This window comes from Cryptomeria japonica, chromosome 5, assembly GCF_030272615.1.
Source record: "Cryptomeria japonica chromosome 5, Sugi_1.0, whole genome shotgun sequence".
In the NCBI taxonomy this organism is placed as follows: domain Eukaryota; kingdom Viridiplantae; phylum Streptophyta; class Pinopsida; order Cupressales; family Cupressaceae; genus Cryptomeria; species Cryptomeria japonica.
This window is the reverse complement of record NC_081409.1, coordinates 382,338,398-382,410,486: the sequence shown is the minus strand read 5'-3', so window position 1 is coordinate 382,410,486 and position 72,089 is coordinate 382,338,398. Positions and strand designations below refer to the sequence as shown.

The 72,089-nt window shown below is 37.3% G+C and overlaps 1 protein-coding gene across 5 annotated transcripts; it reads right to left on the bottom strand.

The window, feature by feature from the left end:
• Window positions 1-14,946: 14,946 nt before the first annotated feature.
• Window positions 14,947-41,741, bottom strand: LOC131060465 (uncharacterized). 5 transcript variants are annotated; one of them, XM_057993703.2, is made up of 8 exons: window positions 41,350-41,741; window positions 41,185-41,262; window positions 40,762-41,042; window positions 40,457-40,589; window positions 23,566-23,669; window positions 18,442-18,613; window positions 18,192-18,299; window positions 14,947-18,095 (listed from the first exon to the last, which is right to left on the bottom strand). In XM_057993703.2, the coding sequence occupies exons 3-8, from the start codon at window positions 40,800-40,802 to the stop codon at window positions 15,258-15,260; spliced, it is 3,396 nt and encodes a 1,131-aa protein (XP_057849686.1). In that variant the 5' UTR covers window positions 40,803-41,042; window positions 41,185-41,262; window positions 41,350-41,741; the 3' UTR covers window positions 14,947-15,257. The 5 variants fall into 5 exon arrangements, with proteins under 5 accessions (XP_057849686.1, XP_057849685.1, XP_057849682.1 ...); XM_057993702.2 differs by having other exon boundaries at window positions 40,762-40,964; XM_057993699.2 differs by having other exon boundaries at window positions 41,185-41,741.
• Window positions 41,742-72,089: the final 30,348 nt, after the last annotated feature.

Here is a 72,089-nt window from a genome sequence, read left to right as displayed (position 1 = left end):
AAAAAGCGGTGAATGCTACAAACAAAATTACCATCAAGGCATATGATGATGAAGAGCATTCATCCAAAGGCATGATCACCTTACCTCTCAAAGTTGGGGTAGTCACGAAGGATGTGGTTTGTCAAGTCCTTGATCTAGATCTCACATACAACATACTCTTGGGATGCCCATGGATTCATGAAATGAGAGTTGTTCCCTCAACATATCATCGATGTATCAAGTTCCCACACAATGGAGTTGAAGTGACCATGAAAGTTGATCCAAACCCATTCATATATTGCAACAATATGCGACCTAGATCAAAAATAACAATCCTTGTCAATCGAGAGGCTATTCCTTCATTAACATATGTTGATCCAAAATCCTTAAAAGCTTCTACATCCAAACAAGAAGAGCTCAAAGAAACATTCAAGGTTAAAGACTTGGGATGTGGTGAGTATATCTTTCATGTTGATCAACTCCCACTATCTCCTAAGGTATTCAGTCAACAAGAACAACCTACAAACAATTTTCAATGCCAAGGAATTGGGTATGAAGCACCTAGTGTTGTGTCTACTAAGTATGAATGCAAATCTCCTCTAGTGGTACAAGCATCTCTTGATATCAATAGTCCTAAGAGTGGTTCCAGCGAAGAATCTATTGAGTGTTCCGCCAGCCCTCTTGAGAACTCACATAGCCTTACCATTTCATCCACTCATTCCATTTCCACTCCACTTCTAGACTTGGATCAACAAGAATTACAAAAGCCCTTACTAATTGGGGATCAAAAATCAAGCTTTGAAAAGAAAAATCTAAAAGTCAAAAATAAAGAAAAGTCCTTCAGTCCAAATCAAAATAAAAAACTATTGGACTCTAGAAAAATCAAAGTCAAGGATAAAAATCCTATGAAGAAAAAAGAACAAGAGTTGATCTTCTCTAATACCAAAATAACTAGGGGCAAAAGTTTTAAAATTTCAAGTAAAAAAACATACTTGTTGATCCTAAGTCTCCATCATGTCATGATACTTTCACTTCTTTTCACAATCATAAGCCTTTGTCACTCATCCACATGTTCCACACATCCTTTCCCTTCTAGTGATACACCATGGACCTTTAATGGAGCTTCCTCGAGGGACTTTGTTATCAGGGATGCTCAAACTTCTTTAGGTGACACGCATACGGACCTGTGTAGTCCACACACTAGTAATTTTATCTCAGTTCCTTTATCAAGGAAGACAGTCACTCAAGATACACATCATTCAGTCAAGGAATAATGCAGCTACAATCATAAGGTAAAGCCTCACACATTTGAGGTGGGTGACCTGGTTCTCAAAGAAAATCCTAAAAATCAGCAAGACAGAGAGAAGAAGGGCAAGTTCGAACCAAATTGGCTTGGTCCTTACATCATTACAGTAGTCTATGGATCCGGTGCATATCAACTCTCAACCCTAGAGGGCGAACCTTTAGAGGATCCTATCAACAGCATGCACCTTCGCAAGTTTTACACATAGCTCTTCAGAATATCCTAAATCAAAAATACAAAAAAATAAAATAATTCAAAAATACAAAAAAATTCAAAAAATACAAAAATACAAAAAAAAAAAAATCATAAAGAATAAAAAATCGTTACTTGGTGAAAACCTGGCAAACAGGCACCTTGTGACACAAAAAAAATTGAAAAATCAAAAAAAGTAAAGAGAAATAAATTCGTCCAACAGTGAAAACCACTTCGGTGGTGCCTTGGGCAAGTACTATGGTGAAAACCAGGTCACTGGCACAATGCGTAGAGACACTGCTCTTCCCTCCTTCAGGATTCAATCTCGTCTTTTCACTTTGCACACACTCACAACCTATCCATCCATAATAAACTTACCCATTCCCATCATGGCTTGTTATTGATCTACCTAAGATTGGTTAGCCATTCATAATAATCCTTTCATTTCCACCCCTTTCCATCCATAATAAATCAACTCCTATCTATGGCTAAGGAAAATCCTAAGTCTAGTGATGGGTGTGGAACTAAGAGCATCACACGTTTCGAGGAGTATAGTTTCTTCCATTTTTCTTCAGTCTATCCACGCACAATCCACAATAAAGCAACATTTGCATCACAGATCCGCAATAAAGTTTCGTCTTCTCGGCAATAAAGTACCAGTTTCATGGATTCAATCAGTTTCAAATGAGACACAAGCAGCAACGGGCTTCAATAAATCAAATCTTTCAACAGACTAAGACAACATTATGGTTCAATGCTATCTATCCTTTTGTGAAAATAAACATTGTGACCACAATCAAATAGACTTATACAAGTGACAAGAGACACTAAACTTGAGGACTACAGTGGATGTTGGTGTCAAGTTTTGGTTTTCTTTTGATTTTATCTTTCTGGTGACATGTCTTTTAGCTTTTCCAGGATGTCTTTGACTAGAGATTCTATCTCTAGGATGTCTTTGACTAGAAAGGAGAGGATGGGGTATCGTCACCTATTTTTCTTTGTTGTTTATGGATTGTCTCTTAGTAATGTTATGACTTGTCCAAGGATATGAGGACACTGAGAGTCTAATATGAACTGGGGCATTCCTTGTCTGCAACTGTCTGATCTACATGCAAACGGGTACAATGACTTTCTGGGTCGAACTTATATCTAGATTTTCATAGCCTATTTGCCATAATAAAGCTTAATGATGATAATAGAATAAGAAGCTCTTTCACTTCCATATCTTCTACCTTCCATCCCCCTTTCTTGATTGACCTCCATCATCCTCCCTGAGTCCGTGTAGCCTGTTATCACATGACTGAGTATAATGACACGCCAAAAATATTTGTATTTCATATAGTTTGCACCTGCATCATCACATGTTAGCATATCTCATTTCATACATACATATAGATATCATAATTGCATCATATTCTGCACATAACACATGCTAGCACATTTAACATTCTCATCATGTAAATAGTTCTTTGCATTATCATATTCATCTGCATTTCATACATTCACATATGCATAACATATTAAAAACATAAAAGAACAAAAACGTATTACATTTCATCATATACATATTTGCATCCATATCATAAGCATCCATACATCATAGAATCATAAATTGCATCATCACATAGAAACATGCATCACATAGAAGCAACATCACATAGGTACACATGCATATAGTTGTCGCAAGGATGAATCATCTCATATATATATATATATATATATATATATATATATATATATCATAAGTGTCATGATACAATAACGTCAAAATACATATGGCTACAATCACCCGAAGGTGTCTACATCATCATACAAAACTGATACATAGGGAGCCCTCTAAGGCTATGATGAACTCCCTCCCTTAGAGCCATCTAGCCTCGATGGAGTTTGAGCCCTAGAAGGACCTTCCCTAGGATCATCTCTCCTACCCCCTCTATCTGGTGGTGGTGGAAGACCCATGACCCCACCAATAGACGCTTGTCTCTTGTATCTCCCTCTGATGGTCGTCGTAGTCTACAACGGTCTTCGAAAGATCTTATCCCATTGATATGGTGGCACCACTCCATAGTAAAAGTCTCTCTAGTAGGCTATCTCCTCCCCTGCCCGCAGAACATAAGCGTATCTAGCTCCTGTGTCCTCTGATTCCTGCTTGTCTGCCCTCAGTGTTATCTCAACCTCCGTATAGCGCTAAATAGCCTGATCCCTCTCCCTCTTAGTATCCTTCAGCTGTCTCCTGAGCCTAGTTGTATCCCTCTCCAGATCTCCCTCAAGGATAGTAGCTCATCCCCTCTCCCCTCACCCTGCCCCTGTGGCTGCTTCTATCGCTGTCCCTGTCCCTGTACCTATCTGGGACCCTGTGTTGTTGGCACCTGTAATGGAAATCCACCTCTACCCCTCACTACATGCACCTATCTCTCCTCTCCACCCTCCCTCCTTTGAGCTACCCTCCTCTCTGCCACTTCCCCTCACCTTCGTCGTTGGCCTCTACCTCCACCATCCCCACTATCATCTCCATCATCTCCACCATCACTCTCTATCGGCTCCCCTGGATCCGTCAGCTGTGGAAACGGATTCTCTACCCAATATGCACTATACTCGGCATCCATCCTTGCATCCTCCACATCTTCCCAAATATCCCAAGGCATGGCAACCATCTCCTGCATCTGTGCCACTGCCTGATCATAAGACAATAATGGACCTAAATGAGCCTGATCTCTCACTGTCTGTACATACATCCCTAAACCACGTGGCATCTGTTGTATCCTGCCAAACTACATGCATACTTTGTCTATCAACTGTCGCTCAATAACATATGGTGTCCTCCCAATCAGATACCTACTCCTGAACACATACGACAGCTCCACTGCGTCATCCTCCCACTCCTCACAGTCTTGGTAAGGCCTCCATATCACACCGTCTACCTCAACAATCACTCAACGCCAATACTCTAGCCTTCCAATCCGTGGCTGAGAAGTAATCATATCATACAGATGCACATAACTATGCCCATGTCCCCTGCCTCGTATCGGTCATGTCACCGGAAGATGCTCATACGCCCATACCTGCAACAACGTTACTCCACACCCCAATCCTGTTGATCCATGATACACAAACTGATGCAGCTCATAGTACAAGTGTGCCAGCAGACACAGTCCCCATGCAAACCTAGTGTGCTCAGTCACCAATGTCTCTAGAGTCCTCCCCCATCCCACAGCCAACCCTCGTGTTGCCCTGTTCGGACATAGGAATCCACTTATCACTCCTGCCAGCATCATCGGTAGCGCCAATCCTGTAGCTGTCATAGTATCATAAGCTGCGTGTCCTGCCCTCATCTCCAGTCCTAAATCCTGAAACACTCATCTCAGTGCATCCTTGTCTCCCTCTCGATCATAAGGAACCAACTCCCCATCGATCAGTATCTTGTACACATCCTCTAAGGTGATTGTCATCTCACCCATCGACAAATGAAACGTACATGTCTCTGAGTGCCATCTCTCAGCTAATGCAGTCAGCAATCCCATGTTCACCTGAAACTCGAGCATATACATAATATATCGCAATCCCATAGCCTCAACTATTGTTCTATCCTTGAATGTCAACTCTACTCGCAAACTCTGAGTCGAGGGGAATCTCTCCCGTAACTCCAACATAGGTAGGTCCTCCTACAGTCAAGCAAAATCAACTATGTCAATCTTGGTAGTACTCCCTGTTCATCGCAAAGTGTTGCTTTTTTTAATCCTAGTGCTTAATATGGCACTCTATCCTAATAGTACACCTTGTTTATCACAAAGTGTTGCTTTTATCTTTTCTTTTAGGGCCCCTACTTGAGTGTATCCTCTTGAGTAGCTTATCCAATTGACAACGTATGTTCTATCACAGAATTGTCAATTTCTATGGTACTCCCTATTCATCGCAAAGTGTCTCGCTCTATCCTATCCTAGGGTCTCTGCTTGAGTGTATCCTCTTGAGCAGTCTCCTGATTGGCAACATATGTTCTATCACAGAATTGTCAATCCTCGCCCTATCTATTATCCTAGTCTTCCCTAGAGGACCTGTTTGAGTGTATCCTCTCAACAGCTTATCCAATCGACAGTGTACGTTTATCACAAAAATGTCGATTTGACCTTGAAGACATAAATGCACATTCATGACACAAACACGCCTACATACTTCACAGACATTTCTGCATTTCACAGATGCGCCTGAAACACACAGACGTGACTCTGTTCTACACAGACATGACTTTGTTCTGCACAAACGCGCCTGGCACCAACGCAGACGTGCCTTCCAGTCTTTTGACTTGCTTGACAAGTTTCTAAGACATACCTAATGTGCATTTATTGACCTACCTAACATGCATTTATGACAATAATTAATGCAACAAGGTACAAGGAGGTTTTGTGGTACTCACTGGCTCTCCTGCATCTGTTGGCCTCTGATATCAGTGAACGCGATCGAATCTTTGCACCAATGTCATCGTTGCTGACTACTCTCTTCTCTCTCTGCACTCTGATCTCTTAGGTGTGTGGATGACAATGAGGATGTTTTCCCTCGTAGTCTATCTTATAGACTACCCTAGCCCTAGTCTCCCGAGTCAGTCTTCTTTATCCCGTGACTCTGTCACTCTATCCTATCTTGTCAGTCCTTTCTAGCCTTTCTTTCTTATCGAAAGAATGTTTGCAATCTTTTCAAACATTTTCATCCAATCTCTCGAGGGAGAATATCATTCCCATCATGGGGCAATTTTGTATCAGTTTATCTTATCTTCTTTGAAACAACGCAATAAGTTGCATTGTCTCAAAGAGGGGCAAAACGTAGACACCTAAAATTGTTCTGTCTAATTAAATAAATATTTATATTATTTTATTATTTAAGCCTAATTCTTCTATTAATTGAATAAATCTTTATTTATTTAATTAATTCATTTATCCTCTTCTAGCCTTATTTCTCATTTAAATAAATACATTTATTTATTTAAATTGTCCTTTCCTAAATTAAATAAATATTGTATTTATTCAATTGATCTCACTTCTTCTATTAATTAAATAAATCTTTATTTATTTAATTAATTCATTAGCCTTTTCTACCTATGACACATGTCATTCATCTCTTAATTCCTACACTACCTACCCCCTCATTATTTTCTTATTTCCTCTACCTACCCTTTAATCCTAGCCGACCATCTATCTTTTACACCTCTTAATCTTATCCATCCATTTCTTACAGTGTCTTCTATATAAGGAGATGTTTCTCTCATTATCAATCCTTCTGGACTAGAATTCGAACTTTCATATGCAATCAAGCCTACTTGCAACCACATTTTTGTTCTTTGTTGAGCTCTTGTGCACACATAAAATCTGAGAGCAAATATATCAAGCAAGATCAATGGAGATAGGAAGAATGGAGATTCAAACCCTATTGGACATGTGATAGTATAATCTTTGTGATTTCGTTGATTTACATTGTCTTAGGTAATCTTCATATGTTATGGTGGATCTTTGTTGTTGTTAGGCTAGGGTTTTGTGGTTGAATCCATTTAGTCTTTCGATATTGTTGTTTCCATTTTCACTATAAACAAATATAATAGAAATTCACTTTTGAAAGATTGTCTTGTAATGTTCCAAATTAGGAAAATCCATTAAATAATTAAGTTTAAGTTGACAAAACATAATAACTTTAAAGACAACTTAATTTAATTATTATTTAATGTAGATTAAAGTGACTTTAATGACAATATCAAATTAAAAGTAAAGTCACTTAATTATTAAAAGGAATTCCAAAAGACAGTCAGTGGGCGAACAAAGAGTCACAGGGTTGGGATATTTATTAACATGGAGAGGATCATTTTGGACATGCTTGGTTTTATGTTTGGAATTTTATTCTCTTGGAGAGTTTCTGGGAAGCTCTAGTTTTCAGCAGGTTTGAGGACGCAAACCCTCAAACTTGGAGGCAGTGGACGGAAACCCATTGTCAGTTGGAGTTATCACGCAAGTGGCTCACATGTGCTTCAAATGCAATTTGTTGGTTGTCCAATCCGACTGTAAATGTTGTGGTTGGGATTGGTAATTTTTGTTGTTGTTCTACTAAGTATTTTAAAGCAATGTTTATTTCTAGTTTCAAAACTATTATTTCAGTCTAAAAATTAATGAATATCAATTTAATTTGATGGTGAATTGGAATCAATTGCATGTGAAATTGAACTGCTAAGATTTATGTGGATCTTTGGGTGAAAAATTGGAATTAATATCCATAGGGGGATATTTCAATGGTATCAGAGCTGGTTTTCCTACCAGCTAGTGCATTTTCATGAGCGACAGAGTAGCGCATTCTTTGATAAATGCTTGGTGTTTTTTTTTTAGACGAATTTGTGTGGAACAATAGCTTGTTTTAGAAATTATGAGATTGGCAAATATTTCCTGTTCGAATATAAACTTATTATATTTGAAATGTTTCAAGTTTTGTGGTTTGATTATATGGGTCTGAGGTATAATAACCTTTTGTTTGAGGATTACCGAAAATAATCTTTTGATTTCAATATCGGAGATTTATTCTATAAAGTTTTGGCAGATATTGTTCAAAATAAAGTTTATGTAATTTTGAATGTGGTATTGGGAAAAATATAAATGGGTCCGATTATTTCTTGGTTCTTGAGCAGTGGGGCCCATTTTTTAATGATTTTATGGTGATTGTCGTGATAATTAGAGGATTGGCCATTAATATTAATGTGGTTGTTTAATATTCTACATTGTCGTGGGAGTTTGTTTTTCATGGATGTCATTATTTGTAAATAATTTGGGAAGAAGGGTCTTGGTTGTATCAGTTTTTCTGAAATCGATGTCATTATGAACGAAATCGAGCAGGGTTGAGGATCGACTATGCACACTTGTTTGTTGAAATTGATTATATATTCTCCCAACTACGGATAATGTGTTGATGAATGAAATCACATGCATTGGGCACTGTCGTAAATGTGAAAGAATAGGAAAGGACGAAAGTTCTTAATTCAGAATCGACTCTTCACCAGTTGCAAGGTTTCAGTTTGAAAGGGTGAAGATACAACACCAGAGAGATTGGCAGTAATTACCAACTGAAGGAGGTTGTAGGGAAATGACCCCAGCAATCATAGTAACTAACATTGAGGTATTCGCATCGGCTATTCAAACTGAGGAAAGGAATACCCCTGACTCCAAATAGTAAAGACTTGGCTTGTGGGAAATACACACACAGCATCTTGTAATGCAGCTACCACACATTCTGGACAGGTCGACATAACACTAAACAACACACGGGGTCTTAGTGGGTATAATGTCAGTGTGTGGTACTTTGGTGGAGGTCATGGATAATACATATGAGTCGTCTAACATACAAAAAGAAATTTGCAGAAGCGTATTCGTTGCTTCCTTCCCATAATCGCGACTCCTTGAGTTTGACGTCTACCATGTGTATTGGTGTGTTGACAATGTTGGGTTAGAGTGAAGGGTTCAAGGCATGGTGATTAGTGAGCTACTTGGGTGTAGAAAAATTGTGAGGAGCAGAGGTGCAGTGGGACTGTGTACTCCAACGAATAAGCAGCCTATTGACGTGGTGGGAAGAAGACGCAACAATCCACACTGGTCGCGGACTTAAGGACTTTGAGAAATCATAGAAATGTTGTCAAATACCACGCCAGGAGTACTCCAAGTTCACTATGTTGATACTTATATTTGGATTACTATTTAATGTTAATGAGTCTATGCATTTGAAAGAACAAAGTTATAATGTTGTATTGTAATGTCTGCTGATTTGGAACTTGGTTTGGCTATGCCTGCTTCTAATATTTAAATGAACGAGTTCATGATATGCATCAATGAAATGTCTTTGTTATATTTTCATGTGCACTAGCAAAAATATTTTGTTACAAAACGCATCAGGAACAACATATTCCAAATACATTCTATGAGAAAAAAATCAGACCATTAATGAAGCTTGCCAACTGTTCGACGAAATACCATCAACTAGTTTGATGTGGAAAATTGGCAAATAGGGTAGTCTATTGGTAGCAGTAAGAAAACATGCAATTCTCCTAAGTGTGTTGGAGTCACTGGAAGAGGAGGTTTTTGGTGCCGCCTAGTTGGTAAAGCCGACTTTCATACTAATAGTTGAACATAGAGATGGGATGGTTTTCGTTGTGGCGGCTAGCAAGTATACCGTCATTGCAATCACATGAAGTCGCGAGAATTACCAGGTTCCAATATTCGAACCACCCATTTACTTGCTAGTTGTTGTAACAATCTGGCTGATGTAATCTTGGACTCTCTTGAAATATTGTAGATGAAAGTGTAGTGCCCTGGAAAGAAATTAGTTGTCTGGGTTAGTGAATGACAGTAATTGCCATTGTTTTAGAAATCAATATGTGTATTTGTTGTTTAATATATATATATATATATATATTGGAATGTTATACATGTTTCAACATGTAAAACCACAAACACACCAGATACCAGCATAACCACAGATCACACATCAGAAGAAAATAAAATGGAATACAAGGTGGTAGCATTACAAATTGTTTGAACAAACTCTTCAAGGTTATTTGGGAAATTGGTTTGCTTAACAGCGCCAAACTATTACAAACTGTGGAAGTGTACATCATATTTGGTGGGATATTTAGTTTAGAGAAAATAAATAAATAAAGACAATCGTAGATTAGAAAAGTGTCTTCTTCTTAAAAGAATTTAATGACACATTTAATAATGAATTTATATGTATATATGTATATATGTATATATGTATATGTATGTATATGTATGTATATATGTATATATAGGAATGTTATGTATGTTTCGACATGGAAAATCACAAATACATCAAGTATCAGCATAACCACATATCACACATCAGAAGAAAAAAATAGAATACAAGGTGGTAGCATTACAAATTGTTTCAACAAACTCTTCAAGGTTATTTGGGAAATTGGTTTGGCTAACAAGGGCAAACTATTACAAATTGTGGAAGTGGACATTAGATTAGGTGGGACATTCAGTTTGGAGAAAACAAAAAAAATTAAGACAATGGCTAATCAGAAAAGTGTCTTCTTCTTAAAAGAATTTAATGACACATTTAATAATTAGTTGCTAAGGGACTTGCAGAAAGAAAAGTAGTAGGAAATTGGCTCTATGTAACTAGATTACAATTGAAATCCATGAAAATTACTGATGGTGTTCTCTCTAAGCTGGAGAAATTAGATTCATGTTTGTCCAAAGTAGATCAGTTAGATTGGTGTTGGCCTAGTTTGTCGTTGCATCAAAAGACCGATCTATCAACGCCCAATACAAATTGTAGAGATATGGATCGCACGGGAGGCGGTTAATCCCTTGTCACGAATCCCGAGGGGAGCGTTGACCATTTTGCCAACAATCTCCCCCTCAGTGTTACCCGAGGGGATTCAAACCCGTGACCTAATGCTCTGATACCATTTGTTGGCTCAGTTTGTCGTTGCATCAAAAGACCGATCTATCAACGCCCGATACAAACTGTAGAGATATGGATCACACGGGAGGTGGTTAGTCCCTTGTCACGAATCCCAAAGGGGGAGCTGACCATTTTGCCAACAATTGGAGGCCTCTGAATTGGGCTTTGCAACCCTCAATGCTCGCTTTGGTCCAACACAAATTTATAGAACATCCATATGAGGAGGTGAGACTTACAGTGGCTTCTTGTCACAGTGAAATCATAAGAATAATAGCCCTTGTAGTGCCTTATAATGATGACATATTGAAGAAGGTTCTACAACTAATTGTGGAGAACCTACATGGGATACATGATGTCAAAGCCCCTACTTTTGGTAAGAAGGCTAAGATTTTAGAAACCATGGCAAGTACCAGATCATTCATCATTATGTTGGATCTCAAATGTGAAAAATGATTCTTCAAATGTTCAATTGTTTCATCACTGAAATCGGGAAACATCATTCAGATAAGGTGAAGACAAATATGTTCAACATGTTGTCCATGATCCTAGATGAGGATGATGATATCTGTAGGCAGTTGCAATCAGATTTGTTAGCTATTTGGATAAAGGAGATAGTTGTCTCACCTTGTGCTTATGAGTTCTCCAAAGGTTTGATTGAGCAAAATGTTGAAAGGTTCAGGGAAAATATGACTAAAAATGAACTGATCTCCATGGGTTTACAGGTTTCAGGATCTCCAAAAAAAGTAAGAACCAAATGAGAAGTGAACAGATTTGTTTCAAATGTCAGAAGGCTTGGACGCTTGATCATATTTGTGAAATTAATAAGAGGATGCATTGCAGCCAAGTGGTAATGAAGGCAAAATTACATATGAGAGTGCTTCCACATCTCATAAGGAGCAAGCTAAAATTACGACCTTGAATACATCTCTTAGTGGGCATGATAAAAGCAAAAAGGATAATGGATTTCAATCAGCTAAGGTGGATAATTTGAAGGAAGAAACAATCGCTTCAGGTGAGGGGTTTTCCAAACTCTTCATTGGAGATTTACAAGTCAATATTGATGAAGGAGGAGAAGATAAAAACTTCTTTAATAAACCCATTCATGATCACGTTGCTGCCCCAGATGAACTTCATGAGGAGTCCATGCCATCCTCTAGTGAGCTAGGTGAATCTGAAAATGTTTCTACAATCTATAACTAATCAGAAAATTTGATATGTGACAACTCATTTATTATAAATGAATTTGAACCAAAGCCCTTAGCATTGCAAGATTTGAAGGATATATTACTAGTCACAGAGGAAAGGGTTATACAATTCCTAACTAGGGCTGATGAATCTCACAAGTACGTTGAGGATCATATTTGGAAAACACAAGTTGAGGAGAGACACAAGGGAGTTGCAAGTGGAATCACTAGCACTCAGTTGAGCACAATCAAAGACTTTTGAAAAGATGAAATCAGATTATTTGCAGCTGCTTATGGACAGAGATCTTGCTATCAAGTTTGCAGAAGATAAGGAGAAAGAGGTGGATGAGCTTTGTTTACATCTGAGTATGGTGCATTATAAATTATCCAAATCGGCAAATCAGACTTCTACTACAACAACTCTTAAGGAAGAAGAAGCTAATTTTAAGAGCATGGAGATGATGCAAAACATTGAGGGGATCAATACTATTGGTAGGGACAAAACAATTCACAATGTTCCTACTATTTGTTACACAAATGATAACAATGAAGAGCAAAAGGACCAGCAAGGAAACAAACCCATAAATTTTGATGATGAAAAATTAATTTTCGGCAATGAAATGGCTATAACAACAAGGTATACAAGCAAATTTCAAAGTAGTTTCAGTCACGGGACAACAATTACTTACCAGCTTCCAAATTTGGAAGAAGTTGTGATTCAAGATGATGATAGGCAAGACTTTACCAACTTTGAAGTTTCACTTAATGGTTATCAATCCATGGGTGAAGAAGTTGATTTTCTTGATGACACTTGTAGTGAATCAGACTTTCAAGAGTTATCAGTGTTAGGCAATGAAGGCGTACAGACCTCATTCTTGAGACTGCCATCTATTCATCTTGATAGGGCAGCAGTATATTTGTTGCCTGGTGACTTCATACTCTTTGATTTCTTATGGACTAGTGGTTGTCCTAGTTGGAATCATATAGCACTTCCTGATTTTACATTGAATACATCAGCGATTCAATGGCATGGGAGTGTTGATGAATGTTTCTCTTAGATAGAGATGGAGTGTGTGAGGTTTTTCTTTGATTGGCATTGGTTTGGTGACATGTTTGAAATCATTGATGTTGTTGATCAGAGTTATGGCAGTGAATTTTAGTATTCCTTCATGTTGGTTTATTGGCATGAAGAGGTTCATCTTCAACTTGTCTGGTTGTTCTACATGAATGGACAATTACCTTAAGGGGATTGGTTGACAAACTTTCATTACTTATAGCAGGTTCTATAGATTGATATGGATCCAAGTAGTGATATATTGGGTGCATTGAGTCTTGTGGACCAAGATATGCTGCTACACCATGGATATGCAAATGTTTCAATCAGTGTGGCACAACGAATTTGTAAAACAGTGTTTTTAAGGATGGTTTGGGATCCTGGTATTGGTATGCATTTTCATGATTGCTTGAGGACAAGCAATCTTTAAGGAGGGAGGACTGTAATGTCCCCTTTTTGGGACATCAGGAAAATCCATTAAATAATTAAGTTTACGTTGGCAAAACATAATAATTTTAAAGACAACTTAATTTAATTATTATTTAATTCAGATTAAAGTGACATTAATGACAATATCAAACTATAAAGTAAGGTCACTTAATTATTAAAAGGAATTCCAAGAGAGGCAGTGGGCGAACAAAGAGTCACAAGGTTGGGCTATTTATTAACCTGGAAGTTGATTCTCTTGGAGAGTTTCTAGGAAGCTCTAGTTTTCAGTAAGTTTGAGGATGCAAACCCTCAAGCTTGGAGGCAATGGACGGACACCCATTGTTAGTTGGAGTTATCATGCAAGTGGCTCACATGTGCTTCAAATGCAATTTGTTGGTTGTCCAATCCGACTGTAAATGTTGTGGTTGGGATTGGTAATTTTTGTTGTTGTTCTACTAAGTATTTTAAAGCAATGTTTATTTCTAGTTTCAAAACTATTATTTTCAATCTGAAAATTAATGAATATCATTTTAATTTGATGGTGAATTGGAATCAACTACAAGTGAAATTGAATTGCTAAGATTTATGTGGATCTTTGGGTGAGAATTTGGAATTAATATCCATAGGGGTATATTTCATGTCTTCTAAAAGGAAAATTATAAGCTACATACAATTGATTTTTATTGTCATTATTAAGTATCAAAAATCATGTATTAAACCAATTAAAATACCTTTAAGATTATTACCTATAAAAATCTTAGTCTTTACAATTGAGTTGATTCTTATTGTGTCACTATTAAATATCTTTGAAAATCATCATATATTACACAAATTAAATACCTTTGAAATTATTGCCTATAAAATTCATAAAAACTAATAACATATGAAAGTGCCATCAAATAATTGATAAATATAAATATTTATAATTTAATTGACCAAATACTATGTAAAATAGCTTTAAAAATATAAATATAAAATACTTAAATGACAAAATCATAAACAAAATTATAACATTTGTACCATAAACTATTTAATGGCACCTTTAAACATGTCTCCCCTTTCCTTCACTTCCCCTTTTTAAATCTTTTGACTACATTGTTTGAGACACACACTCTTTTCTCCCTCTAAATTAATATTTATCAAAAGAATAAATCGTGGAATCTGGAGGTAACACAGCCGGGGACTCGGAGCATATACCCACGCCTTAAGTTGCGATCCACGACCGGACGAGCTAAGGCTGAAGCCCTACTCCATAATTTTTCATTAATAATTAATTAAATATAAAAATTATAATAAATTACATAAAAATTTATTAAACTATGAGACGAGGCATCCACACACTTAAAAGCATGATCTAATACATAAGTAATAGACTAACTTTTTCTTTACTTTTCCTACGGTACAGTACTTGTATGTCCTATCACAGGGCCTCCAGCAAAAGAAAAAGCTTTCATGCCATTGGATAACTCTCCCGCAAACATGCTGAGAAGAAAAACTCAACCCATAGAAATGAAATACAAGGATTCTTGGAAAATATACAAGATTTGCAAAGTAGGAGCAAATGTAGTGTAAACCTGAGCTAGTGCTCGTGATCTTCAAGCAAAGGAAAAACCAGAAGAAACGAGGGAGATAAAGTGATGGGCATACAGTAAAATGAACAGGTTGTTTATTCAGAATTGCTTGCTTGGCGTTGCTGCTTTAAGGCTGCGAACCGAGCAGTCAAGTCATCACAGTCAGGAAGCTTTGGGTGCACATGTCGAGTGCCAGAGATACCCACATCGGATTGACTCTTAACAAGTTTAGCTTTCAATGAATCTGAGCGAGCAGGAGATTTGTTAGACATTGATGCCGTTCTGTAATGTTCTTGATGCCTTTGAGGGGGCACCTCATTAAAAGCATTTACTGATTTGCCAAGTATATCCTCAGGATTAACATAAGATGGTTTAGGAGCCGGAGATGAAGGTGGCAGGAGAGGAAGAGGCCTATCAATTGGTGTAGCATAAGAATCCCTCTTGACAACACGTGCAGTCGGAGGCCTGGAAAAGTTTTTCACACTTGTTGACTCCAAATTTTCGTATTGAATCTCTTGGGTTCTTTGTTTGCTTCTGGTTCTTTGTGATTTTGAATTTTGAATATCTTGCCTTCTACCTTTTTCAGGAGAACACTCCTTGCCCTCAGATATGCCATTACTTCCGGTAAACAAATGATGACCATTCGTCTGCTCACTGTGCTGAATATAGGAATCACTGGATATGGGGACCTTTTGCCTCCTTTCAGATTGCATCGTGTGATATCTATTTACGTTCTCAAATCTATCAATTTGATGGACATCCTTGAGACCACTGTCATATTTCTCTCTCTTATCTGCATAAACCCTTCTATATTCTGGTAAAGTAGAATTATCATTGATCGAGCCGCTATCCCACTGACAATTATCTAAATGCCTCCTTTCAGATTTGCTGTCAGTTATATGTGTTTCATTCATGTACAACCCCAAGCTCTCAAGCTTTTGGCAGTGGTAATCCTGTAACTCTGGGTGTTGATTACCATGACCACCGTGAAATATTCGGGAATCTAGAGAGCCTTTCCTCCCGTATTGTGGTTTACCTTCCTGTGTTTGCCAACCTACATCAGATCTCTTTTTAGAGTCAACATCTAATGGGTATGCATATTTGGTGTGTTCTCTTGTAGAGTTAGGCTGCCATATATTGTGCTCCTCATCTGATGAATTATCAACACTTTCATAGAGATTCTTACTAGATAAATACGCTGGATTATGTGATCTTCCATCGTCTCTCAAAGGATAATTCCTCTGCTGTTCTCCTTTGTCCCCGTGCTTTTGTGATTCATATGGTACCCTACCAAATGAATTTAAATTGCCTTTGTTAGTCTCATACAATGTTTCCTGGACAGAGTAATAGGTCTCGTGCTCTTCTTCATTATCTACTGGTTGAGAAGCTTTAGCTACCCCGTAACGCTTCCTGTTCACAGATTTTCTACCTCCATTATCGGCTTCCCTCCTGATATTATGTTTCTCTTCATCATGTTCATTAGTATAATAAACTCTTGTGCCACTTGCTCTGCCATGTAGCCTTTCATGTGCCTGAGACGGACCCAATCCTGCTCCATATGTTCTATGGACATGATGCTTATCAAATGCTCGAGAAGGACTTGAATCTAATTCATTGTGATATTCATCATTGCCATCAGAGCCATGCCACTTATCATGCACTCCATTGTCAATTTGACCTCCAATATACTGTGATGTCGAATCCCACTTTTCAGGATAATCTACAACCACCTTAAATGTTGGACCTTCCTGGGGTTCCAAAAATCCTTCACCGTACACCTTCCTTCCATTGCTCTTCTTTGTTGATGGCTCAACAGAAACATAATTTGAACCATTTGTCGGAAGCCTACAATTGTCAATTTCATTGGCATTGTACATGCTGTCCTTTTTAACATCATGGTAAGTGGACCCAGGAAACATTTTGTTTGATTTTGACATCATGCTGCTTCTGGTTTTAGACAAGTCCTGATATTCCGACTTACATTCCTGTATAGAATCGCCATGGAATCCTTCACAAGGTTTATCAAACATTCTGACCTCATCATTCTCAACACAGGATTCTCTGCTTTTAGACGGTCTATTGTGCCCCCTATGTCTACTATGATGTACACCATTTTCTCCATACTGGTATGATCCATTGCCAGGCCAAACCGATCCTTCTCTTGTGATAGAATAGTTGTCTGGAAACCTCCTATTCACAAACTCCTCAGAAGCTTCCTGTAAAGTTTCCCCATCCACATTCAAGTTAGATGTTCTGCCTGTAGGCTTACTTTTGCGAACTCCATCTGATTTGATTAGTGTAGCTGATTTCAAGCCAAGTTCTTTCTCAGGTATCTCATTGTTTTCTTCCAGGAAAGGAACATCTGGATGCCCATTTTTACATTCATAAGGATCTTTAATTTGCCCACCATAAGTGTGCCTTGAATTCTTATTTTTTGAAGGTCTACTGTAGCCATGTCTTGTGTCTTCAACAACTTCCTGTCTTTCTATACTGGTATTGAAAGACTGGTCAACAACATCTGCTTTGAACTGCTTCTTATTTGAAGTTCTTTCACAATCAGCAGCATGGACAGGGTCAGCAGCAAATTTCTGCACATTTCTCCGTGATCTAGCAGATGGCTTTGGATTCTCTGCTTGAGGAGTCTTTTCATGGTTATTTGAAATAATACCAATCTCCTCGATACTGCTAGAAACAACAGGAATGTCTCTCTCATATACATCTTCACATCCTACTTGCCTTACGTCTTCCCTTCCAGCGGACATTGAAGCTTTTTGTCTATTGACATTTCTTGAATATTGACTCTCTAAAATTCGACCATTTTTCACAGCATGCACCATAGTGCCATCTAAACTTGTTTTCAAGGAAGATGGCATATGTGACAAACCAGCTGTATTCTTGGAAGAAATCAAACTCTGCTGCCGTTCAAAACCATCCTGCAAATCATAAAATACTTCGTAGTTGAGGCCAAAAATGAAATAAAATTACAACTGCAGAGAAAAGAAAACAATGTTGTGAGTCATGTTTTCTACCTTGAAATTTAAATGCTCCCACTGCAAACCTGCTTTCTCTGCTATTTCTATCATTAGGCTCAATTTTGCATCACTTGTTGGAGGCCCACCTGAAAGATTCTCTATGATCTATACCACAAGGAAAAAGACGTATTATTAGGTTTATTTAACTCTTCACAAGAAGCAACGGATTTTATTATAGCAATAAAATTACAATACACAAAAAAGCTGCTGACAGATTTTCTAACTAATTTTATGTAACAAGAAGCACCTGTTGGTTCACGCCACAATCAGGATGCAATTCTCTTGCAGCAATTGCAAACTCTTCTCCATATATTGTGGCAAAAATGCCACGCAAGGACTGTAATTCCGGGATTTCTGCACACCTTGCAGCAGCAAAGATCAGGCTTGACGCAGCCTCTTTAATGTCTCGTGGACAGTCCCTGAAAATTTTGTTCATTAGAGTAACGCAAAAGCCACCACAAAGAATCTAGCATTTCTGCCTTGCTAATAGCATGCATAACCATTATGTAGAATAAATACTTAAGGGTTGATTCTCAAATGCATTGTGGTATTAGAAAAAGACAATGAAAGTTAATCATATTAATACCTGCCATAAACACAGTTAGCTCCAAGAAACAAAAAAAGATTTGAAAGTATGCTCACATATATATCAATAAATTGGCAAGGTAACATTTTTTGTCTTTGTTAATATTTTATTTTTAATTGCAATTTTAATATTCCTTTATTGTATGCAACCTTAATTTTTAGACTGCTAAAAGATGTAAGTTATCTAATTTGACTTATCAAGAGAATTCCTTCCCAAAAATCCAAAGTAAAGATGGATATGATTGAAAAGTATGTAATCTAATTTAGGCTATGAAGTGATTGGAGGAAGCCAACATTCATGAAGAGGCTTCTTTTTCTAATTTCTTATTAGAAAACTTGATTGGAGATAATAGACTTTATTTTGACTTTTTTTGATATATATGACCTGTATTATTTTTAATTCCTAGGGTCATTGTGAGGGATAACCTCTTTCCTTTACCAGCCAACAACCTAAGGGGATGAAAAAGGAAATCAATGTAGATTTTCTCCATTAATGAGGGGAACAGCTCAGTATGGTGATGTAATATAATTTTCCCCATATAGAGTCTATGTTCTATTAGCCACCATCAAATACATGAAGATGGTAGGGTAGATACTCTCTGATCTTCTAATCATCGTTTCAAGCATACAAGTAGAAATCCTAACAAACTGCAATCACCAATTTTTTTTCTCTAATCTTTGGCATGATTCCTGATCATGAATAAACCACAGTTTTTTCAAAAATGTGACTTATTCACAATTTTTTTTAAAACTGCAGTTTATTCATGGTTAAACTATTATTTTCAATTCACCTATAAAATGCTTGTTTTTCAGTCAAAACCTCATTTTCAGATTGCAGATTTGGATTTTTAGTGAGTCCTGGAAATATTGTGTAAGTTTCGTTTGCATCAACATTTTGGATCTCTTTTTCCTTATCTTGATGATGGATCACTGTGTGATCCAAAACATTGATGCACATAAATTGTACACAATTATTTCCAGAAGCATATTCACTTAATTTACTGTATCTTGAAAACCTAATATCTAGGTTCGGAATTTGGCAATTTGCCAAAGAAACCAAAAACTGGACCGATTAGGACACACTCAAGGGAACTCATTCTTTAGTGACTGTCCATTCCATTCTCATTTAATTAGAGCATCGTTACTACTTTATGACCTCAACACCAACATTTTTTGAAAGGTTTGAACTTGGTTAAAAGCAATAAAGCTATGAAACTGGCATACAGTTCATGGAAAAGCAGCACTTTTTTCCTTTATTTGGCTCGAAATAACAAAAACAGTGTTCCCATACTTATAAATGCATTTTTCAGTGTATTTTAATTTTCCAATTTTTTTTATGATTAAATCCAAGTGAATGAATTACAATTGTACGTTTAGTTTTCTGAATCAATCCCAATCGCAAGTAACGGTATAAATGCATGCGTAAGGGCACAGAATGGAAGCCACATTGCATTAGTAGGGTAAACATATAGCCACTTTAAATCTTCAGTTTAAAAGTATTCAACATATGTTAACAAATTTAATGGTAGAGTCCAGGCATTGCATTGGGAAACAAAAATTGATATAGCTTGTAAATTGTTATAAGCATAAAAAAAATGCAGAATGGATGGTATTTAAGTCAACACGCATATTTTCAACCAATTAAACTTGGTTGTCAAGATCCTAAAAGGGGCAGCCAATTCACTAGCAGATAGTTTGTCATTGCTATTATAGTCATTTATCTCTCACAAATTGTTAGCAACGTCAGTATCAGATTCACCTTCATTGTTCCATTATCTTGAATTGTCACAAGGTGATCTAACCAGGTGCTCAAACTGGGGAACATGGACTCTAAAATTTACATTAATTTAATTTTCAATTCAAACTTTTGTAGTCCAAAGAACATCGTAGATGTATGAAGAACTTTGTACATGTATATTCTACCAATAGCATTAGGCAGATACCAAGTACTTGTGAAAGATTTAGCTCATGGATAATATTCAGTTCAAACTCCATGTCAGCTTTGAACCAAGGGGTGACTACAAGAAATGTCTAATCCAAGAAGCACATGTCTTGTATATCTCGGGCCATTCCAAAGTTCAGATGGCTATATACATTATGCAGTATTTCTAAGCCTATGAATAAGAATTCAAAGCCATCAACTTCGGTGAATACCCGCCATGGAAATCTATTTTCATTACTTTATAAGAGGATTTCCCATGACATTGAAGGGGGCAATTTATAATGGTGGCGCTCAGTGATTTAAAAAGTAAAAACTGATTAGTTGAGTTCATGGGAGTAATGGAACATGGTTTAGAAGACACGTGTAGCAGGTTTCAGGCATCAGAATTTGGAAATTTCAAAAAAATAAAGTAATTTGTGGTTTCAGACAGGCAATTTTTGAAAAGCACCAGTGACCAGTTTTGTCCCACAACAGTTACAGCAGTAAATGCCCAAGAATGTTTCAAATTCCTCTCCCAGTTGGTTTATGGAGGCTTCAAAGATTCTTGACACAACTGTTCTATTCTATTTAGCATATGTAAACTTCCCTAGAGAGCAAGAGAAGGGTTTGAGTGAATTGTTTGAATTCTAGTTAGAATTTGTAGGTTCAAAAACAATGTTATAAGCAAATGAACAGAGCTGAGTGTATAGAAAAGATATTGTAGTTATTTTAGGGACTGAAATAACTAATAAGTTTATTTCAGGCTGGTTGTGTGACCAACAGGCCTAAGATTGTATTCCTCTTTGAAGATAATGGAATGTAAATGTTTTTCCTCACTAACTGCTGGAGATTCCTCCCAAAAACCGAGTTCCCCATGGCAAATCCATGTCTTGCAATTCGCAGAGTTTATTGCTCTCAATTTCTTTCAGTGTTTGCGTAAATCCATGTGTTTTCATGTGTATGCTCCGTGTTGTATAGTGAGAGGCATACACATGGAAATAAGCAAACACGGAGCATACACATGAAAACACAAAGCATACACATGAATATATGCAAACACGGAGCATACACATGAAGACACGTATTGTTAGATTCCTTCTCATTGACTAGAATAATTCATTGATTCAACTTGTAATGTCCCCTACTGGGAGGCTGCCAATTCCCAATGATTAACATACATCACTATGCATTATTATGTCTTAAAAGTTAAATCAGATTATTAAAATTAAGGAACAATTAGGATTCATAATACATTTGACAGGCACTATACTTAAGTCCCAATCCTTACTTCTTTCCCAATCATCAACCCTAATGGAGGATGGGGAATTACTTGTCATAGGGCGCTTGGAAACCAGTCTACAAGTAGGCTCCCTCAAGGTTTCAGGACTCTGTCCATATCCCATCTTGGGCTTACCTGTCTTGTGAGGTATTACTCCACCTCTCCCTAACAAAACCAACCTATCCTCATGAGGGGCAATAGTGAATGATTAAGGAATGGGCTATGAGTACACTAACTTCTAACGTATTATGAACAAAAATGAAATTAAGTATGACTGTCATACATATTGCAGTCTATATTAATATTACTATCAAATTCTGCATAAGAACATTATCAAGCTTCATATATTGAGCACATCCCCATGCATGCATACCACCAAGAACAAGGATGTTAATGCCTGTAACTTAATAACAGTTCTGATCTGATCTGATTGATGATCATCCACCCGGATGCTTTTGATTCCTTTCCTTTATATCTCTCAATGTAAGGGAGAGGCCACACCTCTTCATCATGTATGCCCTTTGGCAAGAGACACACCCTTTCACCATTAGCACCCTTTGAAAGAGTGCAACTCTTCATTATTTCTGCTCTTTGAAAGGGACACAACCTTTCACAATCAGATCTGCACTTCTGATTCCCAAACTAACCCCCTTCAAATGAGTTCTCTTCTCCCTTTTATACCTCATATTTTGGGGAGTTGCAACTTATCATTCATGCCTTTTGACGATTCATTAACTTTAATCAAATTTTAATTATATTCTTTTATATTTTAATTTTATTTTTATTTTTGTTCTTTTATATTTCAATTTTATTATTATTATTATTTATTATTAAATTATATTTCAAAGTGGGGACATTACAGTTAACAAAAAAAAATTGTATTTGACTCCTTGTCTTAAATCGCCATGCCTAGTAACTGTGATTTTGACCACCAGATAGTAGAGATCAGATAATCTTTATATGAGAGAAAACAATAGTAGCATGGACTGTAAGTGGCAAAAAAACAAGAGTAAAAATTCACAATTGATGAAAAGATGTTCAAGTAAATAACTATATGAGGTTCTGTGAACAGAGAACTATATTTTAAGAAATAGTGTGAACGCCACTGGAAATGGTAATGGGCACATTGTCAAAAAACTAAGACCCGCATTGTCTAAAAAATAAGACAATCTGTGGGTAAACAATACTTCTGAAGCCAGTAATAAATTTTCTCTCTATGCGATAATATACTTCTTTCTTTTTGGCCAGATGAGTGATTGATAAAGGAATCCTGACTATGAAGACAAGACCTGTACCTATGTTATGGGGTTAATTTATTAACCCATGGAACAAATTCAGTTATCTTAAAATCAGGATTTTGAGTTGTTCTCTTTCATTTGTTTAGCTTCAACTGTGTTCAACGGGTATTTTGAACTACAATGTGTCCCTTTCTGTTATCATGCTCATGAAAGATTTAAATGAAGTAAATACAACGCAAACATAAAAATGACTCAGATGAACTCTCTACTACAATATGACAAATGTAATCATCAGATTAAATTCCTATAACACAGAAAAAGGAAGAGTTGATAGTAGAAGAAGCTTACTTGTGCTTCTGAATGGAAGAGAGGCCCTTCAGAATGCAATCACAAAAGCTTTCAATCATATTATAAGCATATAAAACATTCTCCTCCAAGAAGAGTAGGTCAACCTGAGAGAAGAACCAATCACTTGTGAACCTCCAAACTAAAATTCTAGAAGCCATTTGTCTATTCAGAAAAGAGTGATAAATGGTCCACAATTCCCAAGCCTCTACCGTAGGAACAAAAACAAGCAATGAAAATGGTAAAGAAAATGGATCTAAACAAAGAGTCGAGCAAATTCCAAAATTGAAATCCAGTTGATTAATCAAGTGTGACAATATAGAAAGCAACGTCCAGACTTAAATTTTCCAATTACTACTCAATTTATTTACTTTGAAATATATCAATAATAATTGTCCTTATCCAAATAATCAACTTGTTTTCCAGTTCACATGAAAATCAATTAAATATGTTTCTCATTAGTTAATCAAATGAATAAATAGTAACGCAACTAATAAAGAGAAAATCATCTATTATCATGATCATATCTTTCCATAAAAAATAGAAACCATATGATTTAGAGATGGTAAAAAAATTGTCATTGTCCAAATAATCAACTTGTTTTCCAGTTCACATTAAAATCGATTATATATGTTTCCCATAACCTAATCAAATGAATAAATAGTAATCCAACCAATAAAGAGAAAATCATCTATTATCATGATCATATCTTTCCATACAAATAGAAACCATATGATTTAGAGATGGTAAATATGTCCAGCAGTTTTTGTGGAGAGGATAGCCCAACAGACAGAAATCGTCTGGCTACCTATAAATCAGGAGAAACCAACTTTTAAGTCAAGATCATAACAAATACTAAAAGAAACTTTCCTTGAGATAAAACCTAAAAGGTTAGTTATACTTAGATATTGCCAGAATAAAGTGGATTACAAGTGTGATTATATTCATTTTTCCATCTGCCCTTAAAATTCCGGTAGCTTTTTGAGTTATATTCCCCTATAAAATTGTTATCAGTTATCACCTTGCTTACAAAAACACTACGTCGCTCAAATAATTAGTAAGCCCTCATACTACAGAAACCCAGTCAACAACTAGAAACAGTGAATTTGAAATTCTAGAAAACCCTAAAGATAATCTATGTAAACTCACTTTTACTGCCTTTTTTAAAGGCTATAATGATATAAAACTGGTCAAAGAGAACAGAAGCTAAATGATAGTGTGGAGATATAGAAACAATGAGCATTATTTATTGTCTACACTTGAATGTGAGTTTATCCGATAATAAGTATGAAAATAATTTAGACAAGATTACAAAATGACCTTCACTGTATTCTATTTTCCATTCATCTCTCCTATATTTCAAGGCAATCATGTTTGTGAATATGATAAAAGCATATTTTATGACAGGAATAAGGAGGATAACAATGACTGAAACGATCCAAGCTCGTGATAAAAGCAACTCATAGTGCTCAAACAAACTTGAAGTGGAGAAAAACCTCAAGATTTTAAAATTAACCTAGTCTCTCATGAATCCAAGAAATTGTATAAATTGCTTCATATTTTTAGAGCTCTACTCTAACCTCAACAAACTCAAAGAGATCTGATAAGATGAATCTATCAAACTTGAGAGCTATCATACAGATTAAAATACTCATAATTTAGGGCTAGCAACCTCATTTATGCAGTAGATAACAGTGTAAAGGTAATAATATAAGTACAAGCTAAATCCACAAATTTCAAAAAACTTAGTCAAAGCTGAAGCATGTTTGATTTAAGGAGATTTTATTTTGATTTGACTACTAAAAATGTTGGAACATGTAGATTGGGTGATAATTATGGTCAAAATATCCTCTTTATAGTGAAGTTCAAAGAAGACGTTACAGTACAATTGCAATTTTTCCCTTGCAAATTTTGGCCTCAGCTCAGTTCCATTTGCCAAGGGTTTTGCCTATTATTGGAATGATATGACCATGTCAAGAATATTTGATATGTCCAAACCTATCTTACCTTGATTACATGCAAAGCAGGGTTAAAAAGGTTTCACTTCAATGTCTATCCCAGATTTCAAGCTTTTGGGAATCCTAAATACAAATTAAATTTTCCTATTCAAATCTGAGGAACCATATGGTGCCACAATGGGAAATGAATTTATCATGCATGATATTGCAAACAATGTAGAATGTCAAATGAGTTTATCATGCATCGCATTGCCATAACCACTGTGGAGAACTACCATTATATGATGTAAGTTGCATTAACATAGTCTTCAGCTTAGACTCTAATCCATCAAAAGCATCTGGCCTACAATACACTGTGTAGCATATTTATTGGAGAGATGATTTATAGAGAGATTTTTTCCCCCTTTGATAATTAAGAAATGATATGGTTTTGTATTTATGATTTTCATTATATACCTAAATATACATAATATGGCAGTTCCCAATTGCATTGGGCAGACCTAATAATTATGAGTTTGCAGAAAAGATAGATGACTCGCATTTCCTTGATATGGAGAAAAGCATTTGATTGTTGTACTAAAACACTTCAAGGGGGCAACCTCCAAAATTCTTGCAACTAAAACAAAATTTGCAATATGATATTTAATGACAACTCACCTCTTGTATATAGTATCATTGAATTAAAATGATCCCCTAATCCTAATGAGATATACTACCACTACAAAAATTAAATCTAGGAACTAACATATGATTAAGTCAAGGATTATGTATAACCAAGTCAGACATCAGATATCCCAATACAGCCAATTTGTTAAGGACATCACTTGCCCATCTTGCCCCCTCTTCAAAGAATCGCTATCCTCAATGCTTAGCCCTAGATACTTCTTAACCAATCCTAAATCGTCCTATGTAGCATTTCAAAGCAATAAGTTCTTCCATTTGATGAGATGTTTAATTATGATCCTACTCTTCAAGCACTTGCTTCTTCTTGAATGATGACCAAAACTCAAGGCTGTAGACACATCAAAGATAGCATCTTGGTCACCATATGAAAAAAGTCGTTAAACCACCATTCTTCTAATGGCAACCAAATGCCATTGTGATTGTTTATCCAAAGCAAAGCAACAAAGATAGCCCTCCAAAGTTCCAAACATTTATTAACCACCTCAATTTGTACATCCAATTGAGATCACCAAAAAAACCAAAGAGCAAGTTGTGTTCCCAAACAAAAGAATAATTCAATTAAGAAATGACCAATAAATATAAAGTCATGATGGCTTACCATGGTTTATAAATTTCATGCAAACTTCTATGTTGTTTCCCAAAATACCTCAACTACTTTTCTAGCTATGAAAGGATGTGATAAAGCACAAAATGAGCACATTTGAGGAGTTTAACCACAATGACCATGATGGCACTCTTTCCTTCTAACTTGGATAACCTAATGACGAAGTTAATTGAAACTTCCTCCCTACATTGACTAGGATTGGATAATGATTGTAGAAACCCTTTGTTTGTTGGCAAATCAAACATTCTACTAAACACTTTTTGACATCTTCTTTGATGCCTTCCCAAAAAAAGACTTGTTTGATTTGATGACAAATTTTCAAGATACTTGAGGGCCCACTTATTGTGGATGCATGAAGTTCCCTCAAAACCATATTCTTAAGAAGTTGTTCATGGGAAGAAGCCTATAATGGGCAATGTCTATGAGGGTATGGATTGGGCCCAATAGGCCCTTAGAGCTGCCTATGGTGGGGTTGAAGATTAATATTATCCCATTTGGAACATCATCGATCGGTGATGACATTGTTAGCTTCACAAGCACTTACATGCAACTACCCAAAGTTCAAAAACTTAGACTCGATGCAAACTCAGCAACCAAAACTTTTGAGTCAAATTCAGGACTCCGCAAAGAATCAGTTGAAAAAAAACATAATCACACAAAAGAACAAAAACTAATGCATTTAGAGCACACATGACTCTATTATGATCATCAATTTGTCATTATTCAAGCATTACAAATGTCATACGACCCTCAAAACAATAAACTACAAAGTTCCACAGAGTCTCAAAACAGGGGGGCCAAGGCTTGGAATTGTGAACAACATTGACACAATGACAGGAAAGGATCTAGGAGCAGCAACCCCAGCAAGGTACACAGACCTTCATGGTGCACACCATCTTTCATAATTTTATCACTATATTTTCCTTTTCTCCAACACCAAGCCCTCGCTATTTTAGATCAAATCTTCATCCTTCCAATCCCTTCTCTTGGTGTGTTTTCCTCATGTGTATGTTGAAGTCATCTTCTGTTGCACAAAATAAGACCAAAAAAAAGTCAAAAAATGAATTCAAATGTTGAAAATCACATGGATTTTATATAACTTGTCACTAAGCAAGTCCAAGAAAAAAAACTCGTCGAGTACTCAACTTTACTTAGCTCATGAGTTTGAGTCAACTTGATGTGGTGAGCTGGAAAACTCATAAATTGCAATGAGTTAGTCAAGTACTCAACAAGTTTTTCTTGAATTCAATGTTTCAATTCTGCCTAGACTTCAAAGAAGACGAGGAGGTTTTGAAAGGGCTCTACACAATCATAAAGTAGATGGAACTTGATCCTTAGCTTGGAGCGAAGATCATTTCTAAGATTAAGATCTATAAACTTGTAAAAGAGGGCCTCCTTGTACACAATATATGTAAGACAACTCAAATGACATTGCAACAAAGTAAAAATTTTATTAAGAGTATATTTTAAGTTTGAAACCTTTCAGTTTTTTACTTTAATGTTGAAACTTGAAGTTGAACACTGAGATTGAGTTCTTTTTTCTCATTTCAGTTGTATGGTGGAAGAGGATTAGAGCTAGGGTGCCAAATTTTATGAGAACTGCAATTTGTATCCTAAGCCAACCATGCAATGCTTAAAGGTACAATTGCAACTAGAGTATGTCTGAGCACATACAGTACATGAGGCACAACAAGATGTCAATGCAAAGATTGAATGACCTTGTTTACATTCATTAAAACCTTTGTGTCCATCACATGCAAATCCTAGGAAGCAACTTATATACCATCACTCTAGAGGAGGTTGATCCACAATCAAATTAGATCACCGAGGGTGGGGACCTGTTGTGACCATTTCACACATCGCCCCATCGCAAATGGGGACCCCCTCTTTTTGCTCGTTTTTTTCGCTCGTTTTCGCTTTCGTTTGTAGGGTTTTGTTAGTCAGTTAGTTGTCTGGATTTAGGGCTAAGCCTTAGGGTTTTAAATTTTGCCTTTTCAAGCCAAGATCCAGTTATTTTTGAGAGCTTTTGAGCTTTCTTTTCTAGAATGCAAATTTTGAATGCAATGATTTCGCCAAAATGGTCTAATTTTCAATTGGAATGTTCATGCAGAGCTTAAACTTGTCTAAGTGTTGACCGTCAATGTGAATTTTTGTCTGATTGAATATTTTGACCAAATTTTGACTTTTTTGAATTTTGATCCTAGGTATTGGAATTGATTTGTTTTCGCTTCGTGAAGTGTTAAAATGTGAAAAATCTTGTTATTTTGGCCTCCAGGAGGAAAATCGCTCCTGTCCCTCAGTGAAGGACGGGAGCTCATTTTCAAATATCTCATCATCCTTGCAGAGTCCGGACAAATTTTACGTTTGAAGTGGTAGAGAACGACAAGATCTTTCATTTGAATATAAATTGAAGATTTTCGTGAGCACAGAAATGCCTCCAGGAGGAAAATCGCTCCTGTCCCTCAGTGAAGGACCGGAGCTACAATTCAAATTTCACCTTGTCCTTGCAAGATTTTGATAACTTGATGATTTGAGAACGTCCGAAGGAAGATACTTTGCCAAATGAATATAATTTGAGATGCAAAAACGAAGGAAAATGACCTATATTGACTAAATCGCTCCTGTCCCTCTCCAAGGGACCAGGGCGAGATACCTTGTAGCTCTCGTCCCTCTCCCAGGGACCAGAGCGATTTCCTTCATTTTGCAAAATCCAGACAAGGGTCAAGGCAAGTTTACGTTCAAAAACAAAGGGGAACATGAGATAAATGCGTTGAATACAAATTGAAGATTTTTGGGACGTCCATACCAGTGTTAAATGCCTAGTTCGCTCCTGTCCCTCAGGAAGGGACCAGAGCGATTTTTGATATAATTGCCTTTTTTGCAAAATTACAAACAATGTAAAGGCATGGGCGGATAGAGTGAAGAAGGACGAATCCGTTGAATATAAACTTAGAGAATGGCAAAGTGAGATCGTGGCCACAAGGGAAGGATCGCCCCTGTCCCTCTCCAAGGGACCAGGGCGATGATGATGATAATACTCTCTACGCAAGTTCAAGGTCGTCCCTCCAAGGTTCAAGGCCGATCCAAGTCAAGACGAAGGGTGGCGAAGACATTTTTTAGAGCATTTCCATCAAGCGCAAGGTTGTAAAGGTCATCACATGGAAGGGTTTGCGCTCTAAGACCCAAATCGCTCCTGTCCCTTGGGAAGGGACCAGAGCGATATCTACATAATGGCGTAGATTTCAAAAGGCAAACAAGTTTCAAGTTATCAAGAGGGTCGAAAGGACATCATTCCACGCAATGAAGATAATTGCAAGTTGGTGCAAACAAGAACAAGCACATAATGATGAACTTCGCTCCTGTCCCTCAGGAAGGGACCAGAGCGATGTTGGATGTATTGATCATTTCATGCAAAATTCACGTAAGGACAATATATTGCAATGTTCTGGAGGGTCCATGGTATGACAACAAGGTGATAAACAAGAGTTTTGAACGTCCAAACATCGCCAAATGGTGTAAAGGCCCCACATCGCTCCTGTCCTTTGGACAAGGACCAGGGCGATCCTATCAAAAGCGCTCATATTCCTCCAAAATCGAAACAAGGCAAGGTTAAGCGAGACAAGGGACGGCGTTTGGAAAACATCACAATGAAAGATCGAAGGTCAAAATGCATATTGAACGTGAAAAAATCAAGATCGCTCCTGTCCTTTGGACAAGGACCAAGGCGATACTATCAAAACACTCACGTTCCTTCGAAGATCAAGGCAAAATGAGGTTAGGGAGTGCGAAGGACGACGTTTGAAGGACATTGCAAAGGAGATCGAAGTTTAAAAGTCGCCAAGATCAAGGAGAAGTAATGGATCGCTCCTGTCCCTCTCCAAGGGACAAGGGCGATGGTCCCTTTGATACGTCCAAACACATAATAAAAGCAAATGGAAATAAGCGCAAAGGACACAAGCAATGATATTTCGAAGGTCAAAGATACAAGATGAACATGAAGACATGGAGATCGCTCCTGTCCCTCTCCAAGGGACCAGAGCGATGAGGTACGTCCCTTTATTTTCCAGTTTTGGCGCCAAATTTAAACAATTCGAATTTGCTTTAAATGCTAAATCAATTCAAAAATTAAAAAATCCATTTTTATTGGCATTTAATATGGCGTTAGACATTAATTATTTTTTTGCCTTTATTTAAAATCGAAATTTGCAATTAAAAAACGCAAGGCATTAAATAATTAATTAATTAATTAATAAAAAATCAATTGGAGCGCTCATATATGGAGGTCGGCCTTGTTATGTCATTGCAAATCATTTAAAAAATGGTTTTATTTTTATTAAGTCGGCCTAAGGGGTGAAGGATGAATGCGCTATATAAGGGGGGTAGAATTATCATTTTCTACATCATTATTTTACCTTCCTTCATGCGAATTGAGAAGAGGCGAATGTAGTGCGAGTTTCATTCATCCAAAGGTGTTGCGATTTCAAACCAAAGGTGGCGTAGACATTCCCAAGGTGGTGCGAGGCGTGCGAAGTGTGTTTGAAGAGGTGCGAATTCCATCCAAGGTGGCGTAAGCTATCAAAGGTGGTGCGAATTGCATTGAAGATCAAAGGTGATGCGAACTTGAAGATCCATCTCAGATCACGTCCAAGGCGATAGTTGAAGATCACATTCTCTCCAGAGGTGGCGAAGTCAAATTTGAGGAGATCATATTGAAGATTATCTTTATACCTCAATTTTGCCTAGGCAAATTTTGTTTTTTGCATTCTAGAGTTAGCTCTTTGTCGAGGTATGGCGATTTAATTGTTATTGTTTTATTCATTCATCGTCATATTTCAAATTTTGAAATTTTGAATTTTAAATCTCTTGGCTCAATCGTTTATTTTAGGAAATGATAACTCTAGAGACTTATCATGAGGTTTCCTAAAATTTATCTCTCTTATTTACGTTATTTATTGCAAAATCTATTTCTTACAATGAAATGTTGTGTAGGTATGGCGACCCCAAAGGCGGGAGCATCCACCAGTCGCTCGGCTCTCATGAAAGAAGATCAGAAGACCGAAGAAGTGGAAACCAAGATCGTGTCCAAGTGGAGCAACATTGGAGATACAAACTTGGGGAACTTTAGCACAAAGAAGTTCCGAGAGGTCCCTTACATCGGCAAGCCATCACCTGTCGCCCGGAGAATAATAGAGAGTGGCATCATCAAGGCGGCCGGTTTTCCTCCAGCTATTCAGTGCCACGAGTTGATGATCGAGTGTGCCCGTCACTATAATCCACAGTCCAGGACAATTGTGTCCAATGAGGGAAACACTTTGGCGTACCTTTCAGAGGAAGCCATAAGTGAAGCCTTCCATCTTCCAGAGCACAGGGACATGATATACAAGAGCATTGAAGGAGCCAGATCAGTGTACGATGATGATCCAGATGCTTGCCTAAGCATAATCAACAAGAACTGGCTACTCAAGAGTCGTCCCCGTCTGAGCAAAGTACCGAACACACCACATAGGATTGATTTCCAAGAGGAGTACAGAGATTTGATTACCATGCTCAACAGAGTTACAGGAGCACCTCATGCCTTCTATTTTGAGAAATGGATGTTTTACGTCATCCAAGTGATTGTTCAAGGAAAGGGTACAATACATTGGGCTAGGATAATTAGCCATTGCTTGGACGTACAGTTGAGAAGACTCAGGGCTACTAAGTCCTTCCACATGAGTTCATACGTCATCTATGCCTTAATCAGGAGCGTTGAGTACGCAGGACTACCTCACAGAGGAGTGATTGGAAGAGGACCCGGCGAGGTCAGAGTTTGTGAATCCTATACCTACTTGCATCATCCGCCAGGGAAGAACTACAAGTTAATCAATGATACTTTCACGATGAACATCACCAGGACGTTGCAAGGAGGGATTCACAACAGATTATCTCAGGATGCCCAGGAGCTCATCAAGAGGTACGGTGCTTGGTTCATTCAGTTTCCCAAGTTCACTTACATTAGAGTGTATGGATGTCCTTTACCTCCATGCATGTTGCCGAGGTACCCTACAGATAGAATTGTGTTACTTGAAGTAACAAGGCAGTTGGCAGCATATGTGAAGGCATTCAGACACAGACATCAGAATGGAGTTCAGGTACCTATTATTTTGGGTAATTCAGTTGAGGTATGTCCCAATGTCTCAGCCATGGATGACGCAGAGAGGGAGTTAGCCTTGTATCCTTTTTCATCTTTTGCTTGGAGGAATAGTTTTGATCCTCATGGACATTTAGAGGAGACGGTCGGTAGAAGATTTAGACATGAGTACCAGATTGAAGATTTTATGATGAACCTCCTAGATGATCTCGAAGTGAAACGAAAGATACATTCTAGATTGCCTTTGGATTTCATCAGAAAATGTAAGATTTACAGAGTGGCCGACCAAGCTCAGGACAACGGCAGGCACATCCAATCTTCATATGATAGAGAAAGCAAAACAATAAGTTTGAATTGGAATGAGCCCGAGGCCGTGGATTTAGATGATTTGATGGCACCAGTCTTGTCTTGTACTCGCAGATGGGTAGACGTTCAACATCAGAAGTTGAGAGAACAGAGCATAGCTATGTCTTTTACTTTGGAAGAGAAGCCAGCCGAAGGTGGAGCCAGTGTTAGTGAAGGCAATCCTAATCCTAGGAATTCAGGTGAAGGTAACCTTCGATGTGCCAGTGAGGGCAATCTCCATTCGAGGGGTTCGAAGAGAAAGGAAAGATCAGAAAAGAAAGAGCCTTCCAAGAAAAAGCAAGGTGCCGGCAAAGATCAGACTCCAGGTACTTCTTCCAGACCAGAGGATAGAACAGTTCGAGTGGAAGAGTCCATGGAATCGATGGTACAGAATGACAGACAGGAGGAAGAACAGGCACAGCATGTTTCATCCGATGGATCTCTCCAAGACTATGATTTAGATAATGATAATGAAGTAACATCTCCTCCTAGACAAGAAGAAATAATACATAAAGAGATTCAAGTTCAAGAGACAAGGTCAAATATTCCAGATTGGTTGAAGGAAAGATTGACTAAGGTGATCGTAATTGAGGACGAGGACAGTGCAATTGATTTAGAGAGCCTCGTGGGACGTTCACATATGACAACAGAGAAGAAGAAGGCTACAAAGATGTCCAAGATGATTCGAGATGAGACTGGATCTAGAAAACTGCAGATAGCTACACCGGCAGCAGACAAATATGAGGGTGAGATCCTAGCAGAAGACTATCATATACAGACTATTGAGTTAGGACCATCCACAGCAGAGCAGACTTTAGATGATGCCACCGACACATTTGAGGCATTGAAGGACAAGCTTAGAGAAGAAGTGGAAAAGAATAGAAAGCTTGAGAGAGAGGTCGGTGCATGGAGGACATATTTCAGTCACATCAATGAACCTTTGGGACGTCAGGATCCAGTTAGATCACCATTGCAGGCATTGCCCCTTCAATCAATCAATGAAGCAGAAAGATTCAGGAACCTGGTCCAGCGTACATGTGGTTGGATGGATAGATCTCACACGGTGGCCATTGAGTTTGTTACAAGGATGTCGAAGATCACCCATCAGGCTATCCAAGTTCTTGAGATAATCCACAGATTGATGGCAACAGTAGCTGCATTTGCCCATACCAAGGACGTTGTCATCCCTGTCTTGAAAGTTATAAGACACACATCCAGAAGAATTTTAGCACAAGAGAGGATCTTGGAAGGTGATTCTCACAGTTTGTTTCAGTGGTCAACCTTACTCCATATAAAGAGTGTTCTCTTTGAGGACATCAGTGTTAGATGTGGTCAAGTTGAGGAGGTGATCAATCCGATCCAGGACAGAGTATTTGAGGTACTTCGTACCATTCTTGGCAGAAGGATCGAGGTCGAGACAGATGTGGATTTACAAGAGTTTGAGGATAGAATCACGATCATCTTTCGCAAGGACGCAGATGTTACAGATGAGCAGTATGATCAGATGTATGCCACCATGCTCCTGATTGATAGAACAAAGGAACTTGAACCTACTTGGGACGCAGCTCTTCTAGATGCATTTGATCAGGTTATCCACTTAGAAGAGAGTATCAAGAATCTTCCCGAGATTCCAAGCACAGAAATCGAAGGAATCGTAGCAAAATTCATTGCATATGCTAAGAAAGAGAATTGGAAAGGGAATAAGATTCTAGATGAAAGGTTGTTACAGATGACATGACATCTCATTTCTCATTGGTTGATACCTCCTAGATTTTTGTGCCGAATTTAATATTTGGCTATGTATTTAATATTGTGCAGTAAAAAGGAGGTCATTTGTAACAAACCCTAATTAGGGTTTAGGTGTCATAATCTTGTCCATTGATTTACTTTCAATCTGGACCTTTCATTGTAACTGGGGATGCTATTTATACCCCCATTTTTCATTTCATTTGAGAATAGATGTAATAGAGTAAGAGAAGAATAGAAAAATAGTGAAATAGAGAGATTAGAAGTGTAAGCAATTTTATTTTATAGCAAGATTGAGTCTTGAAGAGAGAAGTTCAAGCAATTGTTGTATATGATGACTTGGAAATCAATAAAATATTGAAGTTATGGTGTTTTGTTGCAAGTTTCTTGAGTTATCTTCATGGTTGTTGGATGTACTTGAATCACGCTCAATCAAAGTAGTTTGTTAATTTGAAAGACTAAGTGTGAGATTTGATATTTGGTAGGATTCGCAATCCAAACCACTAGCTTCTTGCTGATTGTAGGAACGCCTTGCGTGGTCGACTGGAGAACACTTTGAGTCCTTAACCTTCAAGCATTTTCGCATCTAGGATATGTACCTTCGTAGTAGTGTCCTTGGTCTTTGATGCATTGAACACCATCATTACCTTAGAAGATCGCACTAATTTCAGTTGAGTTGTTATCTTATGGCAAAATTGAAATTGGTTGAGTCTTGCCAAATCTCATTCATGCTAAGTCGTTCATAGGATTAGACTAGATTAGACTTACTTAAACCCTGTCCTTTTTCCATTTTTTGAAAGTTCCTTTTAGATTAGTAAAATCTTCGAACCATTGAATCCGTAAGACGCCTTGAAGGAAACAGCAAATCACATCATACCACTAAAAAGCTTGTCCACACGTGGAGACCCCACTAAAAGAACCTTGGAGTCTATCTAACTGATCCTTTTGGCAGATCTTCAGCAGTTAGAGACTATTTTCTCAAGAGAGGATAAGATGCCTGTCGGTATTTTATTCTGTGTATGATTGTGTACAAAATACACGTCAACAGGACCCCATCTTCAATGTGGAGGATCTTGCACGGGTCAATCAAACAAATCTAGGGGCAAAAGCAATAGCCATGGTAGAGGAGGATAGATCACAAGTAGACCCCTTGGATGTTGGTGTCACTAATGCAACAACAAATATCACAGGTGAATCATCATCAAGAACCTATATTAGATGCTCATGCAAGACTTTCCACCTTTAAAACATGGTCATATTTAGGACACTAAAAATGATAAAAAATAATGAATTCAAGCATTGAGCGCATTATCTTCCCATTCTTAAAACTTTCTTATAAGTGGTGACTAACAAATATATAAGGAATCATAGTACCAAGTAAGCTTTAGTCTGAAACAGATGGCTATGGTACAGATGAGTCTGAGAGATAATGCGAGCACCTAAGAGCCTAAAAACTACAACCCAACGAGCTTGATATTTCTTGCTAGCTACATGTTAAACAAAACATGATCAAACTAGGGATCCTTAGGGACACGTACTAGACATTTTGGGGATGGCAGGGCTAGGAGAACATCTCTAGGATAGCCCACAGGATATCTAAGCAATCCTTGACCATCTAAGGGATGTTAGGCTGTCATGACTACTTGACATAAGACAATACTTTTTTGAAAAATTTATTTGCAACTAAATATAAAAGCTTTTAACAAATTCTGAAAACAGCACAATGGGTTCTGAAACTATATTTTATTAAAGAAATTTTATTCCTCTTACAAAATGGAAGCTTGCTGCAAGTATAATGGCATTATGAGCTTCAACTTAATCAATTAAATATGATAGTTCAACCTCAAATTTGCTGCTGGTGTTACGAGAGGTTGAACTGCTGATACTAAATTGGGGCTGCAGATTTTGCACAAACTTGCTGTTGGAGCCTGATGAAAACCTTCATATGGCAAGAAATCTGAAACCTGTAGGTACTGCTGATTAGGCTACAATCTGCAGTCTTACCCTTCACATTCAGGAAGCTTTTATTGGCTGCAACATTGAATTGGAAGGTGCTGAGACGTGTTGTAAACTGATCCAATGTGTTGAAGCTCAAACAAGTGTTGAAACTAATTGCTAATGAATATGCTAGGCTGTGACTAGGTAAATGGTGATGCTGATTTCTAACTGAATTATACTAGTATTGCAAACTGGACTACGCTGGAGTCTATAAGCTCTGTGTATTTCCCAAATTGGAACCACCAACTGGAAGGCTGAGGGTTTTCTCCCCCAGTCTCCATATGAGATGCCCAAGGGTTTCCATCCTTGTATCTCAAGCAGTCCTCAGGGTTTTCATCCTACGACTGTGTGAGTAGGTTGCTCAAATGAGGGCTTAAGTGATGAGCTATTATGAATAAATGTTCTGCTACCTACTTGTTTAAATAGGCACAAATGTCCCTAGGGTAGTGGCTTCTAACCCTAGGGTGGCCACCTCCTTTATTTTTTCTATTTTTTTTAACAACTAAATCTGATCCTATCCTATCCTATTTGAGGCGGCCACCTCTGTTTTTTTGTCTTTTCTGCTTTTTATATATATATTTTTTACTTTTTCTGTTACTGCAATATTTACAATATTTTGATGTTCCCTTTTTGTGCTGAGGGGAACATGACATAGGGCATCCCTACAGACTGACTATAAAAGACCCAAAATAATAAGAGTCACTTGCTAAGTCAAATGTGATTCAAGTCCACTTGCATGGGAAGTAGGAAGACTCATTACTCAAACAAACTCCACTTGAACCAAAATGAATTCACAAAGAAAATGATGAACATCAACTCTTTGGCATCCATTTTGCTATACAAAAACAAAAATGCAGATGGAAGGGTATCACTAGTTAGAAGCGAGGAATAAAGAACAGTCACTAATGAAAGATATAGAGAAGTTTTGAATGGAAAGCAAATTCATAATTTAATGTTATTGGTAGTGATCAAAGGTTTATTCAAATGCCAGCTTAGAGCTTTGTTCTAGATGGAGTTTAAGCGCATGGGAAGCTATCCACTAGAAGAGATTCCTATTTTTTCTGGTGGAAATACATTGAAACATTAAAAGTTTTATGTTCGTTTAAATAATGTCTTCAATATGTCTTTGTGACTAGACAAACTTACACCAAGCATGTTAAAGCCACCAACGCATGATTAAATCCATTACAATTGTCAAGAAGTTTTCAGAAGTTATAAAACATGTACAGGCTCATGTTTGTATTTTTAGTAGATACATATTAAACTTTAAAATTCACATTTTTTTAGATTTCAGCTTCTTTTAGTTTGCTTAAATTATTTTAAATATTTTTAATTTGTTTGTACTTAAAAAATTTATATATTAAATTTTATATTTATTTTAATCGCCATCCACCACTGTCCCCAAATCCAAATTAAATTTTCCATTCCCAAAACTCAAAGAATCACTGCATTAAGCTCGACATACATATAAAGGCAAATTTTCCGAATGTATTTTCTCAAGTGCTATTTAGAGATCTTGACCCAGCCAGCATTCGTTCATTCATGTGGTCCATGGCACTAAGCCTCACTCCCAAAGGCCACATGTAGCCTTGGCCATATACACTAGAGGGCATTTTTTGGAAGGCACTTGATATTAATTTTTACTATTTTGAGCTTTGATGATCATTAAAGAACAATTAGTTTAACTCTTCTTACAGGTTGTTTTCTTCCTTTATTAGCATATCTTAACGTAGGTTATACTTACCTAATTTCAGATTTAAATCTAAACTTTACTTGTTTTGTAGTGATACTATAGGGCAATAATGTCATCATCAATTTCCACTATACTTATATCCTTGACCTATTTTTTTGGATAATGGACAATGATTAACTTTTTCATCCTTTTCAGAATATTAAAATTTGAAATTATCTTACATGAAAATTGCAAACAAGAATGGTATATTTTACTCATCATGGATAGATCCATTTAGTCTTGGAGTTTTCTTCTCTCCAGCATTCTAGTTTCCCATTCGTGATGTAAAAATTGCAATAATTTGAAGGGTGTGATTTTATCTTGCCATGGAAATCAATTAAGTTACAAACAAAAGTTCCTCTTTGACCATGATACCTTTAAACTTTGATGGTGGCATTTAGATTTAATGAGTATATCTCCTTGACAATTGCATACTCTATCTGCCATTTATCTAGAAGTGCTGTACCTAACCAGCCTCGCATGTGCAACTGAATAGAAGATGCAAACTTCTAATTTATTCAACCTTGTTGGTGCACTCAAAATTTGATTGTGGTTAAGAGAATGCAAGAGCAAGGTTGCAAAATAACTAAGCAAAGGGATTTAATTACAGACATGCTGGCCTGTTGCATACATTTGTATTTCTATCAGTAATGATCTCCGTAGATAACCTTATCCCTGTCTATCCTATTGAAAATCTGAAGGTTTGCAGAATCATAACACTATTCACAGTCTAAGAAATTGCATTCACTGCAATCTACAATTCAAAACAGTAAAGCGGCAGCAACAAATATCAGATTTGCAACCAATGTCAACAACACTGGATTCTTCTTTTCAGGTGCTAGAGGCACCAAAAGCAGAGAATGTTTGCAAAACAGGACTATCGTAGAGCAGATCATATGGATCCAGAACACATAGATCCAATAACAAGCCAAGTTATCAGGTCAAGTCAGAATTTTGACAAGGATGAGTGTAGTGATTCTCTTTAGTAAATGTTTGTTTTCAATATATGATTATGAACGAGTTCTATGTTTCCCTTACAGGAGCAGTTGTAATTTTAGGCCTGGTTCTTTGAAAGTTTTCATAAACAATGGCCTCCATCATGTCAGTGACTTTGCTGCTCAACCCTTATTTTCAGCATACAATGTTCCACTTCCCTGTCGAGTATGCAATATAGCTCAGATTTGGTTATTGTACACAACTGTAGGAGCCAAATAAATCCTTTATAATTAAAAGTACGAAGGTAAAGGCTGTTTCTTCGGCCACGGCCAAGGCAGACACCAATCAGTGGTATGATATGCCTCTGATGAAGCCTACGAAGGCATTTCTTTATATTTACCTCATAAATAGTTCAAATTTGTTATACCTGGGTTTCACCTGACGACAGGGCTCGGGGTAAAACGAACCCCGTCACTCTGCCTACACCCGAAGTACATGATGGTAAGAAGAGGAACAACGTCTACATTCGCAGGAGTTTTAAGTTTTCAACCTGTCCCTAAGTTGTAGACTATTTTACTTAAGTGGCATAAATGTCCCTGAACAGGAAAAGAAAGTTTAATTCTACGAAGGTCTGAAGGGACTCGTGAAATGGAAAGCCTTAGCACAGTATAAGTTCAGAACATCAAAGACTTTGGATAAGAATAAGGAGGAAAAAACTTATTTTGAGCAAGACATTATTACTGTAATCATTAAATGCTCACCCGAGAAAGCGCCTTCTGATTCTCGCCTTTCTGGAGAAGTTCTGTAATATCTCTTCTTTGGAGACTTGCCTTCCCATTTCTTTTCTTCCTTAAAAATTCAACCCTGGATTTTATGTTCTTGATCAAAGATTTGCTGCTCGCACAAAGCGAATAAAGTCAACAGGATCCTCCAAACATCATGAAGAAAATTATGAATCATAAATGACACACACTTTATTACATTGTTCTGCATTCAGAAACTCACATTTCAGAAGTCCCTAAAGATAAAACTAACCATTAATTGAAAGAAAGCAAAGCTTCCTTACCATTTTGAGGCACTACCTCGGCAGAACAAACTGTCTAACATCTTCACTCCTTAAATCCCCCTTGTATTTGGTAGATGGACGTGCGAAACTAAGCCGTCAAAGGGAAGGCCCTTGAAACGAAATCCTTTCGCTTTAATGAAGGCAACTGAAACCCTTTGAGCTCACAATGTGTGCATTTGGCACACTTATTAAACGATCGGCAGCTTTTCCATTACAGCACAAAACATAACTTTACTAGCTGATCGTCCTCTTAACGACTCAAGCGAATCAATCGCTTGAGCCTGATCAAAATTGAAAAGCAAGCAGGTAATGCTCTTGTATAATTATAAAGTCCAGTAGAGAGTTTCAAGATCTAGTCTACTTTAACCTTTACTTATTTCATCATGTATAATAATGATGCTTGCAAATATTATCTCAATTTACCTGATGCTCCCGAGCGCAATCAATTATTTACTATTTCATGCGGTTATTTTTTTCCCTCTTCTTCCTCTGCGACTGGCACTGTGAAGATTCAAATGTCAAATACGTAATTCCAAACGAGTAAGCTTTTTTAACCGCAAAATATTAAAATCTATGCACAGCTTCCACCTGTCAGCGAGACACCTGTTTCCTCGGACCAAATCTCAACCATACTCCCTCGAATCCGTCTTACTCCATTATTCATTAAATCCTTGTCTGGAAAACTCCAATTTCCACTACAGGACGACTGAAAAAACTGTCGAGTCTTTCGATTCTTCAATGCTTGGCCTCAAATTCTTCATTTTTTCCATTCCGTCCATTGACAGACATACGAAAAATATGCGGCATTATCCGCACTGAACAAATTTGTACCACTACCAACTACATTACTTATTGAGCTGTGTCTGTTTCTGTTATCACTCCCACGCGTTCTAACGAGGCATTGGTGAAGCGGTTTTGTGGAGTGTCAAACAGCCTTGAGAAAAGAAAAGATTCTTATGCGGCGGTTTTGATGGCTTTACATGTGAGTAAGTGGAGAGCCCAGTTGTAAGAACCATAATATAGTTTTTTTTTTTCGTATTGTATATTTAGCGCCGAAAGTGACAAATTTTAGAGTTACCACTAAATGTGGCGGCGATATGTATAGCGTGGCAGGTTCACTTACTGGGTGGAACTAGCCTAGTTTAGTGTTTTGTTGTCCAACCCCAAGCTTAAAGCACTATTTAAAAAGCGCATTATCAGTAGTAATGCCCCTTGGCGCCATTTTTTAACTGAACGGACAGGATTGCACCTCACGATCTGACGGCAGTACGCCTTGCAAGTAGCGTGGAGTTGGGGGGTGTTTAACGCAAAAAGTAGGACCCACTTGAAAAATGTAATGTGATGAGATGAGATCAAAGAGGTGGAGCCCCTGGTCATATCTAATGCGCTCTACAGTTTCCGTTGAAAAGTCCAGAGAGAGACGACCCCGTTGCTCAAAAATATCCTGCGATGGTTACAACGAGGTCCGAGTGATTAGACCGTTCCGTACCTTCATTTATGACATGGAAATTTGCGAAGCTTTTTTTATGCGATTCTTTTTTAATTTTTGAGTTGTCTCAGCTTATGGCTCACGCGAGTAGAATGTTAGTTGTAACTTGTAACCATTGTATTAGTCCCTAATAGTGTTTAGATGTGAGTTGTTCCATGGTTTTTTGGAATATTTTGTATTGTATAATTTATTTATTCGAGGCTTTCTCATTGTAAAGGAAAATGAGCATATATTTCTTTTAAAAAATATTATAAAAATGTATAGAAATTTAATAAAAATATTTAATATTTAATTTTTAAATATTTTAAAGATTAAAATATATTTTTTAGAATAAAATTGAGTTTAAATATGGACTTTAATAAATAATTTAAAATTTGATTCAAGATAATTTCAAATATTATTTGAAAAATATATAATTATTTTATTCTATTTTTTTATTTTTTAAAGAAGATTTTTTTTTTTTCTATTTAAAATCTGAAAAATCTTTATTCTCTATTTTTAATTTTTATTTTATTTTATAAAACAAAGTAAGTTGTATTTAATATTTTTGGATTTCTATGTACACTTCTTCGCATCTCATAGAATGTCTCTCAACATTACCAATAAACTCTACTTAAGTTTAATTTAGGTTAATCTATATATAAGTATAGTCAATTTAGATTAAGTAAAAAAATAGAATTTGAAATATTTTATTAGTTATAAAAAGTGGTAACTTTGTAAATAAAATAATTGTATTAATTTATATAATCACATAATGTAATAAGTTTGATATAGATTTAAATTAAATATGTCTTGGGATCTAAAGTAGCATATGTTAAATGAATGATCACTTTGGAATCATACAATTTTGTTAAAATTGTAGAAAGATGAATTTGTGGGTCAAGTATGAATTCCTAACTACAAAATTGGCCTAGACCTATGGTCTTGTCTTTTGTAATTTGCAAATGATCACTTTGGAATCATACAATTTTGTTAAAATTGTAGAAAGATGAATTTGTGGATAAGTATGAATTCCTAACTACAAAATTGTCCTAGACCTATGGTCTTGTCTTTTGTAATTTGCAAACTTCTTGACTTGACTTTCCTTTATGTATCTTGACTTTTTTTGTGCTTCATGATATTTGTTAACCACTGGTATGTATAAATACCTTTGTGTAATAATTAATGTATCAAAAGAAGACATGTTATCTTAGATCAACTCTTGAAAATATATATGAATAATCCAAAACAATACTTTTCGGTTGTGAAAATGCTCCTAGAATGTTTATATAGAGCTAGATTCATTTTACAACACAAATTAAAGGGCTTAAAGGAGGATGATTGAAGAATGCTTGATTCTCTCATCAATGTTAGAACAAATGTGATGCATTCCTCTAAATACAATGACATAGCAAGACATTGTGTAGATAGGTATTTAGTCAACCTTGGGTAAGAAGGGTAAAGGTGGGAAGTTTGTCAAATTTGAACTTAATATTTTAAATTGAGGTGGGATGAATATGTACACCCCAGATTTAACTCACTACTATTGTTTATAAATAAAAAATGATGGGCATGTATGTGTCTTGTGTATGGACAAGTCTCTTTTGTTCATGCGATAAAAGCAAGTGAAGCAATACAATGTTTGTAAGACAACCTTCTTCATGAAGAAGAAGTGTCATATGGGTAGCAACGATTCTTTCTTTTTGTAAAGGTGTGGTTGTGATGTTCTAATGGGTCTTTGTGGTCTTATATATGATGTCTAATTATTAATGAGCACTATATAAGAAGATATTAAGACAATGTGTTTCGATTTCAAATGATGCCTTGAGGTGTGCTAACTTGACAACTAATTGCCAATCATTTTCTTATTAAGATTCTTGTATGTCTTGGTCTTGTTGTTCTTTGATGAGTTTGAATGGAGGTGATTTTTCTATGTAACCTCTATCCAATTATCTTCAATCCTAGGACATGTGAACGTGAATGATAAATGCAATTGAAAGGGACAAAATAATAATAGAGATATCCTTGGTATATGGGCTTGAGTATTTTTTATTAATTGTGGTTTGTTAAAAGTTTGTGCTTTTTTATTTGTATTTAGTTGAATGTTGACTTGCTTGTATTTTAGTGTATGGTTGCTAAAATAGTTTCAAAGTGCACTTTTCTTGCATGAAAGAGGTTCTAAGTGTTGTGGTGTTTCCTGTTTTCTAATGAACAAATTGCCTACCAAAATAAGAATAATAAATTAAACTATGTCAAAATAAATCATACAAAATAAAATGAGACAAATCTAATCGATGTTTTTTCTAGCTATATGTTCTTTCAATATGCAAACAACTAATAATTTTCTAATAGTGAATGATAAAATCTATAAGAGCACAACTACATTTTTATATGTTTCTACAACAATTCAATCAAACTAATGTGCATGCTAACATGAAAATAAATCACTTCTACTTCTCTTTTGTTTTGCTTATGAATCAACTAGAACTAATGATTTCAAACACACATAAATCAATGAATTAATTTGAATGCTTTTTTGAACTTTCTTTTGTTCAAAATACATTTTTTACATAATAAAATAAACTATACAACTTTTAAATTTTTTAATGAAATTGATAAGTAAATATTTTTCCATCTTGTTTTGTTTAGTATCTTGGTCAATTTGGTAGTCAATGCCTAGTTATTGGTGATTTTTTTTAGTTTTTAAACAAGCGTATTATTACTATAAAACAAATATGTATAAAACTGCACTAACATAATAAATTCAACTATTTCCCAAAATTGAAGGTGCTACAATAGAATGCTATAGAGCTAGATAAGTCTATGAGAGTTATTAAATTTAATTATAACCATTCTATTATGAAACTAGTTTAATTTGTTCTAATTAAAATATTTTAAATAAAAGAAATCCCCACACCTCGAGATTGATGAAGTGAGATGTTGGAGATTAATGGTGTTGTAGCAATAGTGTCCTCAAATACCCAACTTTGCCTTCTTTATCTTTTTTCTTATTTATTGGGAGTCTTCATTTGATGGTGGGGAGAAAATATAAGAAAAGTAATGTAAAGGGTAACAAAGCTAAGAAGATACTACTACGAGGTGAATTTTGAAGCTATATTGGTGGTTGAACAAAGATCTTGGAGGTTGTATAGTAAATGGAAGTTGCAATAATGTTGTTAGAGAAGTTTCTAACTTAAAATTAGATTGTACTTAACTCTATAAGGATGACCAAGATAAAGAAGTTGTAATCGGTGCTAAAATAGGAGCTTACATTAAAAAAGATAAAATTGGCAAGGAGAAAAGACCCCTAAAATAATAAAAATACATTTATTAATTATCATGAATCCATGATTTGTAAAAGTGAAATGGAGATAAACAATTATGGGAGTAGTTTGAGACCAAGTAAACAAGGGTTCAACCACCAAAAATAAGATCATGTGAAAGATTATGTGCACTGTGTTGACTTGAATTTCATCTTCAGAATACTACCTGCAGTATATTAGTTTCACAAAATACAAAGGAAATGCTACAAGAAATCCAAACTCAACCAATGAAACTACATGAAATGAATATTAAAATAAAAACTATTATTACCTTCATGATTTAAGTCGCATTGTGTCCTAACTCCATTGTTTTTGGTTGCAGATGATTTGCTCTTAGACAAGCACTGGTAGCTTCCAAGATGGCATATGAAGAATGGACTGATAACTGATAGTTAACTGATACTATGATATGCAATGCAAATGATTCAAAGCTAAATGATTATGCTAAATGAGAAATGCTAAATTGCTAAATTGCTTCAAGATAAAAACTCATGGATGCATAAGTTTACTCAAATTGTTAACTTGAAGACTAACTCTTTCTCAACTCAAACTCCTACTTTTATAAACTTTGAGAGGATAAGATGATGTGTCTGAGATCAACAATCATGATCATATCTGCGAATTTAGACAGCTATGAACAAAGGTGAAGGTTGAGAGAAAGGGGGAAGGAGAAGACAAGTGTCACTCATCTCACCTTGACTAGGTTGCAGACTGAAGGAATCTAAGGATGGTTGGAGAAGATTTAGGCATGAGAGGACAAGTGGACTCAAGTCCTTCCTAAAATATAGGGATGTTGGAGAGAATATAGAAGAAGGTTAGGAAATATGTGTACGTACACAATATTTCATTTACTTTAGAAGTTGGAGATAAGTGGCTAATAAATATTTTATTTATTTTAATTTTGTTGAATTAATCTAGCCACGTGATGGATGAGTTGGCAAAGGAAATATGAAGTGGAGATGGAAGGATGAGTTGGAAAAGGGGTTAAATAATTTAAGAAATTATTTATTTAATGAGACTACAGGATAGAAGAATAACCATTAAATATTAGATATTTAATTGATTGATTAGAATAAAAGGATATAACGAATTAATTAATAAAATATTTCAATTAAATTAATTAATAGAAGGACATGAAATGAATTAAATAAATTAATCTTTTCAAATTAACTATTTAATAGAAGAATAATTATTAAATAAATATAAAATATTTATTTAATTGCTCATAGCCATTTTTATGTGTATACATTTTGCCCCTCTTTGAAATGGTGTTGAGACAACATTGTTTCAAAGATTAAATCAAGTCTCGATAATGCGCCTGATGGAGATAAAAATCCTGATTGTGTGCCCCCTCGGGAGATCGATCGTGAAATTGTTGAAAAAAAATTCGATTGAGTGATTGATCTCATGATAATTGAAAAGGTCCTTCAATTAAATTATTTGTGAAAAATAAATAAAATTGCCCCACTTAAAAGCATTAATTACCCTTTCAAATGATAATTATAAAATTAACCTAGGTTAATTTTATCCTCATTTGCATCCTTGTCAGCTTGTGGAGTGAAAAGAATTGTCTTGTTGAGCTGGCAAAATGGTAATCTCATTCGAGAACCATCGATTTGAGCGTGTATGATGGTATCAACGACCTCCTGATTATGGTTATCCGGTATGTACCTTATCCCAAGCTTGTTTGCAACTTTTCGTATCAATTTCCTTGCTTTTTAGCATGTTTTATGGTTATTTTTTTAATGTCCTAATTTTTGATTTTGCGTGTTAGCACTTTTGCTCCACAGGTTCATGCATTTGCTTTTTAGGTTCTCGTGTTTGTTAATTTAGCGCATTTGAATGTTTGGTTACCGCATTTGTTTAGACTGTTAGCGCTTTTAAAGATATCTCGCTTTTGATCCATGTGTTCGCGCATATGTGAAAAAGGTTAGCGCTTTTGAATGATTTAATCCTTTTGACTTGTCGGTTAGCGCATATGTTGATAAGGTTAGCGCTTTTGAAAGATTTAGCGCATGTGGTCAATAGAATAGCGCTTTTGTCTTGAATAATAGTGCATTTGCTTTAGATGAATTTGTTTGATTTTATCCATGTTAAAATTCATTGAGATGATTTGATTTAGGCATTTTGATGCGCAAATGTGATAGATAGGTATTCAATTGATGTCTTCATTGATAGAAATTTTGATAATGTTGATTGATAGGATAAACGATTGATTGATTTGATTGGTAGATTAGCTCTAAGATACCGATTCAGTGTCTGATGAAGAGCATAAAAGAGTTTGAGTGAACTCATTGATTGATAGAAAACCATGATTGGTAGTTTTAGGTTGATTTTGATAGCCTGATTTGCTTGGTTGAAAAGATTTAATCGATTGTTGATGTGATTGATAGATTAGCGATCTCTTTGATTTGATAGATAGATGATTGATAGAGATTAAATTCTCTTGTTCAACAGGAGAAATTTGATGTTCTCCATTGTCGGGAGAAATTCCCGGCCATGGGCCATTTAGTGCCAGAGCTTACACAGGCAGAGATTAGACATATAGATGCCTATAGATTATGCCATTTGTTATACATGTCTGATATTACCCATAATAGGGGATTGTTGACTACCTTAGCAGAGAGATGGCATAGCAAGCATAAGACTTTCCACCTTCCCACTAGTGAGATTAGTGTGACACTCGAGGATGTCTACAAGATTATTCACATCCTCGTGACTGGTGAGTTAGTCCAGTATGATTTTTAGGATCTTGGAGGGATAGAGGCTTGCAGAGCCATATTTGGTGATGAGAGCATTTCCAGAGGAGAGATCCGATGGGAGGATATGATCATGTACTACGAGACTCTCCCAGTGATTCTTGCAGGTTTGATTGGCAGATTCATCTGTCCAGACAAGAGATCTCGAGGTTTCATTGTTGGTTGGGGTGAGATTCTACAGAGCATGATGCGGCATCGGACTCGATATGCATGGGGTGTTTGCATGCTTGCTCATTTGTATCATGATCTTCATCAGGTTGTTTTTTATGACAGTGCTAGTCCGTATACAGGATGCACCCTTTTAAAGATCTGGTGTTGGGAGCACATTGCTATTACTCGGCCTATCCATCATAGAGTTCGTGGTGAGAGGCAGCCATGTGTCTATTTATATGCAGGTATCCTTACTCAACATAAGTTGGGTAAGATGGAGTATTGGCATTGGGTTCTGGATTCACTATCCATAGCATCATTTGGAGACCCTATATCGATTGTGAGTCATGGATGGATGATGCACAGACAATACCATATATTTTGTAGAGTAGATATCGGATTGATCATATTTCATAAATTGTTGAGTGACAATTCATGAGTCATATTTTGAGACAGTTTGGTATCATTTAGTACATGCTTACCGGTTTCACTATATATGCATGGCGGTACAAGGATAGGCGAGATTGGGGAACTTCTTTGTCTTTTGATATAGCACGCACAGAGTTTCTGGCTACTCCTAGGGTAGCTTATGATTTGAGATTACACATTCTAGATCCTGGAGTGACTGCGGATTATGCTTAGTACACGCTTGCACACCCTTTTCCTAGGATTACTGATCTAGCAAACCCTCCTCCCAGCTCAGGAGATGAGGAGGATGATTCAGATGATCCCATAATTAGGAGACAGAGACGGAGACGGAGACAAGAGATTAGAGATGCTTGAGAGGTCGGAGGTGAGGGAGATGAGGGAGGAGATGGAGGCGGAGGCAGTAGGAGACCTGGACGGAGAGGAGGTCAATTGAGAGTCCATGGAGGAACTTTTGGACTAGTTGGCAAGGTTGGGAGACCACTTCCCATGGGAGGGAGAGATGTAGGATAGATTGGGAGGGATACTGGTAGGGAAGGTATGAGATCAGTGAGAGGATTACCCTCTACAGGAGGAGACAAGAACATTGGACTGGATGGGGTTTGTGGCAGAGGCCTTGATTTTGGTTAGATTCAACCAAACCCTAGGGTTATTGCAGCTCATGGTGGAGAGGAGGAGGATTCAGAGGATCATGTTCCTCTCATTAGACGATGGGTTCTGAGGGATACTCAAGTTGAGATTCCAGTAATTGGAGAGGGAGGTGGAGATGAGGGGATTCAGGATCATGTTCCTCAGTAGGATGTGCCAGGGTAGGATACCTTGGATAGTCTTAGAGCACAGATAGATCAACTTAGGGCATAGGTGCAGACACTCATGATAGAGAGAGACAGGGCTGTTAGGAGACATCAGGATACTCAGGGTCTTCTTGATCACATTCAGCAGGTTGGATATGGCACTCTCTCAGCTGATACCATCATAGCACTATTTCGGGTCGGGAAGGAGACAACACACTATCAATGATTATATGAGGATTTAGTCGTAGAGAGTCAGAGGGCAGGTAGCTATCATACTATTGTGAGGATGGATACTAGCAGCGATGGAGTCATGGGACCTCCTCAGAGGAGTGGTGATCGAGGGGGACAACCATCTGGAGGATCTTCTCGCCCATAGCCACAGAGATAGACAGAGTCAGGTGATAGTGGCACAGGACAACCTTGACTTGATTTATATGGATGAGGAACTTGTATGTTATTATTGATTTGATATCATTGTATACTTGGACTTTTTATTGTTTTATGATGATCTATATGCAGACATGGACTTTATATGATGATCTTTGTTTATTATGCATGTTACTCTATATGATGATGATCTATATGCATTGATTACATGGATGGTGTTATGATGATCTTTTCTTTCCTTTATTCTCATGATGTTGCTGCAATGATGATGGAATGCAAAATGAAATTGATTTTTTTGATTTTGATGATCATGGGTGCAAATGAAAATGATCACTAATTTAAATGATATACTTTACTTAAATAATGCAAATGCAATGATCTATATGGGAATGCTTCTAATTATTTTTCACTTTTTTATATGTAATGCTTTATAATGATTATGATGAATGAATTTAAATGTAAAAATGCAACTAAATGACTTTAATGGTTAAAAAAATGAACTAAAAATGATAATGATCCTAATACAAATAATAATGATAATATACTACATGATTATGAAATGCACTTAATAGAATGCAAACTAATGCAATGATTGAAATGAAACTAAATGAAATGAATGATGATGATTCTAAAGATGAATGCACCTGCAATGATCAAATGCAAATTGTTTTTGTTTGTCCAAGTATACTCAATCTTTATTTATGATTGTTGATCTCTAAGTGGAATGAAATGCTTATAATGCAACCAACAATGAATGCTTATAATGCAGATGAATAATGAGCTAATCTAAAATGATACTTCCATTCTTCATATGGTGTCTCATAATAGTGCTTGATTTCATCATTGAGCTTAAAATGTTGTAAGAAAAATACAAGCAACTTGACATAATGATTCAAGCTGACCTGAGTATTTCTTACATGTATTTTGATATAGCAAGTTAATACAAGCCACTTGATATAATGAATCAAGCTTACCTAAGTATTTCTTGCAGAACAGACAAGGATTATCCCCTTTCATGCATGACTCAAAACGTCCTTGATCTTTTGTCGATCATGTCCTTAGACAAGTACATACCTTAATAAGAGATAAACCATAGACAACAAACAAAAGAAAAATAATCACGTCCCATCATAGCTTCTCTAGTCATGGACATCCTTGAGTCGCATAGAGTACATGATTAGCAATAAAATCAAGATATAAACACTGAATCTTGTATGTCATTCGCATGTTCTCATGGTCATTAACTGATATAATCATCTTGATGAATGGTCATTGATAATCCTTCATTACTTGTTGGTTTATTCCTCATTTTTTGAATTTCACGATTCAGTTGTTACAAAATGCCTTGATCTTCGTTGCTTTGTTGCTCGTTATCTATTTCAAAACCCTCAGTGTTTTGGTTTGTTTTTTTTTTCTAAGTTTTCCGAACGTTTTGGATTTTCAAAGATTGAAAAGATCACCTTAGCAAAAGGAATTAGGATTTTGCCCCCAGCGGAAACAAAACTTTATTTTGGATGTATGAAGAATGATCCAAACCATGGTGGGATATAATGCATATATGATTAATAAAATCCAAGATAGTGACTACACTAAGTATGTCAAAAATTGATGATTGTTGGTAAGCTGCATATTTCCTGCTAAATGGTTCAGAGCAATGAATGTGAAAGATGAAATGGATGAGCTAGGATAGATGGAAGCGATAGATGTGGTAGGATGGAGTGGATAGGTGCGCAAAGCGATTTCATAGATGGAAGAACTCACTTTTTAGATAGCCCCTATTTACCAGGTTTTCACTATCTAAATTTATTGCATTTTTTCCATATTTTGATTTTTTTCTTCTTCTATTTTCATTATTTTATGCTTTTTAGGGATTTTTACTGATTTCTTCAGGACTTTATATGCTTTTTATTGATTTTTTCAAGACTTTATATCTCAAGCATTGAATTTCTTGAGATGGATGGAATTGATAGGTTCATCAAACCAATCACCTTTAGGGGTAGATAACTTGTATGCTCTTGAGCCATATGTTGCTAATATGACAAAAGGACCTAACCAATTTGGTTCAAATTTACCCTTCTTTTCTCGGTCTTGTTGATTTCTCGGATTCTCCCTTAGAACTATATCTCCAATCTGAAAAATGTGTGGCTTGACTCTGTGATTATAACTTCTTGCCATTCTCTGTTGATATGCCTTCAAATGATTTGTTGCATTTTGGCGACATTCCTAAATCAGCTCAAGTTCTTGAAGCCTAGAGACTCGTTCTTCTTCTTCTGGTATAAGACCTTTCAAGGAAACTCGTAGAAAAGGTATCTCTACTTCTATTGGTAATATGACTTCTGATCCATAGACTAAGCAATATGGAGCTGCCCCCATTGGTGTGCGGATGTTGGTTCGATATTGCCCAAAGAGCAGGATTTAGCTGAATGTGTCAGTCTTTACCAGCTTCATTGACTATTTTCTTCAGGATTTTCAAGATAGTCTTGTTTGATGCCTCAGCTTGACCATTTCCCTGTGGATAATATGGTGTAGAAAACCTATGTTGGATATGGAATCACTCACATAGTTCCTTCACATCTTGATTCTTAAATGGTCTCCCAGTATCAATGATAATAGTTATAGGGACTCCATAGCGACAAATTATATAATTCAAGATGAATGACGATATTTGTTTTCCTGTCACTTTTGTCAAAGGTACTGCTTCAATACATTTAGTGAAATACTCAGTAGCAGTCAAAATGAACTTATGTCCAATAGAGGATGAAGGGTTTATCTTACCTACCAAATCAAGACCCCATTGGGAGAATGACCATGATCCTGTCATAAGATGCAATTCTTGTGCTGGTGCATGGATGAGATTCTCATGGATCTGGCATTGTTTGCATTTCTTGGCATATGTGAATGAATCTCTCTCCATAGAAGGCCAATAGTAACCCGTACGAAGAAGTTTCTTAGCCAGTGTTAATCCACTTGAGTGTGTGCCACAAATACCTATGTGAACTTTGTTAAGAACTTTCTCAGATTCCTCTTGTTCGAGACATCTCAATAAAGTGATATCTAGACCTCACATATATAAGGTATCAACAATAATAGTGTAGCGGGATGACTGACAGATAAAATATCTTCTTTGATTGGATTGCAGGATAGGTCAGGAGGAAGGATATTCTCTTTTAAGTATTGATAAGTTTGGCCGTATAAGGATTGATCAGTTCCAGATATATGGCAAATCATGTGGGTATGTTAGGATCAAATAGTAGGTTTCAAGATATCTTCCACCATGAATTCATAACGTTGTTGATTCTCCCGACTCTTCAAGAGAGATGCTATTGTAGCCATTGCATCTGCTGCTTTATTCTCATTTCTTGGGATCTGAGTGAATGATACTTCTTCAAAGTGTTCTTTAAACTCTTCTACCAACTGTTTGTAGGGAATGAGCTTGTCATCCTTAGTTTGATAATCATCATTTATTTAGTTGATTATAAGTTGTGAATCACCATAAACATGTAATTCCTTAATGTTCCATTCAATAGCCATTTTGAGCCCAATAGTTAATGCTTCATATTCTGCAGTATTGTCTGTGCATGGAAACCGTAGTCTATATGATTTTGGAATTGTGTGTCCTTGAGGTGTGATGAACAAAATTCACATGCCTGATCTATATTGTGTATAGGAACCATCAAAGTACAACTCCCAAAATTTTGTACTTATTGTCAAAATGTCAGCATCAGGGAATTCAATGTGCAATGGTATGTCATCTTGTAAGGGTGCTTCAGCTAATTGATCATCAATGACCTATCCTTTGATAGATTTTAGATCAACATATTCTATATTAAACTCACTTAGTACCATAACCCATTTTGCCAGTCCGCTTGTCAAAGTTGACTTGTTCGACAAATACTTTAGTGGATCTATTTTTGCTATCAGTTTCATAGAATGAGTCAGCATATAATATCGTAGTTTCTGAGTTGCAAATACAACTACTAGGCATGTCTTTTGTACTAATGTATATTTCAATTCATAGCCTATAAGTGTTCTACTAATGTAATACACTGCTCTTTCTTTACCTTCTTCATCATGGTGTGCTAAAAGAGCTCCTAATGATACATTTGTCACTGAGATATAAAGAAACAATGGTTTCCCTTTGATTGGTGATACAATTATTGGAGGATTCATCAGATATTATTTAATTTGCATAAAATCTTCTTCACACTTATGATTCCATTTGAATGGAAAATTCTTATGTAAAAGATGAGTGAATGGATGACATCTATCTGCTAATTGAGAGACACATCTTTTGATTGATTGCAATCTTCCTTGTAGAGAATGCAATTGACTTATGTTTCTAGGCGACTCCATTTCCATGATAGCTTTGACCTTTTCTGGATCTACTTCAATTCCACGAGCTGATATAATGTACCCAAGAATTTTTTCAGAGGTTACTCCAAATGCACATTTCTTTGGATTCAATCTTAATTGATATTGTTTGAACCTACCAAAGATCTTGCACAATATGTTCAAATGTTATTTCCTTGTATGAGATTTTGTAAGTATATCATCTACATAATCTTCCATAATGTATGTATCATATCATGAAAAATTGTTGTCATGGCTCTTTGATAAGTTGCTCCTGCATTCTTAAGCCCAAATGGCACAACATTCCAACAGTAAGTACCCCCTGCACAGGTGAATTTTGTCTTTTCTTGATCTTTAGGGGTAATTCTTATTTGGTTGTATCTCGAGAATCCATCCTGTAGACACCCAAAATTGTCATGTTTAATTAGATAAATATTTTATTTATTTAATTATCTAAGCCTAATTCTTCTATTAATTAAATAAATTTTTATTTATTTAATTAATTCATTCATCCTTTTCTAGCCTTATTTCTCATTTAAATAAATACATTTATTTATTTAAATTACCTCTTTCCTAAATTAAATAAATATTTTATTTATTTAATTGTCCTACTTCTTCTATTAATTAAATAGATCTTTATTTATTTAATTAATTCATTATCTTTTTCTACACATGACACATGTCATTTATCTCTTAATTCATACACTACCTACCTCTTTCATTATTTTGGTATTTCTTATACCTATCCTCTAATCCTAGCCGACCTCTCTTTTTACACCTCTCAATCTTAACCCTCCATTTCCTATTGTGTCTTCTATTTAAGGAGATGCTTTCTTCATTGTCAAACCCTAATCAGGCATTCTAAGGACAGAACCCTAACTACTTGTTCAATTGACTACACTACAATTCCACTTGCAACCACATTTCGTTCTTTGTTGAGCTCTTGTGCATACAAAAATCTGAGAGCAAGCATATCAAACAAGATCAATGGAGATAGGAAGAATGGAGATCAAAACCCTAGTGGACATGTGATGGTATAATCTTTGTGATTTTGAGTTATTTTGCATTGTCTTAGGTTATCTTCATATGTTATGGTGGATCTTTGTTCATTGTTAGGCTAGGGTTTAGTGGTTGAATCCATTTTAGTCTTTCAATATTGTTGTTTATTGTTATCCATTTTCACCATATACATTTTGGCACGCCCGGTGGGACTCTTGTCCCTTTGCATTTAACATTTTTGTTGCAGATTTCACATTTTTGAAGTTGCAGATCGGACGATTTCGACGATATTTTAGGTTTTTTCCGCGTCTGCGAGTGTTCGGATCGCGTTTTTGTATTTCAAAGGCGTCTGCGATATCTTGGATCGCGTCTGTGTTTCTGTCATTTTCTATTTTTGCAGGTTTCCGAAAGTCGCGTCTGTGATTCCGAATCGCGTCTGTGCATCATCTTATCACGTCTATAGCAGAAAGAGGTGTCTGTGTTCTGAGATCGCGTCTGTGAACCACAGAACCGCGTCTATGTCGGACAGACGCGTCTGTGTCTGGTATAACAGCGTCTGTGCATTCTGTTTTGCAAATTTTTCAAGTTTTTCGATTCGGGTTTTCGGATTTTGTACTTAGGGTTCCAGATCTGGTTTATTTTTGGCTAACCTTTGCAGATCTAGCTAACCTGATTTGTGCAGCTTGCTTTGGAGGCAAATACGTTTTGTTGAAGGCCCCTTTTCACAAAGTCTTTTGGGGTTTTCTAAAATTTACCTAACTTGTGTGCTTGCAGGAAGGGGTTATCATTTGAAACAACCCAAACTACTAACAATTTTGTTGCAGGGCCTTGGCTAGGGTTTTTTGTAATTTTATTGTGTGCCTTGTTTTCATAGCCTAGCAAACACTTCAATTGGTGCACTAAAATTGAATCATTGTCTTTTGTGTCTTGAGCAATAGGCTCTTTTTGTTTACTCTTTAGAGGGCCTGTCTTCCCGTGTGGTCATTAGGACTACTAGTGAGAAGAGAATGACCCAAGTGGTAGCAAAAGAAAAGCCATCTTCTTCCAAGCCACTATAATCAAATGTATTCATGGTGAAAACTATGAATAACGTGTGCTGATTAGTTCATACCGACACTATGTCTCCCCATAAACCCGTTTGATCAAATTTATTTGATCATTTGTAGGGCGTAACCCCTACCGGCTGGGAGCCTTCTGTATTTACAGAGCTGAAAGTGCCGCATGTATGGCCACACGAGCGGATGCCCTTACTAGCACCTCTTTGTTTTAGATGCCCAAATCCTTCTAGTTGTTGAGGCAAGAGGTCGGACCTCTGGTAGCGGCCCACACACATACGGTTCTTAGTAGAGATACAAAGTTCGCCATGGGGAGTTTTCATGGGGACTGATGCTTGGCTGACCCGAGAAGTGAGTGTCGAGGGTGGAGCCAGTGAGGTCAAGCATCTAAGTATCCGCTCTGAATAGCGTAGCCTCGGGGGTAAAACCCCATGTGGGATCAACAACTATTGTCCTGGCCAGCCATAAGAATTGTGCTTGACTTATGATAAACATTCAAACACTCAAGACAAAACAGCAAAACATTGTGTCTTTTGTGTCTTCAAGTGTATGCAAAAACTTTTTACATCAAACAAACACACTTTTTTGAGTCTAAACAGTCTGCAAACATTGGGTCATCAACACTGTGTCCTCTTGTCACGAAAAACAGTCAAAAAATCAGATTTGGTCACAGCAAAACAAATTCACAGATAGGAAAGATTGCACTAAGGTTACAGAAACGCGTCTGTGTCTGTTAAAACCGCGTCTGTGTCGGATAAACGCGTCTGTGAAGTACAGAATAGCGTCTGTGTTTTTATCAGCGTCTGTGTATAACAGAGACACGTCTATGTCTAGAAATCGCGTCTGTGAAGTATACAGGCGCGTCTGTGTCCACAATTGCAAAAAACTGTTACAGTCCCAGCAAACATCAACAGGAAAATCTGAGAATCGCGTCTGCGTTAAACAGAGTAGCGTCTGTGTCTTAAAACCGCGTCTGTAAAGTATACAGAGGCGTCTGTGTTAGGATTTGAAAAATTTCACAGTCCAACAAACAAAAGAAATCAGTTTCGGCATACTTGAGCTTCCTAGGTTGTCTCTTCAGATTTCATCTAGCATTCAGCCTGTTCTAAGGTCTCACATAGTCCATCATTGCTTCACATCTCATTTTACATTCATACTTGTCTAAACTTGAGTCAAAAAGTCACTTGCTTGTCCTCATCATACTTTGTCAACACACTACTACACTTTGCTAAGTGGTCCCTCATCAAGGTTTCTTACCTTTGGGTCTCATTTGGTCTTACTTAGAGTCAAGGTCAGCTTACCTCATCAAGAGAAACTATCCTCTCTTTGGAAGTCACACCTACTCTACTACTTACATATTTGGTCTTACACTTTGGACATTGCAAGTAAACTTCAGATTCATTTACATTCCATACAACTCTTGGTCTTCCATACTCTTGTCATTTTCGTCTAGTTTCCCACATATTGGTCTAACATCTAGTTCATGGTTGAAACCCGTCTTCAAAAATCTAGGAGAAAAGCTAAAGAAGCTCAAGGGTCCGTAAACATGAGTTCTTATGAGTATGACAATGATGTATTCTACAATCCTGAGCACACTACATTACCAGACATGAATGTTTATAGACACAATCCAAATGTGGAAAGCGCAAACGCTATACACAACGCTACGCACAATGATAATGTGGACAATTCTTCAATACTATCAGCAGACATACAAGAATCTATAATGGATCCTCAATTCAATAGATTGGTTGAAGAGATAATGAGGAGAGATCGTCAATACTTTCTAAACATGATGGCACAAAGTGGAGCTAAAATACCACATGACTTTGACTTATCTCAACTTATGGAAAGTAGACCTTCACAACAAACTCAACCTAATAGTGGAGGACTAAATAATATGATGCCGGAGTCACCATCAGTTTTGCTTCAGAAACCAGCAATCCCACATACACAAGCTCAAATGCATGATACTTACACTCAAAGACCATCATGGAGGCCTTATGCTCAAACACATGCTCAAGATATGGGTCAACCAAGACAAATGGATACTCAAGGACTTCCTCAAAATTTTGACACAAGGAGACCTCATGCCAAAATTGGGGGCAACACAATGGAAAATGAAAGGCCTATTGAATATGGTTTATATACACAAAACAGATATGGGGTCCCTCAACAAGAAGTTATGCCAAGTGCTCCATACATATCGCAACAATATAGACCTCCATATGGACATGTCTACGATCAGTATCATCCATACATGCAACAAGCTCCTCCTCAAATGGGTATTTCAAACATGGGATATGCTACAAGAAATCCATCTCCTCCCAAAAATAATTTGGAGCAACAAATTAGAGATCTACAAAAGAAAGTGGAAGACATGGGCACATCAAAACCCACATATACTATGAGAGATATATGCCCTTATCCCTTTGATAAGAGCATTCCAATGCCTCCGTTTCCTCCGCACTTTGCAACGCCGAAATTTGACAAATATAGAGGGAGAGGAGACCCCAAGGCACATATAAGACAATTCTTCACAGCTTGCATTGAGGTAGCAGCAGAAGAAACATACTTAATGAGGTTGTTCCCACAGAGCTTAGGAGATCAAGCGATGGAATGGTTTTCTCAATTACCTCCTGGTATTAAGTCATGGGGCGACTTGGCAGAGGCATTCATTCAACATTTCTCTTACAACATAGAAACAGATGTCTCAGTTACTACCTTGTGCAATACGAAACAAAAGGAAGGAGAATCTTTCGCAACATTCTTACAGAGATGGAGAAACCTAGCTAGCAGATGCTCTTGCGAAATTCCGCAAAAACAAATGGTGGAGATGTTCACACAAAACGTTAACAAGGCTATTGGCTATGATCTCAGGAAAGCTTGTTTGTCTACATTCAAGGATGTCATTGAAAAGGGCCTAGCAACAGAAAAAGTCTTAATTGAACAAGGAGTTATCAAACTATTCAAAGAAAACAAAGAGGACTTCAAAGGAAAGGACAAACCAAAATTTTGGAACAAGAACAAGAATACAGTTAATGATGGTGTTGTTGATGCCAACACAGTGAGACCAAAGTTCGTCTTTTCTGGATCAAATTCTACCAACAATCAAGTGAACAATCAAACAACTTCAAAACCACGAAGGAAGTACACTCCATTGGGAGAACCACTTGAATCAGTATTCAAAAAGCTTGTAGCAAACAAAGTGATCACGGTCCCAGATTTTCCTCCATATGAACCAAAGGTAAAACCGAATTGGTGGAATGATGATGAGTACTGCGAGTTTCATAAGAGCAAGGGTCACAAGACAGGTAATTGCCATCAATTGAAAAACATTGTGCAAGATCTCATTGACAGAGGAGATATAGAGATTGAGGGACATTCATCTAACCAAGAGCATGAGGTGTTTAAGGAACCATTCCCAAAACATGACAAAGGAAAAGGCAAAGTCACAGATGATCAAGCCAATTACACCAGAGCACCTTACAATTATGATTCTACCATCAATCACATCTCAATGGACAATCATATCTCTACCATTACTATCAAAAATAAAAATCCTGAGAATCCTCCTCAGCGACCTAAAATTGTCCTAAAGGGTGTGGGATCTTCATCCAAAGCTACCTCCGAATGTCATGTTACAACCCGTCGAGGTAAGATTACATTGCCAGGTGCCTCCACTAATAATACCAATCCTTTATCAATCAAGCCTGAGTACGACCTTGTAGAACAGTTAGGGAAGACACCCGCACTCATCTCCATTCTTGAGCTCTTACGTATATCCCCTGCACATAAAGCCATTCTTGATAAAATCTTGAGAGATACTGTTGTTCCTACTGATCTAAACGTGGACCAATTTCAAGCCATGGTGGGATACCTATCCGTTCCACATTCCCTCACATTCACAGAAGCCGATGATGCCTCCATAAGTCAGCCTCATAATGCGCCCTTTTCACGTTGAAGCCTTCATACATAAACACTGAATAAAGCGAGTCCTGATAGATGGAGGAGCAGGTCTTAACATTTGTACCTTGAGTACCATAAGACAATTGGGATATTCTGACAAAGCTGTGAATTCTACAAACAAAATTACCATCAAGGCATATGATGATGAAGAGCGCTCATCCAAAGGCACAGTCACCTTGCCTCTTAGAGTTGGGCCAGTTACAAAGGATGTGGTTTGTCAAGTACTTGATCTGGATCTCACATACAACATATTGCTAGGGCGTCCATGGATTCATGAGATGAGAGCAATACCATCTACATATCATCGATGTATCAAGTTCCCACACAATGGAGCTGAAGTGACCGTCAAAGCGGATCCAAATCCATTCATCTATTGCAACAATCTACAACCTAGATCAGAAATAACAATCCCAGTCAATCGCGAAGCTATTCCTTCATCGGCATATGTGGATCCTGAATCCTTAAAAGCTTCTACATCCAAACAAGTAGAGCTAAAAGAAAAGTTCAAGATTAAAGACCTGGGATGTGGTGAGTATATATTTCATGTTGACCAACTCCCACTATCTCCTAAGGTATTCAGTCTACAGGAACAATCTATAAACAATTTGCAAGGAATTGGGTGTGAACCACCTAGTGTTCTGGCTACTAAGTTTGAATGCAAATCTCCTCTAGTGGTGCAAGCATCTCTTGATATCAATAGTCCTAAGAGTATTTTCAGTGAAGAATCTAATGAGCGTATCGCTAGCCCTCTTGAGAACTCACATAGCTTTACCATATCATCCACTCATTCCATTTCCACTCCACTTCCAGACTTGGATCAACAAGAATTACAAAAGCCCTTACTCATTGGGGATAAAAAATCAAGCTTCGAAAAGAAAAAACTAAAAGTCAAAACTAAAGATAAGTCCTTTAGTACAAATCAAAATCAAAAGCTATTGGACTCTGCAAAAATCAAAGTCAAGGATAAAAATCCCATGAAGAAAAAAGAACAAGAGATGATCTCCCCTAATATCAAAATAACTGGGGGCAAAAGTTCTAAAATTTCAAGTCAAAAAGCATACTTGTTGATCCTAAGTCTCTATCATGCTATCCTACTTTCACTTCTTTTCACAATCATAAGCCTTCATAACTCATCCACTTGTTCTGCACATCCTTTTCCTTCTGGTGATACATCATGGACCTTTAATGGAGCTTCCTCAAAGGACTTTGCTATCAGTGATGCCCAAACTTCTTTAGGTGACACGCATATGGGCCTGTGTAGTCCACACGCTAGTAATTCTATCTCAGTTCCTTTATCAAGGAAGACAGTCACTCGAGCTTCACATCATTCAGTCAAGGAACAATGCAGTTACAATCATAAAGTCAAACCTCGTACATTTGAGATGGGTGACTTAGTACTCAGAGAGAATCCCAAGAATCAACAAGACAGAGATAAGAAGGGCAAGTTCAAACCAAACTGGCTTGGTCCTTACATCATCACAGCAGTATATGGATCTGGGGCATATCAACTCTCAACTACAGAAGGTGAACCCTTGGAGGATCCTATCAACAGCATGCACCTTCGCAGGTTCTACACATAAGCTCTTTTTGAATATCCTAATTCAAAAATACAAAAAAAATCAAAAATTTTCAAAAATACAAAAAAAAACTATTGAACAAAAAAATCGTTACTTGGTGAAAACCTGGCAAACAAGCGCCTTGTGACAACAAAAAAAAATTGAAAAATTGAAAAAAGTAAAGAGAAATAATTTCGTCCAACGGTGAAAACCACTTCGGTGGCGCCCTGGGCAAGTACCATGGTGAAAACTGGGTCACCAGCGCCATGCGTAGGGACTTTGCTCCTCCCTCCTTCAGGATTCTCTTTCATCATTTCACTTTGCACACACTCACAACCTATTCACTCACAATAAACTTACCCATTCCCATCATGGCTTGTTATTGATCTACCTAAGATTGGTTAGCCATCCATAACCCTCCCTTTTCACTCCCTTTCCATCCATAATAAATCAGATCCTATCTGTGACTACGGCCAATTCCTACGTCTAGTAATGGGTGTGGAACTGAGAACATCACATGTTTCGAGGAGTACAGTTTCTTCTAGCTTCCTTCAGTCTATTCGCGCACAATCCGCAATAAAGCAACATCTGCATCGCCAGTCCACAATAAAGTTCCATCTTCTCCACAATAAAGTATCAGTTTCATGGATTCAGTCAGTTTCAGATGAGACACAGCAGCAACAATGAGCTTCAACAAAATCAAATCTTTCAACAGACTCAGACAACATATGGTTCAGTGCTATCTATCCTTTTTGTGAAAGTGAACATTGTGACCACAATCGAATAAGACTTAAACAAGTGACAAGAGACACTAAACTTGAAGACTACAGTGGATGTTGGTGTCGAGTCTTGGTTTTCTTTTGATTTTATATTTTTGGTGACATGTCTTTTAGCTTTTCCAGGATGTCTTTGACTAGAGATTCTATCTCCAGGATGTCTTTGACTAGAAAGGCGAGGATGGGGTATCGTCACCTATTTGCATTTGCTATCTGTGGATTGTCTTTTAGTAATGCTATGACTTGTCCAAGGATATGAGGACACTGTGAGTCTAGTATGAACTGGGGCATTCCTTGTTTGTGACTGTCTTATCTCCATGCAAACAGGTACAATGACTTTCTGGGCTGAATAAATGCCTCGATTGTCATAACCTACTTGCCATAATAAAGCTCAATGATGATAACGCACAAGAAGCTCTTTCACGTTCATATCTTCTGTCTTCCATCCTCCTTTCTTGATTGACTTCCATTGTCCTTCTTGAGTCCATGTAGCCCGCTATCACATGACTGAGTATAATGACACACCAAAAACATTTGCATTTCATATAGTTACACCTACATCACCACATATAAGCATTTCATACATACATATAGATATCACAATTGCATCACATCCTGCACACAACACTTGTTAGCACAATTTACATTTGCATTATCATATTCATATGCATTACATACATTTACATTTGCACTTGCATAACATTTTAAAACATAAAAGAACAAAAATATTGCATTACATACATATTTGCATCCGTATCATAAAACATGTATCACATAAGAAACATTTCATCACATAAGGTACACATGCATATAGCTGCTGCAAAAATGGATCATGTCATATATATAATCAAAAGTGTCATGATACAATGATGTCAAAAGAATCATATGGCTACAAAAGAATCACCCGCAGGTGTCTACAATACAACAATGGTACATATACTGATACAATGGGAGCCCACTATAGCTATGAGGAACTCCCTCCCTCGGAGCCGCCTCGCCTCGACGGAGTCTGAGCTATAGATGGTCCCGCCCCAGGATCCCCCTGTCTCTCTGGTGGTGGTGGAGGCCCCATGACTCCACCGCTGGATGCCTGTCTCCTGCGACTCCCTCCCGTAGCCGTCGCTGTGCGCGACGATCTATGGAAGCTCCTAGCCCGCTGATCTGCTGGCACGGCTGCATAGTATAGATCCCTCCAGTAGGCGATCTCCTCTCCGGCTCGCAAAACATATGCGTAGCCTGCCCCTGCATCCTCTGCTGCCCGCCTCCCTGCCCTCAGAGCTGTCTCGGCCTCTGTATATCTCTGGATGGCCTGATCCCTCTCCCGCTCTGTATCTCGGACCCTGATCCTGAGATGGTCTCTCTCCCGCACCAGATCCTCAATCTCATCTGCCTGGCCCTGGCAGATCTCCCGTAGCCTAAGCACCTCATCCTCCTCAGAGTCTCCGCTCTCAGCCTCTGCCTGTGGCTCCTCCCCTACAGGTGCCTGTCCCTCAACCTCTGCCTGCACCTGTCCCTGTGCCTGTATAGGTACCTGTGGCTGTACCTGTCTCTGTCCCTCTGCCTGTACCTGTCTCGGTCCCTGTCTAGGACCCTGTGCTGCTGGCACCTGTAGGGGCAGTCCACCCCGTCCTCTCACCACTGGAGCTGCTCTCTCCTGTCCTCCCTCCCTCCGAGGTGCTACCCGTCTCTCTCCCACCACTCCCCTCTGCCTCCGCCGGCCCCTACCTCCATCCCCTCCTCCATCATCATCCTCTCCTCCACCCTCTCCATCCAGTGGCTCTGGCGGATCTGTCAATCTGGGATATGGATGCTCTGCCCAGTACGCAGAGTACTCTGCGTCCATCCCTGCATCATCTACCTCTGGCCACATGTCCCATGGCATCGGCATCATCTCCGCTAGCTGCATCACTGCCTGATCATATGATAGCAGTGGGCCAAACTGCACCTGATCTCTGACCGTACGGGCATACATACCCGAGCCTCGTGGCATCCGCTGAATCCGCTCGAACTGCCTGCACACCCTGTCTACCAGCTGCCTCTCCAGAATATAGGGCGTCCGCCCCATCAGATACCTGCTCCTAAACACATATGGTAGCTCCAAGGCATCGTCCTCCCACTCCTCGCACCCCAGGTACGGCCTCCAGATCACCATGTCAATGTCATCAATGACTCGCCTCCAATGCTCTAATCTCCCAATCCGAGGCTGGGATGTAATCATGTCATACAAATGAACAAAACTCTGTCCCTGTCCTCTGCCTCTGAAATGAATGGGCCGTGTAATGGGAAGGTGCTCATAGGCCCACACCTGCAAGAGAGTCACACCGCAGCCCAAACCCACTGATCCGTGGTATACAAACTGATGCAGCTCATAATACAAATGTGCTAGGACACATGGCCCCCATGCATACCTAGTGTGCTCTGCCATCAGCGTCTCCAATGCCCCTCCCCAGCCCACTGCCAATCCTCGTGTGGCCCTGTCTGGACACAAATATCCACTGATGACTCCCCCAACAACTGCCGGCAATGCTAATCCTGTGGCAGTCATGGTGTCCCAGACTACATGACCTGCTCGCATCTCCAACTCAGGATCCTGAAAAACCCGTCTCAATGCCTCCCTGTCACCGTCTCGGTCATAAGGAATCAACTCTCCATCAATAGGAACATGCAGAATCCTATATACATCCTCTAATGTCACTGTCATCTCACCCATCGGCAGGTGAAACGTGCATGTCTCTGAGTGCCATCTCTCGGCCAACGCAGTCAGCAACCCCATGTTTGCCCGAAACTCGGGCACATAGAGCATATGTGTGAGACCCATCTCCTCAATGGAAATCATGTCCTGGATCGACAACTCTGGTCGCAGTCTCTGAGTCGATGGGAATCTCTCCCGTGACTCCAACATCGGCAAATACTCCTGCAGTCAAGCAACTCAATCATGTCAGTTATCGTGGCATTCACTGTTTATCACAAAATGCTACTTGCTACCTAAATGCATCTGGTTATCTATCCTAGTGACACTCACTGTTCATCACAAAGTGTTGCTATCTACCCTAAGTAGTGCTCCCTGTTCATCACAAAGTACTACGTGTGTGACATTCCCTGTTCATCACAAAGTGTCACTCACATTCGCACTCCCTGTTCATCACAAAGTGCTGCCTATCCTGGTGCTCCCTGTTCATCACAAAGTGCCTTGATCTATCCTAATCTTTCTAGAGGACCTGCTTGAGTGTATCCTCTCAACAGCTTATCCAATCGACAGCGTATGTTCATCACAGAACTGCCGATTTGACCTAAAAGACTAAAACCATGCATTTAAACACACAAACGCACTTTTACAACACACACGCGCTTTTAACTCCTAAACGCGCTTATAGACTGCATACACGCGCTTCTGCAACACAGACGTGCTTTCTGAACACAAACGTGCCTATGCCAGACACAAACGCGACCAGGGAACACAGACGTCCCTACATGACATAAACGCTCCTAAAAATCACAGACGCTGCTACATTTCACAAACGCGTCTGCATTCAACACAAACGCGGTTCCGGGCACAGACGCGCCTGGACCCGACACAGACGCGCCTGGCGCTGACACAGACGCGGTTGCGCGTTTTTGCACTTTTTAAATATCCTATTCCTAGCGCATTTATTGCTCCTAAACATGCATTTATGACAAAACTCGAAATGCGTGAAAGTACGAGGAGGTTTTCGGGTACTTACCGGCTCTCCTGCATCGGCTGGTCGCTGGAATCGGCGGACACGGTCAAATCTATGAATGAATGCCATCGCTGCTGACTGCTGCTGCTCTTTTCTCGCTCTGCACTATGATCTTCTATGGGTGTGGATGACAATGAGGATGTCTTTTGCCCGTGGCCTATCTTATAACCTAGCCTAGCCCTCGCCTGCATTTTCCCGCGTCAGTCTTCTTTAGTCCGTGACTCTGTCACTCTATTCGCTCAACCCATTCTATCCCATCTTTCTTATCGAGAGATTGTCTGCAATCTTTTCAGACATTTTCATCCAATCTCTCGAGGGGGCATATAATTCCTTATTCTGGGGCAACTCTGTATCAGTTCATCTTATCTTCTTTGAAACAACGCGACAAGCCGCATTGTCTCAAAGAGGGGCAAAATGTAGACACCCAAAATTGTCATGTTTAATTAAATAAATATTTTATTTATTTAATTATCTAAGCCTAATTCTTCTATTAATTAAATAAATTTTTATTTATTTAATTAATTCATTCATCCTCTTCTAGCCTTATTTCTCATTTAAATAAATACATTTATTTATTTAAATTACCTCTTTCCTAAATTAAATAAATATTTTATTTATTTAATTGTCCTACTTCTTCTATTAATTAAATAGATCTTTATTTATTTAATTAATTCATTATCTTTTTCTACACATGACACATGTCATTCATCTCTTAATTCATACACTACCTACCTCTTTCATTATTTTGGTATTTCTTATACCTATCCTCTAATCCTAGCCGACCTCTCTTTTTACACCTCTCAATCTTAACCCTCCATTTCCTATTGTGTCTTCTATTTAAGGAGATGCTTTCTTCATTGTCAAACCCTAATCAGGCATTCTAAGGACAGAACCCTAACTACTTGTTCAATTGACTACACTACAATTCCACTTGCAACCACATTCCGTTCTTTGTTGAGCTCTTGTGCATACAAAAATCTGAGAGAAAGCATATCAAACAAGATCAATGGAGATAGGAAGAATGGAGATCAAAACCCTAGTGGACATGTGATGGTATAATCTTTGTGATTTTGAGTTATTTTGCATTGTCTTAGGTTATCTTCATATGTTATGGTGGATCTTTGTTCATTGTTAGGCTAGGGTTTAGTGGTTGAATCCATTTTAGTCTTTCAATATTGTTGTTTATTGTTATCCATTTTCACCATATACACATCCATTAATTAAAAAATCTCATGTCCCGCTGATAAGTCCACAATTATATCAATATTGGGCAGTGGGAAATCATCTTTGGGACATGCCTTGTTCAAATCTCTGAAATCGGTGCAAACTCTTGTGCTTTTATCTGGCTTTGACATTGGCACAATGCTTGAAACCCATTTTGGATAGGCAACAGGTCTTATGAAACACACATCCAATAGTTTCTTTAGCTCAACTTTTACAAGGAGAGAGATGTGTGGATGCATCTTTCTTAGCTTTTGTTTAAATGGTTTTTCTTTTAGATCCACATTGAGAAAGATTTGGATCAAGTCCTGGCATGTCTACATAGGACCAAGCAAAATTTACCTGTCTTTGACTGAATAATTCTATGTATTATTTCCTTTCTTCATTTGATAATGATGTAGCAGGATGAAGTATCTTGGGATCCTTTGGTGTGCCAATGTTTATTGCTTCTGTTGGCTCTATTAGAATAGCAGACCTCTCCTGAAAATATGCAGGGAGGATGTCAAATTTTCCATCTTCTGGCACCTCAAAGAGGTTTTCACCATCAGATATGTCCTTTATTTTTCCTCTTGATTGATCTAGTGTTGCCATGAAATGGTTTTCAACACTAGGTCTTTTTCCTTGTTTTATTTCACTTTTGCGACTCGAAAGTTTGGCATTCTCCCGACTGCAAGAAACTTTACTTGATTCGGCGATGGAAGATATCTTAGGTTTTATGGGTTCGACAGCATTAAGATATACAACTAAGTCATAGTCATTGGAAAAGACATCCAATTCAGGGTTTTCTAGGTTATCCCAATCAATTAGTTATGGATGAAGAAGGGGTAAGTCATAGTCATCGTCATCGTCATTGTTAGGTGCTTCAAGGTTCATGACATAATATTCATAATTTGGCGTAGAGTAGGTAATGTCATAGATAGAACGCTCTTGAGGATAGTCTCTCCCAAGTGTTCTCCAATCAGTTCTAACAAAATCAGTATTGGTATTTTGTGGTTCGCAATCAAGTGACTCTTCATCTGATGTTTGTCCCTCAAACGAATGGATTATATCAACACACACATTTTTAATACTTTAAGTTCCTTCTTGATTAATTTTAATAGATTCATTTGTATTTTAAAGTTGACATACTTGTGTAGATGACATAGAGGATTCTTTTTCTATCTTTTGTCTTCTCTCGATTCTGGACTAATAGTCAATCCTGCTTGACTATCTATTAGTTCTTCCATACCTTGGTACGTCTTTCTCATCATTTGATAGAAATCTAATATTTCCTGATACTTGATCAATATTTGTTCGTGTTCCTTGTGGTGTTAATTCTTTTTCTTTTTCATCCTCTTTCTTTAGTTGTCTTGTATATGCTTCTTTCCTCTAAATTCTGAGTTCTTATTGTCTTCTTTCTAACTCTATCCTTCGTTTTGTGAAAGATGAATCTTCATTTGAAATAGTTGCTTGTTCTTCATCCTTTTCTTCACTTGATATACTAGATGATAAATCTAAACCCCATTCATATTCATTTGAATGTGTCTCTGAAACATTGTCTAGGATTATACCACTATACCATACAGGAATATTGTATGGTGCAAATAGTTCTCTGATTTGGGTCATCTCTTCTTTCATTGCTTCTGGAACATCTTGCTCAGATTCAACACTTGCTTGTATTCCTTGAACTTGTTTGCAAGATTCTTCTTCTCTTTTGATTGCAAGTTCTTCCTGTTGTTTCTCATATTCTTCTTGTTTTTGTTTATTGGATACTATTTATGCTGCTTGGTGTAGCTTTTCTTGTCATGGTTCTTCTTTAGGGATTTCTTTCTTTCTCCACCTTGGTTGTTGATAAATATGTTGTTTTTTATTTTATTTTGGATATCCAAGTCCTTATTTATCTCCTTTAGATTGTGAGCAAGGAAAAATAGGTTCTGAAATACCTTCTTCTCGCTTACCAATTGGTCATTTTCCTTCATATCCCATTTTTTGCATGATCTTATAACCATAACCATATTTCTCTATAAGAATATTGACTTCTGCAGTTGTTGCTATAGTTTCATTTTCATCTTTGAACAACCAACTGAGAATGTCCTTGTCTTCGGTTTATTATGCAAGTGTTCCAACTCTAACAAATGCTCCATCAAACATTTCTACTGATTTATCTGAGATCCGTGGTTGAACATTTGTAGGCTTTCCATATGATTTAGGTGAAAGTGACAAGCTATGTAAAGAATATTTTCCCATTCCTTCATCATTTAATTTGAGATTTTTCTCAAAAGTTTCCCATAATTTTTCTTGAATTTCTTTAGTGAGATAGACTGATTTTTTGTTATGTGAAATTCTTGTATCTTGTGTTAGCTTCATATTATTGCAATATTGTCTGGAGTCTGCAATTATAGTGACTTCTTGTCCCTCATGAGGAAACTTTACACATTGGTGATATGTAGAAGGAACTGCTTGCATGTTGTGAATCCATGGTCTTCCGAGAAGAATGTTATAAGATAGATTCAAATCTAAAAGCTTGCATAATGTATTCCTTTCCACGAGCCCTATTTTGATTGGTAACACCACAGTTCCTTTAGAAGAACGCTCTTCTTCGTCATAAGCCTTAATGGTTATTTTCTTCTTTGGATCTACTGCATTTTCTGAATATCCCAAAGCCTTTATTAAACTTAATGCACAAATGTTTAAGCCGACTCCACCATCTATGAGTACGCTTTTGACACGAGTTTTGTGAATGGTGACTTCAACATGTAAGGGAGCATTGTGAGGATGTTGCAAGGATGCATCATCATTTTTAGAAAATGATAAGCAATGAGGGGCTATAAGGTGTCCCACCATGTTTTGGAACTGATCTACATCCAGGTCTTTTGAAATTGTTGTTTCCATTAGAGCTTTTTCCAAAATTTCCTTATGCATAGGTGAAACTTTGAGGAGCTATAAAATTGATATTTGAGTGGGTATTCTTTGCAATTGTTCTACTAAGTTGTATTGTCATGAAGTGGATGTTGATTCATTTGTTATACTCGGAAATGTAACCTTCACTTTGCTTCTTGTAATGATGTTGATTGGTTCTGAAGGTGTGTTATCTTTAATGATGATGATATTTACCACATCATCATACGTATAAGTGTAGTTCATTTTAGATTTGCCTTTGTCATCTTTTGATTTAGATTTTTCACCTTTTTCATAGTTTGGAAGTGGAGTTTTGAAGGCTAGATGTGATTCGTTCATCTTATGACTATCCACTGTGATAGGTCCATTATCGAATAAATCCTGGATAAGGTGCTTCAATCTTTTACAATCATTAGTTTGGTGTCCTTTGTTTTGATGGTGATTGCAAAAATGATTGTCGTTCCACCAATTAGGTTTGACTTGTGGTTCATAATTTCTTGCTTCTGGTAAAGTAATCAGTTTATTTGCAAGAAGAGTTTTCAAAGCTGATTCCAAGGGTTCTCCAATGTTTGTGAATTTCTTGCGAGGATTGGAGAAGAAAGACTTGGATTTGATGTTCTCTTGATTGGTATTGTTTGGGATTTGACTTGATAGATTAAATATTGGTTGTTGTTTTGTAGCATTATTATCGTCATTTCCTCCATTGATAACATTCCTATTCTTTGACCAGAATTTAGGTTTGTCATTCTTATTGTTGTTGTTGTTGTGATTATTATTGTAGGAATTATTGTAAAGTTTTAGCTCTCCTTTCTTTACCATTGTGTCTTCTATTTTTAGACCATTTTTAGTCATCTTGGCAAAAGAAGGAGGACATTGTATTTTTAGATGATAACTCATTTCACTGATAAGGTTATCAATGAATATGTCCATTTTCTCTTGATCAGGTACATCTCTTGGATACCTATTAAACATTTGTTTCCATCATTGTAAGAAGATCATGAAAGATTCACCATTCTTTTGCAAGATTCACCATTCTATGTTAAAGTCATCATGAAAGATTCACCATTCTACGTTAAAGTCTTGTGGCAATTTAGCTCCTGATTTTGCCAACATCAAAAGATATTTTTCTTTTTTCCGTCGCTAATAAATTTTTCATTAGTTCGTTAAATTTGAAATCTTGCTCAAGGTCTCTAATGGTGTTATTGATTGCTTCTTCATCAACAATCATATACTCAAAAGTTTGGAACATTAAATTATCTTCTTCCATTTGCTTTTGTTGTTTTTTGAATTGCTCGTATTGAGCTCTAGTCCAAATTGGCATGTGATTGCCTCGAAAAAATTTCTCAAGTTTTGACCTTCTAAAAATAACTTAATAGGTGATTATTAGTTTAGGAAGGTAGGTTTTGTTGATTTTACCACTGTTATTGGTTCGTTGTGATAAAGCACCTCTTTGTTGAAACAAAATCTCTTCGTCAAATTATGTCTCGCAACCATGTAAA

Excerpts from the sequence above, each read along its gene's own strand:
- LOC131060465 (XM_057993698.2), bottom strand. The coding sequence starts at position 40,802 with ATGTTAGACAGTTTGTTCTGCCGAGGTAGTGCCTCAAAATG. Across the intron at positions 40,590-40,761 it reads CGAGGTAGTGCCTCAAAATG|CAAATCTTTGATCAAGAACA; the intron begins GTAAGGAAGCTT and ends TTGTGCGAGCAG. Across the intron at positions 18,614-23,565 it reads TCTTCCATTCAGAAGCACAA|GGACTGTCCACGAGACATTA; the intron begins GTAAGCTTCTTC and ends CAAAATTTTCAG.